Here is a 72,089-nt window from a genome sequence, read left to right on the forward strand (position 1 = left end):
AAGGAGAAGTGTACAGATACCAAATGATATGATAGCAAGCCCAACTCATCCTTGACAATAGATTTGGCAAACAAATATTTATAAAAAAATGTCTTGCCATACCCCTCGAGGACATCTAAGAAAAAACTTTCACTATACCTGCATATCAAGGCTTCCATAACTATTAAAAATCCACTTTTTTGGCCATCATTAAGCATAATCTCCATAGCTTCAATAGATCTCGCCTCCTCACAAACATCATATATGAATTTGTCCTCCATCAATGGATTTCCACATATTTACGAGGCATTTTGCAAAGGTTTGAGGTATACCATCATAATCTTCCAAATTGTGCGCATGTTGGTGCAACAAATGTTGCACATGTGTCAATACTCTTCATTTTGAGCTTGTATTTGCAACCATTCATTACACTCATGAGTCGATGTCAACCTTTGCAAAATGTCTACAATAAGTGCTACCTTAAGTGTCTCTCATAATTCTTTGGGGAAAGCAGGATTACAAAAAATCAAAATAATAGCAAGGAGAGTTGCACCCCTGTTTGTATCTGACTGGCATCATACAAGCATTGGAGCCAGTCATTTGTCACTCTTGAGCATACCCTTTGCAATGCATGCTTCCTTAAATGTAGAGTACATGATGGAATCCACAGTGCACAAGCTCTCATAGGAAGTACTCCTTTCGTAAACCACAAGAAGCAATTGCAAGCAAAACCTCTCACCACTGTTCCGAGTCACAAAGTACATATGACCACATGTATTATCATTTTCCTCTTTGTCCAATATTTTCCTCCTGCAGTCCAAACTCAATTAGATGGAAAGTCTTGGTACAACAAAGTTCTAGCCTTAGAGTTGATCTAGTTGCAAACAAACAACTCAATCAAAGTTGTTTTTCTAACATTGTCATTTGCCACAATATCATGGATATTGTCACCATCAAAGAGACTATATTGTTCTCCCTAGGCAAATGGATCTACAATTGTTGGATATCTAGCTTCTCATTGTGCAAAAGATATTCCTAAATTATCCAACATGCCTCCAATGCGGAAACATAGCGAGCATCAAGGTATTGAGCAATCTCATCTGCTTCTTATTGACCAACCTCATTATCTACTATTGTATTACTTGCAAACATGAATTTTACAATGGCTTGATCATGTCCCCTGCAGATATATTTATAAAGATATTTTATTGTAGTAATGGTTGAGAAAGTCTCAACATTTATATGAGCTTATTTATCCAAGTAAGAATTGTAAGGCACAACACAATGATTATCAATATAGTCTCCTTTGGCAAATATTTTATTTCCATCATCGCGTCTCCTATAAATGGGATATACTGCATCTTCCACACTAACGTGGGTGCAAATTTTTGTGGATACCTTGATGTGCAATGGCCTTTGTGCATGCATGGACTCATTTGATTGAATTCTTCTCAATGACCATGGAGATTACACTTGCCAAATGTATTATGCAAATAAGGGAACTTCTTGTCAGCAAGCTCTACACAAACCAACCTATCATAATTATTAATATTGTTCGGTTTAAAAGGCTCATCAAGTATCAATAATATACGAGAATCTAGTAAACCCCTTTTTCGAAACTCAGTCACATTGACATATCTAGCAACACAACCAAAGAGCTCCCTCTTCAATAACAATTGCATCATATCATTATGCTTTTCATGATACGCATGTACAGTGAAGTTAGGATGATTGTGTGCCATTTGACCATGCATCAAGGTCTCCTAAAGTTTTAGCCAGTTGGGATTGCATATTAAAGCGATAAATAAATAGATCAAGCTTTCTTTTTGTGCACACTATACCCATGGCATCATGATAAAATTAGTGTATATGTCTTAGGCCACTAGTGAAGGATGATGGCAAAATAATCCTTTTTCCTATATTTGCTCCAACCAAAGGACCTTGGATGACATCTACTATTACAACCATGTCAGTCAAGCCTCGATACATTTCCAACCTCAATGTTTGTTGATTGCATCAATACCAAGCTAGCCTACACTGGTCAATACTACAATAAGCATTGACAATGAATTGTCGAAAGAAACAACCCTCTCTTTTAAAACATGTATTGGTATCAGTGTGGACTTAAATATGGTAAGCATAAAATTTTAGCTAGGTCTCACAATCCTTGTTTGGGAACTTCATTTGGAACATCATTGTAAGGGACTCCTTTATGCCCACCCATCCTCCCCATTAGGGAAAAGAAGCACATTTAACATGATCATGTATGATCTATGCAAATTTGACATTTTCACACATTGGCCCTTGGATGTATACACATGGATATCATGATGGACAAGCTCATCCTCATCACCACTACACCAAGTATAATTGCTACAATTTCACTCCCCATAGGAATAGAGTATTGCCAAGAGGTGGAGCTGTTTTTTGATACTATCATTTGCTAATCAATTGTGGGCTTAGTTTTTGCAAATAACCACACACGGAATGAAAAGCTTGTGCATAAACATTACACACATGGATCATAGATTGGAGTAGTTCTAATATCCCTAGCATCAGGCCCGACATAACTTCTCTTTTATTCCTCATCTTCATGCTCGATATTGTACATGTATAGTTGGACAAACTTAGACCTATGTTGTTGTGCTCCATTAGGAAACAATGGACCAATACAATGATAAATAAAGCCATAGACTCAAAATGTATATCTATTATCACAATTTGATAGAAACCATCTATCTAAACCCTCATTAACACAAATGAAAGAGCACTATTGTATGCCCTTATTTTGGTTTTAAACTCTTTGCTATGAAGGTGGATGCCAGGTAGCAAGTCTCACAAAAGTTGTAGTTGTTCTTGCAAGGGTGGTAATGATAGTTTTCCATTTCTACAACAATACTTTTCAATAATGCGATGATCCTATCTTTTGGTCTCAACATCCCATAGCATAGCTCCACAATGAAATCATATTTTTTGTAAGTTTGCAAGTTTAATGTATTTTAGGATCCTTGAAGAGCAATATGGTCATCACTGGATGATATCTACACACACACAACTCATATAAAATAGAGCAATAATCCTCTCTATCCACACAAAATTCAGGAATATGAAATTGAATGCGTATCATTGAATGCACTTGTACTTCATTGATCACATTTGGAGAGAGAGCAATTCCCCTATGATGAAGATCCTAGGGGCCTATCTCATCCACATGCATTCCTTGAATAGGGTGGCAAATCACTTTGCACATGGCCATATATGAAATCCATATCCATTGGGATACAAGCAATCTCAAGGAAAGTGACATGAAGATTCATAGAGTTTTGTTGCAAAGGTAAACATTGGCTACATCTCTTGGCATATCAGAGAGTTCATAAGTTTGGTCACATGAAATCCTAGTATTCTTATTAACACATTGCAAACATGACTGGCCAACAACATATGGTAGTCCATTGGTTGCACTAAATCTATGGCTATCACTTGGAGACAAATGTTTGTGACCTAGTGCAATCTTTGTATGCTGACTTGAGCGGGTTTCTACGCACACTACATGGTTTCTAGTACGTGCATGGACCAAAGGTAACATGGTTTAAGCTATCAACCCTACAACAATCAAACCATTTAAACACAACAAATCAATCATCACATAGAATGATTGAATACACTACACATTTTCACAAATTCTTTTACATGAGTACACACAAATAATATTATAATATTTTTTCTATAAAGAGAGAGACCTTAAAGAGATATCAACCCTAAAGAAGTTGATGAAATAAACATATACATTGATGTGAAATAACTAAAGAGAGTTCAAAGATGGGAGTTGCCAAAAAATTTGAGAGCAATGAATTGGAAATAGAAATTTCATTTGAAACAAAATGTATGTAATCAAAGAAGCATACATCCCTAACCACTACGATTACACGACCTTTGATTCATCAAAGTGTACATGCCATTCAATCTATCCAATGTAATTTTCAAGGAATCTATTTCTCTCTCTTGGCATACAATTGCCACCCTAATTCAAGAAATGGCTCATAACACCCTTTAACACAATCAACATCATCACCTTCAATGGTCTCCCCTAGCCTAACACTTAAGATATCATTATACATAGAACACATCTTCCTTCTCATCAGAATCACTATGTAAAAGAAATAGCTCTTTCTAAGTACTCCACATCCTTGCTCAATGTTTTAATGAAGTGCTCCATACTTCTAGTAAGAGCAGCTCACCCTCTAGCAAATGCTTACGTGCTTCTTTCAAGTTTGCACATGTGAATCATCGTTAGAAAGTGATTCTCATTATGAGAATTAAAGCCTAAGCATGCATGGCATGAATGCTAAATGAACTATTTTCTGTGCAATAACACTACAAACCCGACGAACATCCATTTGGAATTCTGGGTGCAAAGGACAATATTGTGATCAAATACTCCATTCTCTATGAAGCATGTTTGCTCAACTGCCATCATTAAAGGAGGTCAGCATTGCAACATAATTTTTATAATAGTTAGACCATAATATCATATCATGTTGCATTGAAGTATAATAAAGTTATAGCAAAAAATTTTACAATACGTAAGTTCACAAAAGGTTGGCACACAATCATAAGTCTTTTAAAATTATATATATATATATAATTTTCAACTGAGAGAGAGAGATGAACAAACAACCCTTGAATTCCATCACAAATAGAAATGACTCTTCTAGCAACTTATCTATTTTCTTATGACATTAAGACATGGCACTAGTGTCATCTAACTTGTGACCCATTTGTAAGAGTAAAGCATTCAACCTTCCCCCAACCACTTTCAAAGATGTAACCTCTCCATGCATGGAAGCCATGTCATTCTTAAACTATGAGCAAGGCAAAAGAACCGCCTATGTGGAAAATAATAGGACCTCGCTCACGGTCCTCCCCCCAAAGAGATTTCCACATATCATCAAAGATCGTATGTGCAAAGCCATTTGTCTCCTTCACTATTATCAAAGCTCCTATAGATTGTCACACTTTAGATGACAATCTATCACACAAAACCTCTACATTCCAACATAGTTCCTTATCTTTCACACTCAAAGCATCCAATTGCTTTCGAAGTGCTTTTAACTCTTGAAGGCACTAAAGACTCCCCTTACAATTATTACCCAACAGCTTAGTAGGATGTGCAAAACATAAAGGCTTCTTTCTCTAAGGCATGGCTTTCATCCCAGTGTTATGTGCATGGGTAGAGCATTCCAGCACCTTAGCAACATCTACATGATCGTTTGTGTTGGACACAAGTGAATCACTAAAAGTTTTTTTTTTAAAACTATGATTGTATGCAAACACCACATTGAAAATATTGAAGAGAACATTAACATTCATTTTAAGTTAAACAAAGGTCAATTTTTTTTTCAAAGAGGCAAGGCAAATTGAATCATACTCAGCATGAATGTTAAGAATGTCTCAAGCATAAATTAACTTATACTTGAATTCTCTTTCAAATTTGCGACATGAAATAAGTGTCAAAATAATCATTTGTAATGTGAGAGATCAACATGGGGGATTCACTAGTAGTAATAAGGAGACGTCACCTACGTGCAAGAAATATATGAAAATACCCATTATTTACCCCCTATTTATGGGACCTTACCTTATAAAATGTACCTTCCTTCCCTTAAATAACCCCCCTCCCTTACACTCACGTGGTACCATACGGTAAACCCTAATGGACCCCTCGAGGACTTCCAGTTAAATTAGGTTGCCAAAGGTTGGAGCAAAACATTGATGATTAATTAATCAACAATAGACACATGACCCAATATATCTTGATTATTCAATTGATTATTTATTCTTTTATTAACATAAGGCTCATACAAATCAATTTTTACAATGAACAAAATAATCAAATAAATCCATTTGCACACTCTCAACTTAATTCTCCCTATGCATATGTAGGAAATTCTTTTACATATCTTCTCTATTAGTCTCTCTTCCACACTCCTCTCATTATAAAATCATTGAACCACTCTATTCCAACCTATGTGTAGGTTCTCCACCATAAATCTTTGCGATTTCCCTTTCACCCTCATTATAGAACCTCCATTTCATTGATTTAATATGGCCAGCCACTCACCATTTTCTATAAAATCAGACAACTCTTCCAATGACACAACCATGCAAGCTGTTAATGTCAATTCACATCGATTAGTAAGGGCTTGAATAACAAGCTTCACACTTCTCACCTATTGCAAATATTGGTGTGACAATGCTGACTATTCTTGGGAAAGCTCTAGATATATGCACCCAAAATGCGTACGTATCTTTGGAAGATGAAGAAAGCAAGATGATGACACCTTTCTTTCATAATAACTCCCTTCTTAATGGTTAGCCACTAGCATTGCAAAACATCATCACTTCCAACAACCGATGGTATCTTGGTATGTGAAACCCAGACTCAGGGAAGTTACTATATGTATATCCTCTACATCACGTGCGTTCAAGGCCTATTTATAAATATCCTTATCTGTGAATTTTTCCTAAATAAAACATAATCCTTTTTTATTCAATCTGTAAATAACCCCTTTACATTATACCCTTCTATATGTTTAAAATATATAAAAATAGTATTTATAAAATACCTTATTTTTAACCCACATGATGCACACATATATTCATGAGTAACTTACCCGAGAACCCATATCATCAATAAACTGGTGGAACCATTATGTCTCCTTTGCACATACATAAAAAAGAAGTGAATATTGTAGCACTTGGGGAATGCCCTCAACCTCTATACATTTCCAAGAACCTCAATGTGCAGAAGATGAGACACTTAGATCTGCAAAGTGTGGTGCCATCTGCCTCTATGATGCACAATGTGGTGTCTCTTTGTAGCGTCTCGACAATGTTTGTTTATGGCGTATCTATGTTGTGTATGCATGGCTCATCTAAGTATCTTTGTAGCATTTCTAAGTGAAAGTAGACATCTCTCTCTCTCTCTCTCTCCCCCTGTTAATACCCTAGTTTGGCAGGTCTCTCTCTTGTTGTCTTCCCCTCCTATTATCACTCCATTGCCCCCATAGATCCTAACACATGTTAGGGGATTAAATACTGCCTCTATGTAGCCCTTACATTTACTTGTACTTACTACTTGCACACCTGTACACTGCAAGTCGTAGCTGCCCAACATTATCACTTTATTCCTTATTCTTACTATGACAATATAATAAGGGAAGGTAGGTCACACATTGTGATTGTTGGAGTTTCAACCCACCAGACCCTCTCTTCTTTGCTTGAAGCTCCATAGCTCTTGCTTCCACTCATGCATCCATGCGCTTGCTCCACCTTTCAACTAGTATCAAAGTGGGCATTTGAGAAGCTTCATCAGTCTTTGCTTTAGCATGCGAAGAGATCTTCACTTCAATCTTTCATGGCTTCCCCAACACTTCACTCTCTCGAGGTATGTTTTGACTTCCCCCTACAACAAAGCTTGTTCCCAACATTTTTCCTAGCTTCCAAAGGCATCTTTGAGCATTTTCCAACGATCATTAAGGTGAAGAGCAGTAGTAGAGGGCCCAAGATTAGCTAGCCCAATTTGTGCTAATTTCCAGCCCTTGTCTGTTGCATCAATCCGCTTCTCCAACTGGCGCTCTTGCCCATGGCGCTACTCCTACTCTTTGGCATTGCTCCTGGCATTGGAGGCTTGATTGTAAGTTCCATTTGAAAAGTTCTTGCTCAACCATTATCTCATACTTTGGTACAAGTTTGCTATAATACCGTATGGACAATATACAATGAGTTTCATAATGCTTATGAGATGGTATTTTGATGCTCACATGATGTTGGTTTGATTCTTGGGCAAGCTCCTTGAATTGTTTAGAGCTCAAATAGCTCAATATTTGAAGGTTTCTTTGCTGTAGCAAAGTTTGGACAGCAAGCATTCACTATGAAGGCCTATGTATTGCATGTTTATAAGCACTTCGAGAATCTATATGTATGTATTGATGCTTGGTATTGATGTATATGCCCCGATATGCTTATAATGAGCTTAGAGCTTTGTATTTGAGCTTGATTGAATGCAATTTTGGCAGTGGTTCATTAATAAATTGATTCTTCACTTGCAATAAGAAGGCCTATTGTTAGTTATGCTCATGGATGTATTGATTCATGTCTTTGGCCACCTGGATGCTATATATTTGATGTATTGAGACTTGTTGTGCTATGGGGCATTCTATATTTTCTACTAGTGGGAGCCATTTGTATTTACAGAACTATGAGTGAAGAGGTTTATGAGATCAAGGAATTTGGTTTAGAAGGGTGGGTTGAGTAATGAGATTAAGGTGGAATCTTTGGAGGATTTTGAGGTGTAATTCCACAGGTAGGAAATATGGTAAGAGCAAGGTGATGATTAGAGGTAGATAGGTTGCACTAAGGTAGGTAATCTAGGTGAAGATAATGATGGAGTTATTTAGATGGGGTAGGGAGTCTTAACATGATGAATTGCGGATTAGTGGTGGATAGTCCTTATGATCCTTGCACAAGTCTCTAACTAGCCCCTATCATTGTCCCTCTAGATTCCTCTTTTGACTCTCTTCTCACTCTATCTCACCCTCTCTTCTTCTTCTTCTTCTTCTTTTGCTTCTCTCTCTCTCTCTCTCTCTCTCTCTCTCTCTATCCTTATCTTTCTCCTCCTCCTCCTCTTTTTCTTCCTTACTCTCTTGCTATCTCTTCTCTCTCTCTCTCTCTCTCTCTCTCTCTCTCTCTCTCTCTCTCTCTCTCTCTCTCTCTCTCTCTCTCTCTCTCTCTCTCTCTCTCTCTCTCTCTCTCCCCTTATCTTTCTCCTCCTCCTCCTCTTCTTCTTCCTTACTCTCTTGCTATCTCTTCTCTCTCTCTCTCTCTCTCTCTCTCTCTCTCTCTCTCTCTCTCTCTCTCTCTCTCTCTCTCTCTCTCTCTCTCTCTCTCTCTCTCTCTCTCTCTCTCTCTTTGCATGTGTTGTGTGTGTATAATCGACCAATGTCTCCTTAACAAAAACAATATCCCTTCTATTAACCTATGCTAGGCTTTATATAGCCATTAAGTCAGTCAGCCACTCAACATACTTTGCTCACAATCCCATCTTAGTTTTATTCCTGCTTCTCCATTAACTAAAAGCTTTGAGGAATCTTGCCATGGATTTTGGCCTCTTTCTGTGATGCGAGGACAATGATGACATGGTCTAGTGTCAGGACGGTGATGACAATGATGATGTCAACGGACTATTGTAGTACTTTTTGAGTGTGATGTAGATGATGCAGCAATGGTTATTTTTTTAATTTTTTTAATAGAATAACATTTTAAAAGTAACATTCACTTCCCCTTAAAGGAATCAAGATGTCCTCATCTCAAAAGAATTTGGGAATATTGTTTAGCTACCAGGGCTTCCTCATCAAAGCTTTGTTCCTAATAAGGAATCTCTCCTTTACATCAATGATTTTCTTAGGTTGGAGCTCAAGGAATTCTTGGCTTGGCATTACAATTTATTGATCATCTAATACATGATCAGGATTGCATACATAAGCTTTTATTAGGCTAACATGGTTGTGGATCTTTAAGTGCTTAGGGAGTTATAACTTGTAGGCATTGGTCCCTATACACTTGAGAATCTAGCAGGGTCCATAGTATCTCAAGTTTAGCTTCTTGAACTCTCCCAATGATAGTGAGCTCTTCTTTGGATGAACAATAAGAAATACCATGTCTCCCTCTTTGAAGGTTCGCTCGTCTTCCGAGGTGAGCATAGGCTTTTTTATGGTCCTTGGTAGCTTGGATGTCATATCTTATGGCTTTAACTTGCTCGTCCATTTCCTCTAGTATCTTCTTCAAGACTTCTATCCTCAATTTTGGATTAGAGAAGTTAAGTGAAGTAAGACAATCCTTTCCATACAAGTCCTAGAATGGAATCATCTTAATGCTTTGATGGTAAGAGGCATTGTAGGCAAATTCTACTAAGGATAGATACTGCATCCACCGCTTAGATTCTCCACAACAATATGCCCATAAAATATCCTCTATGACTTGATTGACTCACTCTATTTGGCCATTAGTTTATGTTGATATGTTGTGCTAAAACATAGTACATGCCAATAGCTTTAAATAAGCTTGTCCAAAATCAAGAAGTAAAGAGAGAATCTCGATTGTCACTAACAATTATTTTTGGTAGACCATGTACCCTAAAGATTTCCTTGACAAATAACCTTGCAATGTCAGAAGCCTTATAGTTTGTCTTGACTAGAATAAGGTGGGCAACCTTTGTCAACATGTTTACAATCACCATGATAGAGTTGTATCCTCCTTGAATTGAAGGAAACCCTACTATGAAATCCATGCTAATGAATTCCCACTTTATCTAAGGGACGTCAGAAGTTGGCATGGCATTTTAACACGCTTGTCTTTCACTCTTTGATAACTCAGGCATTTAGTGACACATCTTAGTACATCACCTTTTAATTTCTTCTAGTAATAGCTCTTTCTCACTACACTGAGGGTCTTAATGCAACCAAATGTCCCAAATGGAGAATCATGCACCTCCTAGAGTTTTTGTTGGGGATCTAGCCACCCACTTCCCTTTAGGGATTTCTTTAGTTGTCTAATTATTCCTAGCACAATTTAGTTTGACACATAGCAACCAAACTTCCTTAATTAGCCTCTTAAGTCAAAGCTTCACATAAATTAAGCATGAACAATAATACAATCTTTTTAAAAAGGAAAAATATATTTATTAAATTTTTATTTTGACTCTTCTCGAAGGCCAAAATAAAACTACCAAGTCCCCCCCCCCCCCCAACAGCTAGTGATGGATCTTCTAGGAGATCCACTCGGGCTCACAAGGAATAGACCAGTCTTAGAATGCCCAATGAATTATAGTTAGATCCCCTCTGGCTCCTTGGTGTCTTTTAGCCCATGATGGTCCATATAGAGAGACCTCTCACGTCCGGTGTTGGTCCTAATAATTTGAAGTGAAAAATCTGGCTTCCTTGTTCTAAATCCTATGCAACTATCCTTGGGGGAGGCATAGTGCATCAATCATAGGTTTAACAACATGTATTTAAATATTTATATTTTTAGAAAAACCACAAACATTAGTTCAAGTAGTCTTTTAATGCAATAAGCAAATGCTCTTATGCATAAGTGCCTATATAGGTCGAGAGATTACAAATATAGATTCTAAAGTCATGGGTTATGAATTTCGAGTCATTTTTAAATCAAGGTAGCCCCATTTATGCAATAGTGGTGCCTTGTTTTGAGTATCAAGTTCTATTTTCTAAGGATTAATTCTTAGGCCTTTAGTCTTAACAAGAGATTAGTAATGTTGAATTAAATATTTGTGGACCTTCCCAAGTGTCAAATGTATATCCCCCTACTCAGTGTCCTGGGTTTCTACAGGAATCATGGACTACTTAATAGCTTAAGGAAATTATTCTTTTGACCATAATTTTTATTAACAAGATTATTACGAAAGAATAACCTAGACTTGGAGTTGCGGGAGTGGGGTATCGTTTGTGAGTGTTATCCTACGTCCAGCTCCCAAACTTCTTCTTTGTCACATCACTTTGTTCAAGAGATCTAGGAATTTAGTTTAGAAGGGTGGGTTGAGTAATGATATTAAGGTGGAATCTTCAGAGGATTTTGTGGCGTAATTCCACAAGTAAGAGAAAGGTGATGATTAGAGGTAGATGGGTTGGGCCGAGGTAGGTAATTTGGGTGAAGAGAATAGCGAAGTTCTTTAGTTGGGGTAGGGGTTATCCTTCCACCTTTTCTCCTCAATCATATTCCCTAACCCATGTGAGCGTTATCTACTATTAATGGTCATATTCCAATAATTGAAAAGCATTATGTTGTCACCACACACATCCGATTTAATCCATTGCCACATGTCAGCTCTCATGTGAAAGGCATTGGGAGAATAGATGGAGATACACTCCAATCTCCCATAAGATAGAAAATGTGATCCACAACACAGTACCAATGTTGTCACTATCTATGACTTCAACTCAACATGTCTCTTGCAAACATCAAAAGACCACTCCTTCCTCTTTTGCAAACATTCAAAAAGTAGGCATCCTAAGAAATTAATAGACAATGCACTATGAAGGTCAAGCTTGACTTCCTACACCCTAATGATATCAGGCTTACTTCTATGAACCAAAGCATTTGAAAAGCGTTCTCTCTCTTTAGAGAAAAGGCCATGCACATTCCATGTGAGTATTGAAATCTTGTAAACAAATATATCCATGCATAGTTTATTGTGAAGAGTCGACATCAGTAAGAGTAGCATACAAGTTGGTGAGGGTTTGCTCTAGCCTCAATGGCACTTCTCTAGAGGAAGCCCACATATTCTTAAATCTCAATAACAAAACCAAAATGAAAGTGCTCTCAAGCACTCCCTCTATATAGCAAGCTTCATAGTGTGCATCTCACACTAGACTCCAAATAGTCGAGCTTGGAACTTGAGAAGGTTTTCCAACCCATGTGGTCACTAACCTCTAAATGGTAGATGGGAGAAGAAGCTACCAACTATGCATGCTCTCACCATACATTAGCTCACTCTAGTTGTAGCCTATGCATTTCTAACTTTAATCCTACATTGTGTCTCCTTGCCACCATTGCTAATGAGCACAATCTTGGACTCCCATTATGGCATTTTTTGGGTTTAAAAATGGACCCTCTAAGAAAGTTAACTATTAAATATTCCTAAAAGTTGGGTGCAGAGCAATATTTTTGCAAATGAGCTCTAAATCTTTAGGGGTTTGTAAGCTTAGTAGGTTCAACTTGTCAAGAGTTTCATAATGATATGTGGATTGCTAGGATTTGGATGTGTGAGAAGGATGTGATATAGTAATCTTCTTAAGGGTAAAGTGAATCTTTTGTTTAACATTGTAACAATAAACTTCTAAAGCATAAAAGGAATCTTCTATGTAATGTCCTTGTTCTGCGTTCAAACCCTATCAACCTATATATCAGTGTGAAGCTCTTAACGTGTTGAATTGAAGTTTGCAAATATGCAAAAACATCGCCATACCCCAACTTTTTAGAAAAATCGTACTAGTGGCTTTCTTACAAGACAATTTTTTGGCCCAAAAATCCCCTAATGTATCACACTTGTGCCACATCTTTCTTGGCAACACTACAATCTTCAAGCTCCAATGGAAGGGAAGGAAAAAGAAATTGGATTCTTGCTTGCTTAATGGGGTTTTATGGCAACTTCATGCATTGCTTACATTGGTCTACAACATTTTCACCCAAGGATGTATTGCTCTAAGTGTCCAGTGAACATATAGTGTGTGAGAATGAAGTTAGGGACATAGCCTCTGCACTTGGCAAAGTACTTTATGTTTTTCCACTTCCCTCTGAACCCAAGGTTGTTCCTCTACTTCCCTCCAAACCCAAGGTAGGTTGGGCCTACATATTGTGGGACAAGAGGGTTGAGCCCTTGGACGTTTTGGAGATGCGTGATAGGAGAGGTCTTGATTTGGTATGCGAAGTTTGATTTTCTTATTTTCCTAAAGTTTATTATGTGTGCCATCAATCGAGTCATTTCACTAAAGCCTACCCTCAAAAAACAACCAAGGAAGGAGTTTCAGATGATGAAGTAGGTGCTAAGGAGACATTTGGAGAAGGTAGTAATGAACAAGCTAAAAGTAAGAAGGTTGATGCCCAAGAAGGCACTTCCAACGAGACTACAATTGGTAACCCATCTAGCACTGAAGGTAAGAAGTCTACTGTGAGTGGTACTGGGAAAGCTAACAAATCAAACTTAGAGAGCATGGTCTTGCAACCTTTGGATCCGAAAAAAGAAAGGGCAACCAAAGTGGACAAGGCATCGGTAACGAGAATTAGGTTAACATTAGAACACAAGAGATTAAGAACAAAATCCAAGTTATTGTCAAGCGACAAAGCGTCAATTTTTGGGTTTAAAAGGAATTTATCAAGAAACCAAAAATGTAGGTTGCAAGGTCGAATCCCGGGGAGGTTGTGTATTGGTTACTGAGGAGGTTCAATATAGCGTGAGAGGACTGGAGAATGGCTAGCTCTATCACCTCTAAGCCGGTAGCAGCTGAAGAGCACGCATGCATTCACGTGTTCAAAGCTAAACCAAACAGTGAATGACAGACATGGATGCTGGCCCCCAGAAAAAGTCATCACATCGTCGACCAGTGAAAAAACCCAGTAAGTAGAAGCATGGCAACGAGACTTTCTGTCTGCTTCTGTACATTTTATTTGCTACAGCACTGGCTAGGTATTGCACATTGCTGCGCAGCAGTTTTTTCCATAACTAATCTGGTAGTTTTGAAATGGAAGCACCTTCTCTCCAGCAGTTGCAAATATATTCTCAGATTCAGTTGACTCTAAAGCAGCTGTTTGTCTGAGTGGTGTCCAATTGGCACCAAATTCTTTGGACAAGCAGTGGGCCTACTCCCTATTTCGTTGGTGGTGTGGATTGTCCACTGTCTGCAAGCACATTCTAACTCCTTGAAAGATTGGATGGTTCGATTCATTCAAGGCCTCTCCACTCACATCGGCTTGTTTTAGCTACTCCTTTCAGTGGGTTCTCATCCGGAGAGGCAGCCATGCTATTTGGCTGGGTGCCTACATTGGCGGAGTTCATTGACTTGTACATTATCTGGACTTCCATGAGATTTTTGCTTCTCTTCACTGGCCACACTCAGGATTTGAGAGTGGGTGTTAGTAGATATTCTAAATTGTCTTATTCTATGTACTTCTCGTGCTTGTAAGCCTCAATTTGAGTCAATTGAGGACTTTGGGAGCTTTGTCACCATTTTAGTTTGCCATTGCCTTAGTCTGTTCATGTGTGTCGGTCTTCTTTATTAAAGAAATATTAGGTGGAGATTATAGTGCATTTGCACCCGTCCACTTGAGTGTTCTCAGATCACACATTGATCAAGTTAGCAGATCGCTATGCATGATTGTCCACGAACTGAGATGTCCTTCGAGTAGGGGTGTAGACACCGATGGAGAGGCCTAGGAATGGAGTGGAGATTGATGGAAGAGAGTAATCTGATGGAGAGAGTCAATGAATGAATGTGGGTGGAAAAATGTGGAATGAAGGTAAAGATAATCTGGACCGGTGCCCTAGAATGTGGCTGTAAGAGTGAAACCAGAATGAATTAAAGAAAAGAAATGTAGTTAATGAATGGGTTTCTCAACATGCCCTCTTAGCCCAAAAAGGAGCCATGAGAGAGAGAGAGAGAGAGAGAGAGAGAGAGGATCCACCCTGTAATCCTAGTGTTCCACCTGTAAAATAACTTGTAGTGAAGAACAATAGACATGATGAGCTGTTAGTACTCGAAAATCAACCTTGAGAGAGAAGCCACATGCTTTGTGATTCCATGCTGGAGGGAATGCAAAGGCCTAGCCACCAAGTCATGGCTGAAATATCCAAGGCCCCAAACTAGGAAAAATCTGTAGACCTTGGGTATCAATGGGTGAGATGGCATGGAGATATCAACCACCTCGAGAAGGTAAAGGGTTGTTGACAAGGTGGGTGAAAAATTGCACGATGAGTAGGGATTTCCTCTGAAGCGGAATGAATGAAATCACCCTTGGAAGTAGAAGAAAAATGAGCCCTCTTTGAGAGAAAGAGGGAATCTGGCAACTCATGGATCATGGCCTCCGGTGTCAAGAAAAGTGATGGGATGGTATGCACTCATACCATATCAGAGAGATAGTAGGGTTTGCCGAGAGAAACACAAAAAGAGAAGAAAGCTCAAAAACTCACAAAAAAAAGATGAATGATGAACATTGAATCATGCTGAATGAATCAATTTGATACTTGGAGCAAAGCTCAAAGATGACCGCAGTCTTGCTTGAGCAGATAGGAGAACTTGTAGGGAATCTGCATAGTGAAGGGAGTGAAACACAGTTCTCCAAGTAGTAGAATATCGAAGTAGATACTGAAAGATGAAGGACAAGAGTGTGTTGAGAAACCACTTATTTAGTTTACACACTTCATTTAGAGTTTTGCATTGACAGTCGGGTTGGTATTCATATTTTGGTCACTTTTTTAGTGGGTGCCCACACAATGGTGCGCCACACCCGAGAAAGCATATGCCTATAAATAGGTAGTCACTTCATTCATTCTTATGCCACTTCAGTCATTCTTTACCTCTCTTTCTTTGTTACTTCGACACTCTTCCCTCTCTACTTCATTGCTGTCCATACCCCTACTGGAAGACATCGCAGTTCGTGGTTACCCTTCCTCTTCTCCTTCAAGTGCCCTATTCCTCATCATCAGGTCAGTGTTTGGAGGTCTTTTGTAGCTAGTGATTTTCCTCCATTGCTGGTGACATGTCTTCCATTAGCTGGCCTCTTCTTTGCGTTTGTTGCATTTCAAGGCTCTCCATTAGCTGGCATCAGCTCCCATCGCCCTGGTGACTTTTTGTGATCTATATTTTGCATTTGGAGGCCTTTCCTTTGCTTGGCATCATCTCCTAGCACTCAACGACAACACTCTTTATCTAGTGATAGCCTCCTCATCCTTGGCATTTGCCCGACATACTCCATGTATTTGCATTTTGTAGCTCGGGGACTTTCTCTACATCTAGCGTCATAATACTCCACCTGGCGTCAGTATCTAGGCTGCTTTCCTTGTGTTTGATAGCTTTGACACACTTTGGGACTTGGATTTTGCTAGCTAGGCCACATTTAAAGACTGCGCTTCGCTTCCCCGACAGCTGTTGATCATCTTCCTTATCTTTGATAGCATTAGAGGACTGCGCTTCGCTCCCTTGACAATGATCCTTCACCTTCCAGTGATTACTTCGATAGCCCATTTCCCAGCGGAATGCGTCTCGCTCCCTTCACTATGTGGATTTCCACAAGTGGTGCTACCTGATTTAGACATGATAGTGCAGTTATCTTTTGAGCTTTGACTCTGCTGTATCAGCTTTTCTTCTCATAGCATGATTCAATGTATCATCACCATTTTGTTCTTGTGTTTTTGAGTTTTTCTTCTCTCATAGTGTTTGCATGCACATTGTGTTTCTCCTTGCAAACCTTATTGTCTCTCTACATCGTCACATATTTTGACATAGTATTAGAGCCAAAGGCTCTCAGCAAGCCTTGAAGATCCTTTGTATTAGATGAGTTAAAGATAGGTTGCGAATTCGGCATCGTCTACTAATTTCCATTCTTCTGCTGTATCATTAGGAGACAGAGATGCCCTTCTCTTTCTCTCCCACCCACCCTCTCTTGTACAGGTTGACAGTTAGTGCTATGACTTCTCCATAGGTAGATGAAGAGCACTGGGTGCTCCTCTTCTAGTATCCTCTGACCTCCCACCGATGCTTGCTGACATGGACCTTTGGGCCGTAGAATTTATTTTGTATGGACTTTTAGATTTTTATGCTCAAGGCAATAAGATGCACTCGATGCGCACTATGTCCTCTCTAGCAAAAGGAGGATTGTCCAGCACCACAGTCTCCTTGCGACTGCCCCAATGTGCTGCGGTGGTTGCTTCTACTTCTTCTAGGGTTTCAGAAATGCCACCTCCACAACCCACAGTTCTATAGTTTGCTCCCCTGAGAGATAGTGATTGTTGGCTACCATCTCCTTGGCATTCTACTCCTTTGTGAGATAGTGGTTGTTTGGCACCTTCCATTCCTTTGACTCCATAGTCCACTCATTGAGAGACAACGCTTGTTGCTACCCTTGGCTCCTCATGAGTCTCACCTTTTCCCACTCTGGACTATGTCGGTTCAAGAGGCCACCTTTGAAAGCTCTTCGCTGTCTTCGACACCCTAGATACCTTCTTTGGCACGCCCGATGGTGCTTCCTTTGTCATTGGATGATTGAGAGCCCGTCATCCATGGGTTTTTAGATTCCCTCTCTCTGGTAGAGGGGGATTCAGAGGGGACGTACTCTCTTTGCTCTCAATGGGGACTCCTTCTTCTTCGGCTTTAGAGGGGGCCCCTATGTTTCCACCCTTTGAGGGAGCACCTACTCATCATGAAGTTCTCCCCCACCATTTCCTCTTTGGGGATGGCTGTCTTTGAGTAGTCATTTCTCCTATTGATACCCAGGATCTTCAGAGACCACCTAGATCGAGACCTTGGAGGTTTAGTCGGAGGCTGAGATAGTATTTCAACTTTTTAGGCTAGAAATTTTTATCAGAAAAAGATTGCGTGTTTGAACTTATTTGGGCCCGCGACTTGGTGATGAGGCCTTCTAATTCCTTGTAGCATGGAGTTATGGAGGTAGTGGCTTCTCTTTTGAGGTGGAGTCATGTTCTACAGTTCATCCCGTCTATTGTTCCTTACTATAGGTTATCTTTCAGGTGGAAATCTTGGATCTCCGAGATCCTCTACATGTTCTTTATATCTCTCTTCACTCCTCTTTCTTCATCCCTTTTTGGGCCTGAGAGGGGGTGTTGAGAAATCATTTCTTTAGTTTACACACTTCATTTAGGGTTTCACGCTAATAGTCCCAAAAAAGGGCTGGTATCCACATTTTGGTCACATTTTCAGTGGGTGTCTACACAGTGGTGCACCACCCTAGACAGCTTATGGCTATACATAGACAGTCACTTCATTCATTCTTATACCACTTCAATCATTTTCACCCCTTTTCCTATGTCACTCTGACACTCCTCCCTCTCCACTCCATTGCTATCTATATCTCTATTGGAGGACATCATAGTTCGTGGTCACCCTTCCTCATCTCATTCAAGCGCCTTGTTCCTCATCATCAGGTTTGCGTTTATGCCACTTCAATCATTTTCACCCCTCTTCCTCTGTCACTCCGACACTCCTCCCTCTCCACTCCATTGCTGTCTATACCTCTATTGGAGGACATCATAGTTCATGGTCACCCTTTCTCATCTCATTCAAGCGCCTTGTTCCTCATCATCAAGTTTGTGTTTGGAGGTCTTTTGCAGCTAGCGATCTTTCTCCATTGCTAGTGACATCTCTCCCGTCAGTTGGCGTCATCCTTCTCTTTGCATTTGTTGCATCCGGAGGCTCTTCGTTAGTTGGCGTCAGCTCCCATCAGCCTGACAACTTGTTGTGACTTGTGTTTGCATCTGGAGGTGTCTCCTCTGCTTGGCATCAACTTCTAGCACCTTGCGATAGCACTCTTCATCTAGCGATAGCCTCCTCACCCTTAGTGTTTGCTTGACACACCCAAGGTATTTGTGTTTTGCAGCCTAGGGACTTTCTCTACATCTGGCATAATCATACTCCACCTGTGCTCTTGTAGGATCCCTAGATCCTTCAGATGAGCAAAATACACTTGTGACTCTCAACATTGAAGTATAGGTTGGGGTCATGAGCCAATCAATGGAAGCCACTTTGTAGAAAGAATCGATCAATCCTCTATTACCAAGCTCTACGAGTCTACTTCTAGCCATAGAGGGCCTTCCATAATTTGTAGACATGGTTCTCCTTCCCTTACACAAGAAAACCTGGAGGCTGTGAAACATAAATCTCATCCTCAAGGGCCCCATTCAAGAAGGCAGACTTTACATTGTCGTGTCGCTACATGGACACAATGTGAAAAACTCTAGAGTGCATCGTCATTCGATTTTTTTATTGATCTAGAGAGTCAATGCCATATTAGTCATTAGTGTCAGTGTTTGTAGTGTGGATGGTTCAAAAATACTAGATTTTTAGACAAGTTTAGCCTATTCTTGATATTTTGGATATTATTTCTTGTAAATATCCAAAAGCTGTAGACAACTTCTAGAATAGGATGACATGTAAAAAAAAGCAAGTGGATTTCAGCCATTTTTGGGGGATTTTATGCAAAAAGAAGGATTGGCAAAAGCGCGCGACGCACGATTGCAGTTTATAGGTAGCAAACAGCACTTCGAACTGGGAGGAGAAGAAGGAGTGATCTGGGAGAATTCTGACCAAGTGTCCTGATAATTTACCCCCCTTTCGAAGCCAATGGAAGCATGAGATTGACGGTTTGGGCAGCAGAGAAGAAGCTACTGTTTGATGCACGTTTTTGGTCTACAAGGGATTTATCTTCTCTTCTCAGGATGCAGAAATAAATTGACAGGCTTCACCTCTATGAGTATTCTTCTACATCTTCTATTTTTTCGAACCCCTTCTCTTTCATCAATTGCTCTCCCTTCACCCTACTGTCTCTTACCCCCGTGGTAGACTTTCGACCCCAAATGCTCCGACAACGTCCATCTGATAAACAAGCCAGCGGTGGTGGGATTCAAGAGCCAAGATAGCCCAAATAGTAGACATTCAAGTCATAGGTGCAAAAGTCTCAAAATAATCCAAACTTGTCCTTTGAGCAAAACCCTTGGCAACAAGTCTAGCTTTGTGCTTGTTCAAGGAACCATCTGTTGAGAGTCATTTCCTGTGGCCATGTCAGCAGTGCTAGGCTGCCACGTGGCATCAGTCGGATAGTCCGACTGCAAATGCAACTGACCTGGTTATTTCAAGTATTTTCAGGCTATTATTTTCAGCCTTTAAAAGGTTGAGTTTCCAACAGTCTTGTCACATTGTCTTTGACATATTTCAGCCTGTTGACTGCAGAGATTGCTCTCGGGGTAGATGGAGATCGATATCCTTGAGATGGAGACATACGTAGATATTTTCTTTGCACCCGTGTATAATTCTGCATTCTTATACAACATTCTTTACTGCAAATTTCACACACACACACACACACACACTCTCTCTCTCTCTCTCTCTCTCTCTCTCTCTCCTCTGTTCACTCTTTGTCACGGTCATTCGCTTCCGCATTGCTTCACTCTGACATGGTATCAGAGCATTGAAGGACTTGACCTCGGGTGGACCTAACTGAAGAGGAGTTTTCAGCGTGACACAAGGCTGCATTTTTAGTGTTCAAGTGTGAGCAGGTGGGCTGTGCATTAGAACAAGGCTGAGGCGAGCGTGGGCGTGCGAGAAAAGAGAAGATTTGCTGAAGCTGCTGTTGTTTTTTGCTGTTAGAGAAGGAAGAAGGCTGCATTTTTGGCCTTCAAGTGCAGATTTTACCTTTTCATCGCTTCCGGTGGGTGAAGAAGGAACAGGACGAGCGAACCTCAGCCCTAGCAGATTGTATTTTCACAGTCAGAGGGCTACTTTTTGTGTTTTGTGCAGGCATTGTAGGTGAAGATGTCTTTTGAGGCCGAGACAAAGTTTCAGGCGGTGTCCTACCCGCTCTTCCTTCAAATCAAAAGCTCCATGGTGAGAACTACCGCATCTGGCGGGTTATGATGCTTGCCATATTGGAGTCCTATGATTTGTCGGAGCTTGTTACGGAGGCTATCAATCGTCCTTCTTCGCGAGACGAGTCCAGACTCTCTTCCAGTGAGAAGGTGGAGTTGGCAAAGGCTTAGGCACATTGGGATAAACTCAATGCACGCATTTGCTCGTTTTTATTTCTCTCAGGTACTACAGCTGTTATCTCTTATATAGAGCATTTGATGGTGGCTAGGGAGATATGGCTGGAGTTGGATCAGATGTATAATCGTATGACTATCATGAAGTGTGTGTCTTTGGAAGTGCAAATGAGGACTACGAGTGTCAACAAGTCATCATCCATGCGGGAGTATATCAACAAGCTCAAGCAACTTTAGATGCATGTTTAAAACACAGGGAAGGTGATCACTTTTGAAGACACGGCGATAACTCTCCTTTCATAGTTACCGCCTCGCTTTAGTGGTTTTTATTTCTCCTTGATTGCTTCAGGGCGGTCTGAGACTCTTCGGTGGGAAGAGTTGGTTCCTATGGTCTTGGACCAAGAGGAACAATTGAAAGGAACCAATGCTTCGAAATCTGAAGCTTTGGTTGGTCAATCTTCTTAGAAGAAGGGGAAGGACCAAAAGAAGAAGAAGAAAGACAAATCTAAGAAGGACAAAGACAAGGAATCTACTTGTCACATTTGTGGCAAAACAGGTCACTGGAAGAAGGATTGCCCCGACAAGGAGAAGAAGGAGAAGAAGAAGAAGGAGAAATCTTCAAAGGATTCCGGAGCGGTGGTTGCTCCCTCAGCAGCTGCTTTCCTCTATTTGGAGGTGGTTGAGGATTCGACTATGCTGGTTTCTGATGCTGCGTTGACTGCTCCATTTACTCGGGAGTGGATTGTTGACAGTGGTGCCTCTAGGCACACGACTTCTTCAGTAGGTGTTACTCATTTGCGGCCTTCTCATGGTCAGATTCTTATTGAAGTCAGTTCGTCTATTCCTATTCAGGGATGGGACAACATGCATCTTATTCCAGATGGGTGTGGTGGTGCCCATGCATCTTAGGTACTTTATGTGCTGGCTTTGGGGTATCATCTTCTCTCGGTGCACAAGATTTGTGCCCTCGGCCTTTTGGTCGAATTTGATGTGGATTCTTTTTGGATTCTTGATTGAGGATCGAGAGTGGTTCTTTCTTCAGGTTATGAGGAGAATGGAGTCTATAAGTTGCAGTCTTCTTGTGCCCTGACTTCTCTTCTTCTTACCTCCCTGAGCTTTGGCATGCTTGGTTTGGTCACCTCAATTATGAATACCTTTGAAAGGCGTCTAAGGACCAGTTTGTTCGAGGTTTTCGAGATATTGTGGTGAGTTAGCAGCCTTGTGTATCCTGTATCTGTGGGAAGTAGACTTGTGATGTTGTTCCCAGTAAGGCTTCGAGGCGGTCTTCAGCATCCTTGGAGCTTGTTTCCATCGATCTTTGTGGACCGATGAGGATGGAATCCCTTCGAGGGAGTTTGTATTTCATGCTCATTGTAGATGATTACAGCATGATGGCATGGGCCTATTTCTTGAAGCTGAAGTCGGAGGCTTTCTCCAACTTCAAGGATTGGTTGCTCTTTGAGGAGAACCGATCGAGGCGGAAGCTGAAGACCTTACGAACGGATAAGGGTGGAGAATTTGTTTCTAATGAGTTTTCTCGGTTTTGTGCAGATCGTGGCATACACTAGGAGTTTGCCAATATAAACACCCCCCAGGAGAATGGCATTTTGGAGCGGAAGAATCGCAGTGATCAAGATGGTCCGTACTATGATGGAGCATCGTCAGACACCTTAGTGTCTATGGGCTGAGGCTATGGCTACTTCAGTTCACATCCTTAATTGTTCTCCTACTTCGGGTGTTGTTGGTATGACACCTTTTGAGGTGTACTTTGGATCAAAGCTCGATGTTTCTTATTTTAGGGTTTTTGGGTGTTATGCTTATGCTCACATCCCAAAGACACAGGGTGACAAATTTGAAGCGGCTTCTAGAAGACAGGTGTTTGTGGGCTATAGCTCGCAATCTCAAGGCTACCGATTGTATGATCCTGTTAAGCGGGATATCTACACGAGTCGTGATGTTCGGTTCGTGGAGGTTCCAGCCCCTGAGGGGGGTGAGGATCACCTTGTACTTGGAGATCTCGGTGATAGCTGGGCCCTAGCGACTGTTCCTCTCGAGCCTGTGTCTCTTGAGATCTCTTCTTTGGATGAGGAGTCTACTACCCAGCCATCGGATTCACTGCCTGGTCCTTTGTCGATGGTGGACCTTCTAGACACTTTAGTAGATGGAGAGCACTGAGGCGAGATTCGGTCTCCTCCTCGTTGGGTTGTGACACACTTTGAGATTCAGGGATCGAGGGGGTCTTTGATGAGTGGCAACCACAGGATGACCGCAGAGGTCACAGCGGCACCAGGCACATACTATGGAGTTTGTTTGCTCTAACTATTGTTTGATGTCCCGTGTTATGTAGGATAGAGAGCCTACATCAGTGAAGAAGCTTTTATAGTTTGATCATTGGCAAAAAGTGATGGAAGCCAAGTTGGAGGCTATTTAGCGGAATGGTACTTGGTACCTTGTGCCTCGTCCCTCTTATAAGAAGGTGATTGGTTTCAAATGGGTTTTCAAGACCAAGCACCATAGTGATGGCTCTTTGGACAAGCACAAGGCTCACCTTGTTGCTAAAGGTTTTGCTCAGCGCCCAGGTGTTGATTTCCATGATATGTTTGCCCCTACTCCTCGCATGGTGACTATTCATGCTGTTCTTGCCTTGGCTGGTCATAGGATATGGCCTGTCTTCAGTTGGATGTAAAGTCGGCCTTCTTGAATGGTGATTTGAAGGAGGAGTGTTGTAGTCAAGATGGCGATTCAATGAAGAAATTGATATGATGAGGAGAACGGAAGAGTACACAGTCCGATTCTCAATAGGGGCATGAGATACGTTTTTTTCCTCCCAGCCTTGCCTAGTTAATTGCTAGCAACTCCCATCGTGATCCGATTGCCAGCCGTCACTTCTTGGTGAGTCCTACTATTCCTGGACTCTCTTTAATTCTAGGCTCCCCTAAACCTCGTTCGGGCGCCCAAGGCCCTCGGACGGTCATCCCTCGTGCCTGTTTCCCGTAATTTTCCTTATTAATATAACATTTCCTTCTCCTTAAAAATCGGTTTTGTCCTCGAAAACGATACTTGGAAGGTCTAACTGTAAATTGGGAAACCTTTTTCTTAGGGTACTTACTCGCTCCCATGTTGAGCTTTTTTCTGAACAATCTTTCTACTTGACCAAACATTCTTGATAAATAGTATTCCTTGTTCGTCTGTTACGAACATTTAATATTCTTTCTGGTTCATGTGGATTAGTTTGGTCATCTAATAGCTCCTCAATGTTATCATTTAAGATTAAATTATCCAAATTACCCAGCTTCTTCCTTAACTTACTCACATGAAAAACTGGATGTATTTTACTACTAGTAGGTAGTTGGAGCTTGTAAGCCTGTTCTCCTACCTTTTTAAGTATTGTGAAAGGACCACAATTCTTGGGTGAAAGCTTTGGACATTGTCCCGTTTTCATGGTTTTAGTTTGTTCAGGCACTTTAAGATAGACAGATTCTCCTTCCTCAAAGGATACATCTCTTCGGTGAGGATCTGCATAAGCTCTAGCTCGATTTTTTTCTTTCTTAATATTTTCTTGAGCAAATTTTAACATACTATTCATATCCTCCAAAAAGTCCTTGGCTGCCTGAACCTTTTCCTTATGCAGTCCTACTGTATGAGGAGCTCTGGGCTGAAACCCATACATTAACATAAATGGACTATACCCAGTGGAAGAGTGCTTGGCACTATTATATGCAAACTCTGCTATCGGTAGATACTCTTCCCAATTAGTTTGCCTTTTACTTATATATGCCCTAAGCATATCTTCAAGGATTTGGTTAACCTCAGTTTGCCCATCAGTTTGCGAGTGGTCCGCCGTACTCATACTAAGTTTAGTATCCAACTTCCTAAATACCGCACACCAAAATTGACTATCAAATTTTCTATCCTGATCAGAAACTATATTTGTCGGAAGGCCATACAATCGGTATATACGAACAATCTAGCCAATTTTGGTGTTTTAACATCAGTTGAAGTTGGAATGAACCTAGCCATTTTGGTTAACCTATCCACAATCACCCACACAGAGTCGTGCCCCCTCTGTGTTTTGGGTAATGCAACAATAAAATCCATGGAGATACTCTTCCATTTTCCTGAAGGAATCTCTAATGGATGGAGAAGTCCTCCCATTTTCAATCTTTCAGCTTTATTAACCTGGCATTTATTACATTTGACCACATAGTCAAGGACTTCCTTATTCATTTCAAGCCAATAGAACTGCCTTTTAATAAGACTATAAGTCTTATTAACTCCTGGATGTCCCGCGCTAGGGGTATCATGACACTCAAAGAGTATCTGGCGCCTTATTTCTTTATCTTTCGGGACACATACCTTACCCTTGTAGAGTAAGTAACCATTATCAATGGTAAAATTCTTCCACTTGAATCCGGTTTGAGCAACCCCTGATGCTCCATTTTCTTGTTGAACATCCTTACATATTCCTTCCTCAATGGAGGCACTTTCATTTGGATCCCCATTTTTTATTGCTTTCCATATATTGGAATATGCCGGATCAACTTGGCATTTTCCTTTTAAAGATTCAAGCAAATCGGAAGTGAACTGAGTAAAACTCAATTCATTTATGATGGGCATTCTGCTGAGTGCATCGGCTACTATATTATATTTTCCTTTTCTATATCTTATCTCATAGTCGAACTCTTGGAGGAGTTTGGCCCATTTGGCTTTACGCCCTTGTAGATCCGGTTGGTCATTAATGCTTCATGATCCGACAAGATCAAAAGTTTGGCACCGTACAAATAGTGCCTCAATTTCTTCATTGCATGTACTATTGCATACAACTCCCTCTCATAAACAGAATAAATTTGTTTTGCACGGTCTAATTTCTTGCTTTCAAAAGCAACTGGTCGACCTTCTTGTAATAAGACCGCGCCTATCGCCTTATCACTGGCATCGGCTTCAACCACAAATGGTTTATTGGGATCCAAAATTAATAGTATTGGAGCTGTAGCAATAGCTACCTTAAGTTTTTGAAAACTTTCATTTTGGTCTGTTTCCCAATTAAAGCTCTTTCCTTTCCCTTTAAGTTGGTCTGTCATTGGAACAGCTATTTTGGCATAATCTCGAATGAATCTACGATAAAATCCAGATAAACCTAGGAAGATCTGCAGCTCTTCTAGGTTCCTTGGAGATGGCCATTCAATAATTGCCCTTACTTTTTCTGGATCCATATTGAATCCTTCTTTCGAGATAATATGTCTCAAATATTTGACCTCTTGTGCGAAGAATTCACATTTAGTTTTCTTTGCATAAAGGGAATGTATTCTTAACAGTTGGAATACCAATTGTAAGTGTTCCAAATGTTCTTCTCTTGATTTACTAAAGATCAAGATATCATTCAAGAAGACTACTACAAAATGTCCTAGATAGGGCCGTAACACACTATTTATCAGTTTCGTAAAGGTAGCTGGTGCATTAGTGAGGCCAAAAGGCATCACCAAAAAATCATAATGCCCGTATCTAATACGAAATGCTGTCTTAGGAACATCTTGTGCCTTAATTCTTACTTGGTGATAGCCTGATCTTAAATCTATCTTTGTGAAGAATTTGCCCTTGTAATTGATCAAAAAGATCTTCCATTCTGGGTATAGGAAATTTATTCTTCACCGTTATTTTATTAAGTGCTCTATAATCAACACAAAGTCGCATAGAACCATCTTTTTTCTTTACTAATAAAATTGGCGAAGCCCAAGGTGAATTACTGGGTTGTATAAATCCTTTATCAAGGTAATCCTTAAGTTGTCTTTCAACTTCTTGGTGCTGTGTTTCACTTAATTTATACGGTGGTTTAGAAATAGGGTGTGTATCCTTATTTGTATCAATTGGGTGATTTATATCACCCCTATCTAGTGGAAGGCCACTTGGTAAATTAGAAGGAAACACATCTTTAAATTCATCTAACAAACTACTTAATTCATTATTTACATTCAACTCACAAACATAAGAAAATTGTTGCTTTATATTATAGAAAATAAAAGTGTTTTGTATAGGAAGAGACCATAACATATATACCTCACAAGCTTCCTTCTTTATCAGCTTTTGAACCTCAGTGGAACACAACAAAGGATTATCAGATACTTCATGTTCACCTTGAATCACAAAAGTCTTACCATCCCTTTCAAATTCCAGTGTATTATGATGATAACTACGTTTTAAGGATGGTTCCAATCCCCATAGCCACTCCCTCCCTAAAGCAATATCGGCTCTTTCCATATGCATAATTTGGAAATCAAGTTTATCTTTATATCCTTGGATCTCAATTTCCAAATTGGATACCATTGTATCCCATATTTTATTATCTTGACCTTGCATCATACAAACAACATATTGATGCCCACTCTTTTGTTGGGGAAGTTTCAATTTTTTGACAAGTGCATAATTTATGAAATTGTGAGTAGCAGAGTCATCAATCATGACTCTAACCCTCTTTCCAGCTATCAATCCATGCACTCTAACTAAATCATGAGGCCCAAAGGTAGGCTGCCACATAGAAGTTGACATACAACACCTGTGTTGTACATCCTTGTGCAAGACTTCTAAAGATTTATACCTTTCATGCCCCTTTAATTCTAGAGTCTACACTATATGGGTTTGTTTTCATTTTCCTTTGCCCGTGTCCTTATCCTTTCCTTTGTCTTTCCCCTTTTTCCTTTGAGGGCAATTCCAAGCAGTATGGTTAGGGGATAGGCAATTGAAACACAGCTTTTTTTTTTTGGCCTTATCAAAGTCATCTGGACTTAACTTTGGCCTTACATATTGTTTCTTTTCAAAAGGTTGTTTCTTGCCCTTAAAAAATGGCATTTTCCTTTTAAATTTGCCTACAAATTTTGAGGTTTCCAATTCCTTAGACTTGGGCTCTATATCAATGAGACTAGTGAGTGTACCTAGACGCGTACTATCTTCATTGATTAAAGCAAATTTAATTGCCTCTTCCAGCGTCTTAGGTGAACTCCTTTTAACTTCCTTTTTACAGGCCTTATCTAGTCCCCTAATGAATCCTCTTGTCTTTTGAAATTCATCTATTCCTTCCAATTTGAGGATTATCTCACGATATTCCTCCAAATATGTCAGCAGGGGCCTTCCCTTTTGTCTGACATAATCTTAATCTTCCCAATTTCTTTCCATTTCATTTTCAGGAAGGAATTCTTTCAAAAAGATGGATTCAAATTGAGCCCAAGTTTCAGGTATTTTATTTGCCTCCTTTAAAGTTCGCCACCATTTATACGCCTTTGGCCCCAAAGTTAAACTAGCCTCCAGCGCTTGGAGATGTGGTGGAGTATTTTTAAGTTTGTGTAAATCTTTCCATTTTTGGAGAAAATTAAAGATAGTGTCTTTATTTCTATCTTTTTCCTCTCCGTGAAACTGAGGGGGTTTCATATCTTTAAGAATTGGATTATCCCTCAACTTATAGTGGGATTCCTTAGGATCTCGCATAGCCACATCTAAATTTTTCGATGAAGATGGGATATCCGAGGTTTCTATCTTATTTTTATCCCTTTCTAGTAATAAAGTTAATTGAGATTTTATTTCAGTAAGTGTTTGAGTTAAAAATTCCATTTGAACCCCGTGTGCCTGCACACGAGCAGTTAGATCATCAAATTGTTCTCGTGTGGCAAAGAATTCTTCCCACTGTTCTTCTTGCATCTCCGTTTCATGGGGATCTACCATAGGGTGGTCCCCAGAACTAGAACCTTCCATTACTCCCTCTTTTCCTTTTTCTGCCATTAATACACTGGAATTGGAAAGCAAAGATAAGAAATTTGCATACAAAGTAAAGTACTTTCCTGGTTATAATGACAGGGCAACTGTTGCTGGTTTTATTAATAAGCCCGAAGAGTGAGGGATAATTTTTATCTTCCCGAACTAAGCCGGTCACGCTGGAAATGAAGCTTATTGGCATAAACAACTAGTAAGAAGGGGACTAAATATCCCCCTTCTTAATGGTCACGTGAACCATTAGTATGTCTTCTATGTATAGGACAGGTCTGACTAACTTTAGTCGGCTGGTACGGATTTGACTCCTGACTTCAGTTGGTTGGTGACGGATTTGACTGCCGTTGTATTACTGCTCTCCGAAAACAGTCATGTATGACGTGTGGCATGTGGAGTACCATCTCACGCTATACGTCTCCCTGTGGTCAGTTAAAACGGATGACGGGTGACGTGTTCGTCAAGTCGCCTGGCCCTTGCCTTAGTCGCTTGACCCTCACACCTTAGTCGCCTAACCCTCGCCTTAGTCGCCTGACCCTCACGCCTTGATCACCGAAAAAAAACGTCGTGAATAACTGACAAAATCAGGACCCGTTGGCTGAAACAGGACCCAACGGCTCCAGCAGGATGCGATGGCGGCTCTGATACCAATGTTGTAGTCAAGATGGCGATTCAATGAAGAAACTGATATGATGAGGAGAACGGAAGAGTACACAGTTCGATTCTCAATAGGGACATGAGATGCGTTTTTTTCCTCCCAGCCTTGCCTAGTTAATTGCTAGCAACTCCCATCGTGATCCGATTGCCAGCTGTCACTTCTTGGTGAGTCCTACTATTCCTGGACTCTCTTTAATTCTAGGCTCCCCTAAATCCCGTTCGGGCGCCCAAGGCCCCTGGACGGTCATCCCTCGTGCCTGTTTCCTGTAATTTACCTTATTAATATAACAAGGAGATCTATGTAGAGCAGCCTCCTGGCTTTGGTTCCTCAGATGGGAAGGTTTACAGGTTGAAGAAGGCCTTGTATGGCTTGAAGTAGGCTCCGCGTGCTTGGAACGAGAAGATTGATTCGTTGCCCCAGGCCAAGTTGGGATATTGGCGCTCTAGGGTCAATCTGCAGCTTTACGTGCACACTTCTGAGGGTGGTCGTGTGTTGTTTGTTTTGTATGTTGATGATTTGATTGTTACAGGTGATTATGCCCAGCAAGTCGAAGAGACGAAGGCAGCCCTACATCAGAAGTTTGAGATAACAGATTTAGGACTTCTCCATTTCTTTTTGGGCCACGAGATTTATCAGACTCAGAGGGGGATTTTCATCTCTCAGTAGAGATATGTATAGGAGCTCTTGGTGACTTTTGAGATGGAGGATTGTCGGTCCCTTTCTACTCCTATGAATCTGAACTGGAAGGCCACTTCACACGTAGATTCTCCTTTGGCGGATGCTACCTGCTACCATCAATAGCTGATTGGATCATTGATTTGGCTCCTCAACACACGGGTTGATCTATGTTTTGCTGTAGGTCTCTTGGCTGGGTTCATGAGTGCACCTCAGCGTGTGCATTGGTAGGTTGCTCAGCGGATACTTCGGTTTCTGAGGGGGGCCTTCGACCTCGGGATTTCCTATCCAGCAGGTATAGGTGCTTCGGATCTTGTTCTCGCAGGTTGGAGTGATTCAGATTGGATTGGCGATGTAGATCAAAGGAGGTCTATTACTAGGTTATTGTTTTACCTTGGGTGCTAGTGTTATCTCTTGGAGTAGTAAGAAGCAATCCACAGTAGCCATATCTTTGAATGAGGTAGAGTATCGGGTTGTGTCTTCTACCACATGTGAGACTGTGTGGCTTCAACGGTTGTTGGAGGAGCTTGGCTGCTCCCAGACTCGTCCTACTATCTTGCGGTGCGACAATGAGAGTTGCTTTGCCTTGGCACGGAATCTTGTATTTCATGCCCGGACGAAGCACATAGAGATTCGGTATCACTTCATCAGGGAGAAGCTTTTGGATGCGACCATTGATGTGGAATACTGTAAGATAGAAGACAATCTTGCAGATTTGTTTACGAAGGCACTTCCCTAGGCTTTACTTCACCGACATTCCAAATCCCTCCGTCTGCTGCCTTGTCCAGGATCTGAGAGGAGGTGTTGAGAGTCATTTCTTGTGGCCACGTCAGTAGTGTCATGTGGCAGGCTGCCACGTGGCAGTAGTCAGACAGTCCGGGACTGCAGCCGACCTGATTATTTCAGGTATTTTCAGGCTATTATTTTCAGCCTTTAAAAGGCTGAGTTTCCAGCAGCCTTGTCACATTGTCTCTGACAGATTTCAGCCTGCTGATTGTGGAGATTGCTCTCGAGGCAGACGGAGATTGAGATCCTCGAGGTGGAGACATACACAGATATTTTCTCTGCACCCGTGTATAATTCTGCATTCTTATACAGCATTCTTCACTGCAGATTTTCTGCGTTTCACTGTCTCTTTCTCTCTCTCTCTTCTCACTCTGTTCACTCTTTGTCACGGTCATCTGCAAGGTACTTGGCCTTATAGATCCACTTTACATCTATCACCTTTCACTTTGGGGGATGTGGAACCAACTCCCAAGTTTGATTACACTCGATAGAATCGAGCTCCTCCTGCATGGCTTTATGCCAAATATCTTGTATAAGAGCTTCCTCAACTATAGTAGGCTCACTGCCATGAAGAATTTGTGACATAAGAGCATAGTTCACACAAAGTGAACTATTCTGCTGGGCCTGTGAGCGAGCTGATCTGCGTGGACCTGTAGGAGAAGCAAGAAAGTGAGAAACACTTAAATCTTGCATGAGCTGTTGATACCAATGAGAAATCTGAATAGACTCATCTTGCTGCGAGGGAGATTCAGTAGCCTTTGGTACCTCCAAAGCATGTGTTTGTGGAAGGGACTCCCCCTCACCAAGGGAAGGTAATCCTCCTCATCGGAAGGAGGCTCCCCTTTTGATGGCTTAGTAGCCCTAGAAGACTTCGGAGTGGAGGCTAAAGGGGTGGAAGTACTCGGTGAAGAAGTAGTTGTATTCGTAAAAGGTGGAAGGGAAGCCGAGGTAGAGAGTGGAGGAGGGGGAGGAGCTGAAGATGAAGAGGGGGTGCTAAGAGGCAATTTGAAAGGTAGGAGTGTCAGAAGTGGTGTAGCGATGGAAGCATAGACAATTGATGAAATAAATTGCTAAACACAAGACAAAAGAGAAAGAAAATAGAAGAACATTGCAAAGGAAGAGTACTCAGAGATGTGCGTGGGAAATGGAATCCATATACCAAACACGAGAATGACGTGTACAATAGTGAGTCTTTGGCTCCTAGGCATTGGCATTGACTCCCTCTCTCCACAAAACTTGTAGGTGATAGTTTGAATGAGGAGGGAGCCGGGTATATAAAGAAGAAAACAATGCCGAAATAAGGGCAAGCTGGCCAGCATAAAATGCCCCAAATAAGCATAAAATGACCATAATAAGATGCCTAAATAACCTAGCCATGCATGGCATAGGTTAGCAAAACTCACACGAGCTGTCTAGACTACTAACACCCTCTCTCAAATTATGGGTGATCTGATACAATACAAAGATACAATGATAAAGGCTAATTATAGTCCGTACAACAAAGAATCACCAGATTAGAACCACGGATTCCCAAGCAGTGGTTGATCAAGCCACCACCAAGGTGTCTCGGGGAGAACTTGATGTTGATGTCAATCATACCAACTCGTGAAAATAGAGAAGAGTCATAACAAATCTTTGTGTCCATCAACAATGTCTTCCAGTAGCATACAAGACCATCCTGTCAAAAATGCCTTGAACATATGTGACTATGGATTCCTTACCTTTGGCCAACAGAACACTGAAGTGTCCCCTCATGTGAGCTCAAGGCTAGGAGACAAGCCCGCTTTCTGTTAAAGAACCAGCTCATCATAAATTGGATGTTAATCCTAGCTCTAGGATTTGAACCTACTAGACTTCGGTCGATGCGTCAAGGATGTCTCTCTTTGGAACTTGTGCATGTATATATCTATATAGATGAGGCTTAGTTGCCCCATCTCACCACTCTCTCACACTCCCTCTCTGGCACTAGAGAGTTGTGAAGAATGACTGTATCACTTGGACTAGAAAGTGGCAGAGGAAGGGTGCCTTCCGCACCTTGGACTTCTCCCAGGCTGGAGGATCAGAGTCGGAGTCTAAGAAAGAGGATGACTCATTAGAGGAGTCTTCATCCCGCTTTTTCTTCATCTCCTTCTTCTTTCGTGAGGTTGCTAACTCCTTGCAGTGCTTTTGCAAGTGGCTCTTCTTACCATAGTGATAACACTAGGTCTTTGACTTCTTCTTTCTGTCATCCCTCTCTGAAGCTGTAAAGGCCTCGCTGGAACCTTCGTAATGAGATGGAAGCCTCCCTTGTAAATGCAAAGATGCCTCATGCTCAAGTAGCATCGAGGACACATGTATAAAGCTCACAGGCGTAGAAGATGTCTGTGCTCTCAAAGCATTCGCCACTCCATCAAACTCTGTTGGGAGCTTGTAGAGTACCATTCCCACAAGATATGCCTCTAGAAGGGCAGATTGCATGTGTCGAATCTGGTCCTGTACTTGTGTAACACGGATAAAAAATGACTGAATGGTGTCCTTCGGATCAAACTTCATCTGTTGAAGCTGTCCATAAAGGGTCACTACACGCATGGTGGAAGGTGCCTCGTACAATAGTTGAAGCTTCAACCGTACTTCGGGAGATGTCTTGTAGGAGATAATTGCTAGTAGAATTTCATTAGAAATACACTGAGGTAGTCTAGAATACGCACGTGCATTGTTTGAATCCCATGTAAACATAGCTTCCTTATAGTTGTCCTCATCAAAATCTTCAGGAAGAGTAAAAGGACGCTGAGGCCAAGGAATAGCTTCACATACAATGTACCAAATCCACTTGTGCACAAACCAGGCTTTCATCACAGCGCTCCATGTAAGATAGTTAGGTCCATGTAGCTTATCATTTGTAGAAGTGTACGGAGGAGCGATTTGGAGATGGTAAGAAGAGAAGATAGAGAATAGAAGGTATATAGAGAGAGAATACAACCAAACCAACATTAAAGATGTCACAAAATGAAAGTTTACATGTAGTGTAATAAAAGATTTGACCAGAAATGAAGGGCAAGTGCTACAAAATAAAGAAAAACTAGTCAAATATTACACTTATCGTGTTCCTTCTATGGTTTGACATGAACACTCCCAGATCTCATGGGCACTTTTTACCTTCTAGTTGGAGATTTTTCCTTGAACATCCGTTAGTGAGTGTGGCACTTAGTACCTTAGGGATTGTACTTTCATTGATTCTCACATAGTGGATGTGACCTTCTAGCACTCTCCTCTCTTGCTGTTCACTTGTTCATTGTGAGTGTGTGTGAGTACACACGTGCTGCTGAACCCTAATCTAACGTAAAAAACTACCAAAGTTAGCAAAAATGGTATGCACAAAATAGTTGCCTAGTTGGTTAGCGGCAAAAAATGAAAAATGCAGGCTGGTTGAGCATTTAATGAAGCAAATTGATGATTGCAGGCTAGAATCTAGGCGTAGGCCGAAAATGCAGGGTGCTGGTCTGAAAACATAGGTAATAGTTGAGGACACATAGGGTGAACATGAGCAACAAAAGGGTGCCTGATCAACAGGGGAAAAAAGACCTGTAATCAACAGAAAAATCGTAGTAGGAACCTAGATCTTGCAATTTGAGACCATGTTAGAAGTGGTGCAGCAATGGAAGCATAGACAAGTGTTGAAATAAACTGCTGAACATAAGACAAAAGAGAAAGAAAACAGAAGAACACTGCAAAGAAGGAACTCAGAGATGTGCTTGGAAAATGGAATCCATATACCAAACATGAGAATAACGCGTACAACAGCGAGTCTCTAGCTTGTAGGCATTGGCAATGTCTCCCTCTCTCCATAGAACTTGTAGGTGATGATAATCTAAATGAGGAGCGAGCCAGAGCCCCAAATAAGTATACAGTGACCATAATAAAATGCCTAAATAACCTAGCCATGCTTAAGGCATAGGTCAGGCTAACACATGAGTTGTCTAGATTGCTGAAATGAGAGTGGGGGAGGGTCAGTCGATGATGAAGAATCACTTACAAGAGAACCATCAATAGGATCCTTGGAGGTCGCAGCCTTGTCGAAGATCACATCCCTGCTCATCTCAAGCTTCTGTGTTGTTGGGTCATAGAGGTGATAGCCCTTCGTGGTAGTACTATAGCCCATGAAGATGAGCTTCTTGGACTTCGAGTCAAGCTTTGTCTTCCTCTTCTTTTTGTCCACATGGACAAGCACATCACATCCAAAGATGCGGAAGTGACACACAAAAGGCTTTTGTCCAAAGAAAGCCTCATATGGAGTCATCTTGTAAGACAAAAGTCGGGAAGCAGTTGCAGATGTGAACCGCAGTAGCCACTGCCTCACCCTAAAGGGAATGAGGAAGACCCTGATGCTCCAATATGGATCGAGCTATCTCTAGCGTCATATTGCAAGACAAGCGGTAAAAGCTCCTCCCATAAGAGTGTGTTGTGGGTTCTCGATGTGTTAAGGCTAGTATAGAAGACATTGAACTGAGGAGATGGCAGTTGAGTCAAAAGGATCATAGCCATGTCTTCAAAGGATATCATCCAACTAGGAGAGGCAAGCTCACTCCTTAGGTCCTCCATCTTCGTGATGTGCTCCTTCATAGAGGAGTCATCAAGTCTGAGTATTCGCAACTTCTTCTTAAGGGAAATCTTGTGGGTAAAGATCTTGTGTTGATACAAAGACGCAAGCTTCTACCACACTTTTGCTGCAGTCTTCAACTTGTGAACATGCACAAGGATAGAATCCTACAAACTCATAAAGAGAAAGGATCAGCCTCAAGAGTTGAGCTGCTCCCACAAGGCTACACGATCCATAGAAGTCCCATCTATGGGATCCTCAGGAGGATGGGGGATGGAATTAGAAACAAGATCCCAAGGATCAAAGGTGTTGAGTATGCACTACACCTTACACGACCACAAAGAATAGTTGGAACCATCGAGTTTTTCTTCTTTGGGTAATGAAGGCAAGACAAGCACTTGCACTGAGGGAATTAAGGATGACATCTTCACTTCGGAGGAAGTCTTCTGTGACAGATGAATAGAAGAGGGATAGGTATGAATGGGAGTCTCCTCTCCGCTCAAAGGAGTGTGTAGAAAGAAGCTCCTCCTTTGAGTCATCAAAGCTCGTGAACTGGTAAGACATCTTTGATTCTGCAATCACCTAGAGAATTGCAAAGGGACATAGACAACATAGAAAATAGAAGGTAGCAACTACATGGATTGTAAATGTTTTGTTTGTCAAAAGAAAGCTATTGCATGCCACGGGAAAGGGTTCGGCTACACGAGGAAGCTATTGCCTCCTCTAGATAGTTGTCGTCTATGCCAGGGAGTAGTGGCCTACAAATGCAAATTTGTGTTTTCTGCAAAATGCAGCAAATAGGGGCTGCTTGATGCATGGATGCTGTCACCTAGCCTCTTGGAGAAATCGCCCAACTGCTAGGAAGGTCGAACAAGCACTGAGACTACCTGTAGGGGATGTAAATGCAACAAATGCAGGCTGAAAATCTGCGTTTTGAAGATTTGGGCTGCTTCTCCATGCGAAACACCTGCTCCTTTGCAATAAATCTCCAGATTGTGTCCTCACTTAGGTGATGATACCATGTGAGAGTGTGCAATGGAAGAGAAACATGAACATGAACACACACAGAGAGAGAGAGAGAGAGAGAGAGAGAGAGAGAGAGAGAGAGAGAGAGAGAAGAAGATGAAGGAAGAGTATTGCACTAATTGAAGAAGAATGTTGATACAATGGGGATGTAGTGATCAGTCCCTGCATGCAGCCCAAAGCATCAGTGAGGGCACCAAATCAAGCTGATGATGATGGTAGCACCAAACATGGAGTGTCGGAGTGTGCACTTGTAAATGGAAGACTGAAGATTGAAGAGCGTGTGTCTGCCAAGTGGGAGGTGAGGCTATAAATAGCCAAGAAACCCGAAATCTAGTTGACCTGCACCTATAGGTGCTCAAAAACCTTGTCGACCAGCATTAAATGCTGGTCACTCCTCGGAAAATGCCAGAAAAAAATAAGGGAGGCCGTGGGAAAATACCAAATGACGAAGACAATGTTTGGTAGGTGTAGGTAGACCCTAGAAAGCAGAAATTGGCCTAGGAATGCACACAAGAAGCTGCCAACTGAAGAAAATGCACCTAAATTGCCAGAGCTCCTATGTCTCCATCAAACTCTAACAGGAGCTCACAACCGGGAGATGATAGACTGACTAACATAGGTAGTCTAATAGAAGGACAGCTATAGAGGGAGGGGAATGCAGTCCTCATGTGCTGTTGGAGAGGAGAGAGAAGATCACCAACAACCACCACGCTCCGGAGTCAGAAGGATAGGAGGGCGGCCTGCCTCTGGCTGAAATGCAGCAATAGAAGGTCCAACAGCAGCAAAACACAGCATATTGGCTGTGCAGTTGTCTGTAGGAGATGGAACGGATGCCGGAAGAGTGCAAGACAGCAAAACGCAAATCCTGGCTGGTAGAAAAGATATTGCCTGCAGCAATCCTATCGACGCCAATCAATTTGATGATGGAGGACAGCTGGATGGCAGCAGACAGCTATGTAGGATTGTCCATGAACTAAAATGTCCTGCGAGCAGGGGTGTAGACACCAATGGAGAGACCTAGGAATGGAGTGGAGACTGATGAAAGAGAGTAATCTGATGGAGAGCCAGTGAATGAATGTGGGTGAAAAAATGTGGAATGAAGGTAGTCATCCCCTATTTATAGATATAGACAGTCTTGAGTGGTGCCCCAAAATGTGGGCACCCAGCCCTTAATGGGGTTGTAAGAGTGAAACCAGAATGAATTAATGAAGAGAAATGTAGTTAATAAATGGTTTTCTCAACATAGTCTAATGCCATGAATCTCAAGGTCAAAGGCACTAGGTGGTGCGCAGATCGGTCGTTGTATGCTCACGTAGTGAATCCCGGAAGGTCCCCAAGAACAATGAACTCTATCTTTTTGCACAAAAAACAATGTAAAAAGCATGAACGACAAGAGCAAGAGACCAATTGGGTTCAATCTCTCCCCATGTCTTGTGTGAGCGCTTCACAAAGCATGTATTTTATGTATATTTTCATCTTCATGCTCAATAATAGCCCAATTTACAAAAATATGACAAGCTTTTAGCTTTTGAGTTTGCCTTTTACAAAAATAGAAAATAAAGCTAATGGACGGTGCCCATAGAGTCTGGCACGCCCAATCTCAATGTCCAAATAGAAATAACATATCCGTGCGCATAGGCGCATACAAAATAATAATAAATAATCGATGCCTCAATAGACATGACAAAATATAGGCGTGGTCTATCAAAATATAATCCATAGTCGAATACTCGCTAGACTCCAATGCTTTCCTCCGCCATTGCTGCTATCTCTACACATCAACTGAAGCATTCACAATCGTTAGTAAAATAATACAATTAAACCGACAAAAGTGAATACCTAGCAGTCTTTAGCTACATAAATAAAGCAACTGGTTAGAAATAAATCCTAACCTTAATTTATTACGAGTGCGCACTCTAAACTCATAAACGTTTATTAATTTAATATGCATTTTGCGGAATCACCCGCTATGGAATCACCCATGTACACACTAAATTAATGAAACGCCCGAAAAGGACAGGCGTCCCCATCAACTTCTCGCACAAAGAATCCACTTTGTGTATGAGCCCCGGTCATCAAAGTTTACGGAATCCACTGTAAAACCTCACGGAATCCACCGTGGAATATGCCTCCTGGCATCATACCCCCGGGGTGGGATAGCAATTGACCTCAATTGCTATTAGCTCAATGTGGAGATAACAGAGTGGGGAAAGCATTTAAGTCTCTAGCGTGCATCCATTGTGCTTCCTCTACAGGATGGTTTTTAAATTTTACTAGATATCTAGAATACCTTCAGCCAGTTCTAGTGGTCATAAAGTCAGTGTGCCTATGATAGCTTCTGGTTCAAGTATTTCAGTCTCTTCCTCTAATAAAGGTGGGTTTTCATAAATAGGGTGGACAGGTAATTGGCCTCGAAATGGTCTCAATAAGCTAATGTGAAACGTATTGTGAATTTTCCAATGAGATGGTAATTCTAACTTGAATGCATTATCATTAATTTTATGAATGATTCTAAATGGTCCAGAGAATCTAGGAGCTAGTTTGACAACTGGATGTCTATCTACACTTTGCAGTCTACGTTTTTCTATTCTGAGCCAAACATAATCATCAACTTTGAAATTCATAGCTTGTCTTTTCTTGTTGGCTTGTTTGGTATATGATTGCTGGGCTTTAGCAATCATATCCTTAACCTCATAAAAAATACGGTTATGCATACTAGCAATATCATCAGCACTCTGAATTCTATTAGACAAAGATGCAACAGGTGTAGATAATCTATATCCATAAATGACTTCAAACGGTGCTTTCTTTGTAGATGTGTGTGGTGTATTGTTATATGCAAACTGTAATAAATGTAAATGTGCGTCTCATGTCTGAGGTTTAGAGATAGTATATGCACGTAAAAGATCTATAATGGTGCTGTTTGTTGCTTCTGTTTGTCCATTAGTTTCTGGATGAAATGCAAATGAGAAATCAATCTTTGTGCCTAGATTAGCAAACAGGGTAATCCAAAAATTGTTACAAAATCTAGAATCACGATCTGAAATAATCACTTTTGGCAATCCATGGTTAGTAAAAACAGTTTTAAAAAATAACTGTGCTGCTTGTGATGCTGTTAAAGTTTTCTTACATGGAATGAAGTATGCTTGCTTACTAAATCTATCTACAACTGTCCAAATCATATCATGGTTAGATTTAGTATTTGGTAAACGAGTAATGAAATCCATAGAAATTTGTTCCCAAGGTTTAGATGGAATAGACAAAGGCATTAGTAATCCATACTGTTTACCATGATGTCTCTTAACTCTTTGACAAATCAAACATTCAGAAACGAAATTAGATACATCTGCATCCATATACGGCCAATAAAAATCTTCAGTTAACATACGTAATGTAGATATGATACCTCTATGACCTTGATATGGGGGACAATGAATTTCATTCAAAACAAAAGATCGGAATGGAATAGTAACACAGTTTTTTTTCATAAAACATAAATCCATCATTATATGACAATGAATCAATAGGAATGAAATTATTTGGAACTAATTTATTACAATCAGAATGAAAAGTAATATCCTGGTGATATGTATCTTTCATAGCAATCAAAGAATCAAAAGATATGACAGAAATATTATGAATTGCAGGTCTTCTACTCAATGCAGCAGCCACTACAATTTCTTTTCCAGGTTGGTATTGAATGATAGGATGAAAACTTTGAATAAAGGAAGCCCATTTGATATGACGGTCAGAAATTTGGGATTGGCTAAGTAAATGTCTAATACTTTGCTGGTCGGTCTTTATCATGAATTCGGAACCCATTAAGTAGTGTTTCCACTGTCTTAATGCTTGTACAACTGCTAATAGTTCTGTGTTATATGTGGAATATTTCAGCTCAAAGGGTTTCGGCTTACAACGAGAATATGCTTTAGGATGGTTGTCTTGCATTAGTACGACTCCTATTCGTGATCCGTTAGCATCGGTCACAACTAGAAAGAATGGTCTATTAAAGTCAGGCAACTGTAGAACAGGGGCATTGGTTAATGCATGTTTCAGTAAGTCAAAGGATTTCTGTTGAGTTTCGGTCCATTGATAAACAATTCCTTTCTTGAGAAGTTTGGTTAATGGTAAAGCAAGTAATGAAAAATTACGTACAAACTTCTTATAGAAACTAGCAAGACCAAGGAATGAGCGTAACTCATGCACGTTTTTAGGAACGGGCAAATTTAATATTGCATCAATTTTCTTAGGATCAACTTTAATTCCTTCAGATGATACAATATGACCTAAATACTCAATTTCTGTCTTAAAGAATTCACTCTTTTCAGGATTTGCAAACAGTTGATTTTTTTTCAATAATTGAAAAACTAATAACAAATGCTCATAATGCTCTTTCTCATTTTGACTAAACACCAAAATATCATCAAAGAAAACAATCACACAGTACTGATATTTCAGAAAGATACAGTTCATCATTCTACTAAAGGTAGCAGGTGCATTAGTCAATCCGAATGGCATGACTAAGAATTCGTAATGGCCAAACTGTGTTTTGAATGCAGTCTTAAATATGTCAGATTTATCTAGCCTCACCTGATGATATCCAGACTTAAGGTCAATTTTACTAAATATAGAATATCCTTGCAGTTTGTCCATAAGGTCATCAACTCTAGGTATAGGATACCTATTCTTTACAGTGATCTTATTTAAAGCTCGGTAGTCAATACACATACGATAGGTATTATTCTTTTTCTTGACTAAAAGTACAGGTGCACCGAATGGAGAATTGCTAGGTCGAATTAAACCTCTATTTAGTAATTCTTCAACTTGGCTCTGGATTTCTTTTTGCTCTATCTGATTGTGCCTATATGGTGTTTTGCAAGGTGGTTGTGTGCCAGGTATCAATCAATTTTATGGTCTTCTGGACATGAAGGAGGTAAACCTGGTGGTAGGTCTTCTGCAAAACAGTCCTTAAAATATGCAAGAAATTCCTTATGCCTAGGGTGCATATGATTTTTCTTTGCTTGCAATTCATTCACCCAAATGAGATATGATTTACTACTCTTGCGTAATGCACGCTTAGCTTGAGTATGCGAAAGCAGTGGAAAAACATTAGATGCATGCAGACCATATAATGTAATAGATTTTCCTTGAAAATTAATATGCATTATGTGTGTGTAATAATCTATATCTGGATTATGCTGGTGTCGCCAAGGCATTCCTAAAATAATGTCACTCGACTGTAATGGAACAACTAAGAAATTTCTTCTTTCAGTGTATTGGCCAATTTGAATCTCTAAATCTTGCACTTCCTGTGTACCATTATACCTAGTGCCTAAAAATACAGCTTTTATGCGATAATGCGTAGGTACAGTCTTTAATTTCAATTCCTTTATCAATTTTGCTGAAATAAAATCATGAGTACTACCGTCATCATGCAAGATAGTCTTTTCCTTTCCATGCACCAAACATTTCATAGTCAATAATGAATGTGGAGTAGGCATACCTGATAAAGTGTCGGAAGTAGTAGTAGTGTCGTCATCATCTTCAGGGAAATCAGGCATATCCGCATGTTCGTCTTCGTCCATGGCTCCAAGATAGTTGATATGAGCTGATGGCTTCTTTGAATGACAATTTACTGCGAGATGTCCAGGCTGGTGACATTTATAGCATACTATTGGCTTGGCTTTGGTTACATTATTTGCAATGGCGGGAAGTCTGGGTACATTTGGATTTGCTTGTGGAATAGGCTTAGGATTTGGATTGACATTGGATGGTAATGCAGGTGGTTTAGCCCAATTCTTGCGGAAAGATGGTGAAGAGAAACGACCTGGATTAAATCTTCTAAAATTGGAATTGAATTGTTTAGATCCATAATTACCATTGGCTTGGAATTGCTGTGGTCGTCTGTCTCTACCGCGTAACTTATCTTCAGTGTCGTGAGCTAGTGAGATGGCGTCTTCAAGGGTAGCAGGCTTGAACATGTTCACTTCAGCGTAGTAATGCCTAAGAAGTCCAGACATATACTTCCACTTATTTGTCGTCTCTGGTACGTCTTCAAGCATGCGTAGCTGTAGGAGTGCATTCCAAAAACGCTTTGTATACTGAGGTATAGACTCACGATCCTGTTGAAGTAAATCCCATTGCTTGATAGCCTTCTCATGAAATTGCGGTGGAAGGAAATTCTGCATGAACTTCTTCTTGAAATCTTCCCAAGTAGCAGGACATTCTATGCTCTTGCGTACTACAGTCCACCAAAGTGATGCTCTGTCTACCAAATGATTAGTAACACACTTGATTTTATCTTTTTCTGGATAGGTTTCCTCATGGAAATAGTCATCGAACTGACTAATGAATGATAAAACAGTCTTTCCTTCTCGTATGCCATTGAAAGTGCGAAATTTAAAACTTCGTTTACTTATCTTTGATTCCTTGCGAATGGTTTGAGCTTCAAGAGTGGTGTCGATGGTACGTCGAATCAAATCTTCAGCTTGAGGTTCTTCTTTATTGGTGGACGCTCTTTGTAATTTTGCCAATTGCGCTTGCAATGCTTGCCTAGCCCTTCATTCTTCTTCCAATTGCATCATAATTAGATCCAGCTTTTGCTCCATGATAGGCTCAGGTAGGTCGTCTTCAGCCATAGGATCATCCATATATGGTTTCGTCATCCTGTAAAACTCAAAAGACCTTTCTCACTCAAAATCAGGTTAGCGGGATGAGCGTAGCTCAAATTCGAGGTTACAAGGCTATGTGTTTTTGGGTATTTCTTTCTCAATTTTCAGAAAATCTGCGATATTTCCTTCGTTGTATGCTGAAAGTACTTCAGCGAACTTGCGTGTGGGTAGAATACCTTGCCACGAGCAACTTTGCAGTTCGGAGTTTCTGCGCAGGAACAACCCTTCTAGGAGTTTTGAGCACTAGTCAGTTCTGACTCCAGTTGACTAGTCTGACTTGCAGAGTTGCAGACTTAGGTGACTTGCAGAGTTGCAGACTTAGCCAACTTAGTGAACTTGTAGGACTTGATTGCGATTGACTTGCAGAACTTGATTTCTGGAGTGCAGGACCTGGAGTTGCTGACTTGCTTGAGATTTGTCTTGTCCGACTTAGCTTAGTTATGGGACTTATGGCTTACTAAGCCAAATGTGATTTTCTGGTATCGCGGCATGTTGACGTCGTGTTTGAACTCGGCGAGAAGATACTAACGTCGCCCGAGATGAAATTTACGAGGTTAAGCTTATTAAAGCTTAATACTAAGCTTTAATACTTTTGATTTTTAAGCTTTTAGGCTTGTAGTGATGAAACTTAGCTCTGGTTTTTAACGACTTGATGAAGGAGATGAATGCGTGGTTCTCCGCCTGTACAGCCTGGTCCTTCGCGATCTGAGAGTAGAAACAGGGGTTCTTGATCGCCAGAATTCTGCCTGTATCAACGGTTCGCGACGAGATTGACCGTAGAGCCCGATCGTTCCAGGAGCTTCGCCTTCGCACGAGATGGATAGCGATTGGAAGCTCTTGATCTCAGCTCCGCTCTGATACCACTGGTGCGCAGATCGGTCGCTGTATGCTCACGTAGTGAATCCCAGAAGGTCCCCAAGAATAATGAACTCTACCTTTTTGCACAAAAAACAATGTAAAAAGCGTAAACGACAAGAGCAAGAGACCAATTGGGTTCAATCTCCCCCCATGCCTTGTGTGAGCGCTTCACAAAGCATGTATTTTATGTATATTTTCATCTTCATGCTCAATAATAGCCCAATTTACAAAAATATGACAAGCTTTTAGCTTTTGAGTTTACCTTTTACAAAAATAGGAAATAAAGCTAATGGATGGTGCCCATAGAGTGTGGCACGCCCAATCTCAATGTCCAAATAGAAATAACATATCCATGCGCATAGGCGCATATAAAATAATAATAAATAATCGATGCCTCAATAGACATGACAAAATATAGGCGTGGCGCCTATCAAAATATAATCCATAGGTCGAATACTCGCTAGACTCCAATGCTTTCCTCCGTCATTGCGGCTATCTCTACACATCAACTGAAGTATTTACAATCGTTAGTAAAATAATACAATTAAACCGACAAAAGTGAATACCTAGCAGTCTTCAGCTACATAAATAAATCAACTGGTTAGAAATAAATCCTAACCTTAATTTATTACGAGTGCGCACTCTAAACTCATAAACGTTTATTAATTTAATATGCATTTTGCGGAATCACCCGCTATGGAATCACCCATGTATACACTAAATTAATGAAACGCCCGAAAAGGACAGGCGTCCCCATCAACTTCTCGCACAAAGAATCCACTTTGTGTATGAGCCCCGGTCATCAAAGTTTACGGAATCCACCGTAAAACCTCACGGAATCCACTGTGGAATATGCCTCCTGGCATCACTAGGTGTTAGTGGACATTTATGTCATGCATACTCATCCTATGCCCTTATTGACGCTTTAGGTTGCATGCAGGGACTGATCAGTTTGCTTTGTGTTCAGCATTCCATTCACATGAGTGCAGTTCTTTCCTTTTATTTTTTACGTTTATATCAGTCTCTCTTTGCTTCGCTCTCTGTGTTTGCATTCTTCTTTTGCACACTCTCACACTAGGTATAACGAGTGCATGATAGAGTCTACTATGTTGATATCATGTCAAACATGTAAGCCTTAGGATGATAGCACTTTGCTATGCCGTTTAACATGCTAAGGTTGTGTGCACTAGGTGCAAGGAGCCCATATATAGTCAACTATTGACATCATGTCCAAATAGAAAACATGTAAATCTTAGGGATGATAGTACTTTGCCATGCCACTTAACATGGTAAGGTTGTGTGCTCCTTCTAGGTCTAGGAGGTGTCTCCCATATGTTGTGATATTTGCCATGTCTTGTGAGGTCCTGGTAAGGCTCCTTCTTTGTCCTCTAATTTGATATGATTGCTTGCTCTGGTGGTGTCTTGGCAACATGCCATGCATTGATAAAGGGTGTCAGTCTCCATCTTCCTACATATATCCATGATGTCCTTTGTAGGTAAAAGAACCCTTTTTTCATCTCGTAATCCTCTTCTCTATACTCTCCCTATCTTCATCTAGCTTGTTTTCTTCTTGGTTGGTAGGATCACTGCAATATGATGCTGACGAGGAGCAGCAATTGAGAGTGCCTTTTTCTTTTCTATGAGAGAGAGAGAGAGAGAGAGAGAGAGAGAGAGCATGTGTGTGCGTGCATGGGCATGCACGTATATGGCACTGATCTTGGGGATTTTCTCTCAATTTTGTAAATGAAGGTGGCATATAATACCACACACTATCAATGCTCAAACAATGCCTACTTTAGTAGGCCAGAACAAAAGGTTCCATGATTATGGTGATGTTTACTAGCTATTAATAGTGCTGCATGACATTGATTTTGTGCTGGATGCTTCTCAACTACTTATAGTGACTTCAGGGATTTATTTAAGAGTTCACAGTATCAACACTCAGAAAATTCACCTCACAAATTATCTGCTTTAGTAGGCCACAGCAAACATTTCAACATCATCTTGGGTTACATTAGGGATTCATATTCTGTTTTCTTGCAGTTGGATTAAGGTTGACCTCAAGAAAGAAAAACCAAACCAGTTTGATTTGCGGATCACAGCAATTTCAAGCAGCTATTTGACTTTTGAGTTATTTGCCTTTGCCATTTGTTAATAATTCCGTTTTTCTTCTCCTTTTCTGTCTTTCATGTATTTCTACTCGCCTTCAGACTAATCATTTGCATTGCAAGGCTTGAAGTGTTTTGACATGCATGTGTAGGGGTTGTTAGGAAGCAAGACACAGCTGGTGTTGGACCGTCTCCAGCATGTTTTCCTCCTCTTGGGGTAGGTGGTGGTTCTGTTTCAGCTCCTCAAGCTCATAGCTCAGTTTCTGGCTCAGCCATGGCATCATCGTCCATCATGATTGGCTCCCCCAATGTAATAGCAAGTTCAACAGAGACAGAGATGGCACTCTCTTGTCCTAATGATAAAGGTAAGCAAAGATTGAGACTCAAAGTATGATTATCTATGTGTAGAATTTACTCTTGCTGTGGTTAAAATTACTGACCAGGGGTGCAAAAATACGATGAACCTTCAGATAAGAAATGAAATGGGAAACTTAAGCAGTGTCAGATTAGAAATGAAATTGGGAAACTTGAGCAACATATATTGCCTTTTGTAGTATGGCGGTGAAGCTTCAATATAAATGCTTAAGATCAGGAGATGTTTGGGGTTATTTCTAAGAGCTAGAATACTGGGCCGGGGGGTTTGGGGGGCAGGGTGTAGTGTTAGAACAATGAAGCGCTGTTGAACTGCCCAATTTTTTTGCCAGGGAGTGTAATTCCCTCTTAAATCAGGGTTTTCAAGCAGTTCATTGACCAAGTTGTATGCTTTTATGCAGAGTTTGCCAGTGACCAGCAACCTGGTTCATCCCTTGTGTATATGCAACCTGGAAGGTAATGGTATCTGGGCTCTTTTATCTAGACATGGAATGAAGCTACATCAATATGAAATGTTTTTCAATGCTGTGTGTTTGTTCCTTGTGTGCTCTGGTCCAATGATTCAGGCTTTCTCATACTTTGGGTGCTGTTGGGAGTGGAGTCCAAGGGATGGGTCAGATTGGGGAGGTGAGTGATAGGAGATTCAGCTGAATATTGTGTCATTGTTTGTGTGGAATTTCTTAACAGCTTCTGATTTACTCTAATAGTGCATGTGTCCAGCTCCATGGAGACCTGAGTATCAGACTTAATGGAGAGTGCATACATGCATTGTCCTGATGTGCTGCACATTTTTCAGGCTCTCTGGCGATCTGAGCTTTCTTCAGTGAAGCTTAGTGAAGAGATGAAGATGCATCAAGCAAAGAGGGCCGCATTAGTGCGTACACAGCAAGCAGGTGCAACTGGAAGTTTTAAGAGTTGTGATTCTGAGTTTAACAATTTTCTAATTCCTGTGATTCCAGTGCAGTTTGTGTCAGAGTTTCAATCCCAGTCCGTGGAGTCAGAGTAAATGTTAATAGTAAACATGTGTTTTCAAGAGCAGGTGGTGTTTATTAGTTGGTAGTAGCATTAATTTTGATAGGAGATTGTCTGTTGAATCTCTTTTTGGGTGGGTCTGTTCTTGAAAGCACCTGAGAGAGCTGCAACTTGGGCCATCTATGGTATAAAAAATTGTACAGGCAACCACTTTGTGCTTTCAAGGACATGTTTTGATGATGTTCAAATTAGTCATAGTTGGCTCTTCCATTTGTGGCACACCAAATTTTTTGCAGTTTTGCTTTGCAGCTTATAGGATGATGTCTTAAGATGTACACCAGACATGATAGCCTAATACACTCCTACTACCATTGATAGCTTCGAATTGCGAAACACCATCGTAGTTTGATGAATGGTTCTATGTTGAAACACTTGTATATAGTTTAGCGTATGAGTGGTGCCTTCTTTGCATGCAACACAATATGAATTGTACCTTAGAGTGTGGAGAGATGACAATGTTGAGTTGGATGGATAAGGATCTGAGGTGGCAAGTCAAAGAGGAGTCAATGCAATGTATCCAATGTACTTATACGCTTATTAAGATGCAAGCTCTATATAAAGTGTGTGTCTATTTTCTCATTCTATCAAACTTATGGCTTGAAAACATAAAGAGATTCTAGGAGGCTCATAGACAAAATAGGCTATAAGTTTTAGAAATCAAAGAAAACCACTCACTATTGCATAGAGCTTTCGTCTTAAATAGACACATGAGTACATTGGATACATTGTATTGGGTTCAATTTGACTCGTCACCTCTAGTCCTTATCCATCCAAGACATCTTCATCTGTCTATACTCTAAGGTTTAGTTGATTTTGTGTTGCATATAAAGAAGTCACCACTCTTACATATGCACATGCAAATGCTTTAGTATCCCCTCTTAGTATCTTATTCGGCTACTACAAGGTAGTTACAATAGGTATTCTGATTGATTTTACAGTGATTGATTGTTTTTTCCTTACTAGGTGTATTTTACGGTTATTGCAAGTGGGTGGTCAAACTCTTTGTCTTTAGGTCTTCAGAAAAGATGGCCTTTTGTTTTTTAATCTTGGTTTTTCTCTATAAAGCTTGATTGTTTTTTTAATATACATGCCTCTTTATGATGTCTAATCTTCTTTCAATCTACATTCTGTGTTGATGTGTTTTTTTCTTCCATAATGGTAGCATTCCTTGGGATCCTTCTTTGTAAAGAATATGATGTCCTTGCTTGTAGATAAGTCAATATGTCCTTGCTTGTAGATAAGCCAATATGTTCTTTGAGTTTCATCTTTTTTAAAAGAATTGAAGATATATAGCCTTCAAGGTTAAGTGATTTATGGGTAATAAGTAAATATTTCAAAGATGCATATTCCTTAGATAGACCTATAAGTAGCATTGTGATTGTATCCTTTTCAGGGATTTTAACTTGATATCTTTAAGTAGGTTGATTAAGCTTTTTGATTTTGTTATATGATTTATAAGCTTGTATTTGTGATGTGAACTATGGAAATTTAGTTTTAAGTACATCGCTTAATTTTTTGTTTTTATTTTATTTGCAATTTTTAAAATTTTCTTTGTTGTTTCTTTAATATTAATATAGTGGACAAGGTCTAGAGCAAGATGTTAATCTATTTAAGTAAGTGTTTACTTATAAAATTTTATCAACTATTTAGTCATTTATATTGGTGCACTATCTCAGATTATTATTCATAATTTTTTGTGTATGAGTAGAAATTGTATTTGAGTTACTTTAAGTGTGATTTTTTTAAATTATCAAAATGTTTAATATCAAATGAAATGTTGAAAGTTCAAGTCGTGATTTTTATGGAGAGATTTTATTGGGTTATTTTGTACGGTAGTATCTAATTTCTTACATAATTAAAATTTTCAAATATTAGAGACATATAAACAAAAGTTGATGAGTCAGTTTTTTATGAATGTAATTTACATAATTCAAGCTGATTCAAGACAGTAAGTAGTATGATTAGTATTTGTAAGTAATCAATTTGAAAAAAGTAATGTGAATATGGATTACATGGAATTGGTTCCAATAAGCAATGTGTGAACAAGGAGTAAATGATTAGTTTTAGTCTTAGGAAAAAGCTTTGGAGTAGAAAATAAGAAAATGAAAAAATGAATGAGTAACCACAAGATTCCTAAATGATGATGATTGAATTAGAAACAATCTTCTTGGTTGTGAAATAAGTAGGTCTTGAGCTTGAAGTTATAGACATATCCTTAATTTGTTGGTAAGTTGTATTCTTAAGTAAGGGGTTTAAGTTGATTTCTTTCTTGGTAGAGAATACAAGAAACTTGACAAATAGATCTTATAAAGATGTTTTAGTGGCCGTTCTTTTTTAATGGTAGAAGTCTTTAAACAAAACTTGAAAATGAGTCTAATGATAAGCTATATTTCAATGGATGATTATGATTTTTTGATTTGCTTGAATGTCTCATTTTTTTGCCTTTGATATTTAATGATTCACTTGGATAATAGAATCATAATCTTGCAACCACAATAATGTTGGCTCTAATGCCAAATGAAAGCACAAAGAGAATTAATGATGCTTTTAGAGAAAATAGACCATGAGTTTGAGAAAGCAAAGTAAATTACACATATTTGTATAGAGTTTCTCTCTTAAATTAGGCACATTAGTACAATGGATACATTGTATGGAGCTTAGTTTGGCTTGTTATCTTAAATTCTTATCCATCTAACTCAACATCTTTATCTCTTCAGAGTCTCAAGTTTTAGTTCATATTGTGTTGTGTATGAAGAAGATGCTACTTTATATACGTATATACAAATGTTTTAACGTGATTTTTAAAAATTTTGATCCTCGAACTTTATCTTTTTCATTTAATATTAGTCATCTTTATATTTATGGAGCTGCATATTCATTCTTCAAGTAAAATATTAAAAATCGAAGTAAAAAAGAAACAATTATTATTCAAGCAAGCATTAAGGTATATCAATTTTGTTCATACTAGGGTCTCATTCGATTTTCGTTGTTTCGAAACAATGGGCTTATTTTAAATAGAAACTTAGGCTTAGCTTGTGGTCAAAGCTCAAGCGTTGCTTGTTTATTAAGCTCAAGGCGTGCTTACAATAAGGCACGGACAACTTCCTTCAAAGATACAGGTAGAGAAGAGAGAGTGGTAGCTTGTTGAGTTTAAAGCTTAAAATTTGCATAGTTGTTTGAAGTATCCCATGCTTTGTATACAATCAACTAGTTTGTGGCACATGCAAGACTTGGATGATTTGCATCGTTTATAGTACGATAATCTTACTTTACGATAACTTTTTTAAATCCTCTAATCTTAAAGGTTAAAAGTTTAATACTATTGTTTTCATTTATGCTTCCTTGTAATTAAACTAGTTCAATTTTTAGCATATATTTATATTGTATATTATCTTGAATTATTTTTCATATAAATGTTATTTATACTTACAAAAATACTTGAATCATATATGGTAAAATTATAAAAATATTATTATATGCTAAATTTTTATTGTTTAGAAATTTAAAGTTTAAATTCTCACAAAATATATTATAAGTAGTTTGATTTGATATTGTTGTGAGAAATAATCCATTAAAAACTCTTCATAAAAATCATGGCTTTAATTTTTAGCATTTTTTAATATTGAGAAATTTTAGGATAAAGAGAAACGTTACTTGGACTACTCAAATGCAATTTTTTTAAATGAATAATGGTTTGAGATAATACACCATCACAATTAACTCTTTTATCACAAATAACTAAAGAGTGGATAGAGAATGATGAACAAGCACTTAGTTTTACTTTATATATTGTTTTAAGTCTTATCCATCATATTAATATCAAAGAAATAATAAAGAAAGTATCGAAGGACTTAAATAAAATTTACAGTATAAAAGTAAAAAACTAAGAGAGAATTAAAAGTTGATTTTTATATTTTACATAATAAATATAAGGATTCACTTGTAGAATAAGTATCAAAATTGATAAGATTAATCAATCAACTCGAAGGTATTTAAGTCTAAATTTTTGAAAATGATATAATGGTAAAGTTTAGTGTAAACATTTTTAAGGAATATTTTTCTTTGAAAGAGTCACTTTTTATCCATGAATCACTTAACCTTGAAGAATACAAAGAAAATTAGATATGAAGATACATGCATGTTCGAAAAACAATTAAATTTTATGGAGAAAAATAACTAAGACAAAAAGATAAAAGGATACTTGTTTTGAAGATAATAAAAAAAAAGTTAAAGACTTGAAGACAAAGAGCTTGACTATTCACTAGTAGCTAAATGATGTACATGCGGAGATAATCGACAATCAATGTAACTAATATAACTAATTGACTATATTGTAGTAGTTGAATAAGATACTAAGGGGGTTTTTTAAACATTTGTATACAATTGTGTTTAGGAGTAGTATTTTTTTTTGTATAAATCATAATATGAATTTTATGTTAGAGTGTGAAGAGACAAAAATATTGAGTTGGATAAATAAAAATTTGAGGTGGCAAGTCAAAAAGGACTCAATATAATGCATTCAATGTATTTATATGTATATTTAAGAGATAAGCTTTATATAATGTATGTGTTTATTTTCTCATTTGATAAAACTTATGGCTTTTTTTTTATTTTTGATCTTTCTCGAACTCTACTTTTTTCACTCTATGATTCATAGATTGTAAAGATTAATTAGTAATCATTTATAAGAAGTATTATCATTAGTATAAGATGACGGTCATAAACTTCTTAGGCTCTTACGAATTGCCAACTACCCTTCGAATGTCGAATAGTATCTTAGAAGTTCCAATACAAGTTTAGAAACTGAACTTGGAGAGAATAATATATTCGGGTTGACATTATTTCTAGCTAAAATAGAAAACATTGTAAAAAGTTATTTCCTTAAAGAAACTATTGAGAAGGGATTGCTTCACTTTGTTTTTGTGCTGTGAAATAAAGGCATATAAGGAATTCGTATCAAGAGCTAATTCAAGAAGCTGTTTTTATATGTTGAATCTAAGGTGATATGTAATTAAAAATATTCTCTTAAGAGTAGTGAGAATATGCAATAAAAAAGGATGAGTTGAAGCAAAGTCAAAGAGGCAATGTTGAGATATATATAAATAAGTTTGCAATTGTTTTTCTTAAATTTATATATCTTTATAAAGTTTCTTGCATTGTGGAGATGAGAAAGTTAATCCATGGATTACATCCAATGGTACAACGAGCTATTAAGTTGACAAAGCTTGATACTTTGGAAGTAGTCCAAGATACATGCCTAGAAGTTGAAGGACTCATAAGCCACGGATGCTTGGTAAAGCCTTCAAAAAAGAACCTCAAAAGAAAAAGACCAAGATGTTTGACCAAAAGAAGTCAGATAAACAAGAACCAAAGTGTAAGGATGGAGATACACTAGCTTTGCCATCCAAAAAGAAGCTAACATATTAGTAGTTAGTAGACTATATAAGAGATGAGCGATGTTTCTCTTGTGGAGAAAAAAAACATATGACTAGTCAATTTTCTATAACAAGGCAAAGAGAAAAAACAAGACCCAAAAAGCAACTCAAGTGAATGTTGTATCTAAGGAATTCTTATAACAAGATGAAAGTCTATTAGAGAAAGGAAGCTTTTTATGGCTTAGGAGAAGATTGCTAATCGACATGTCTTTGATAAAAATCAAGCACGAAAAAGTAGTCTTTTTCATTACTTTATAAAATTGTATATTGGATAAGATGGAGGTAGAGTTCTCTTCCACTCTTGTTATGACTAAGAACTCCCATGACAAAACTCTCATGATCTACATAATCTCCCATCTCCATTTATAGTTTTCCAAAAATGGAAGTAACTTTAGACTCAATTTCTTAAAAAATAACACCTTACATTTTTGGTGTTCCAAACCTCTCCTTTGATAGATGTAAAACTTTAACAATCTGAGGGTGGATCTAATGATATATAGCACAGAGTCTTAGACTAAATAGTCCATCTCAGATATGAATGAGGAGCAAATCAATTTCTTAAAGGAGTATGAAGATTGTTTTGTAGACATTTGACCTAATGTATTACCATAAAAAAGGCTAGAAGATTATCACATTGACCCCATTCCTAGGAATTTATCTCCAAATAGGCCACCCTATCGTGGGAGTCCAATAAACAATAGGAGATTATGAAGTAAGTGAACAGGTTCTCGGAGAAGGGTTTAATAAGATCCAATTCCTCACCTTTTTACTCTCTAGTCCTCTTAGTGTAGGAGAAAAATGGATCATGGTGCATATGTGTGGACTATAGGGCCCTTGACAAAATTACAATTCGAAATAGTTTTTCATACATAAAATTAATGATATCTTGGATAGGTTGGAGGGATTCAAAATATTTAACCTACTTCAACCACCTTCTGTATGTTATAAATACACAACCATGACTAAATAGATAAATATATATACAACACAACTTGATAAACTAATAATTTATGCTAAAATAATGTTGTGTGTGTGCATGTGCACGTATGACCATGCACACGTACACGTCCATGCATGCATGCATAATTAACACAACAAACATAAAACACATTGAAGTGCATGTAAACATCATAGCCTCACATATATAGATGTAACATATAGAATTGTCACATACATAATGAATAACTCACATAAAGAGAATCAAATATATGCATAGAAACACACACACACACACACACACACACACACACACACACACACACACACACACACACACACACACACACACACACACACACACACACACACACACACACACACACACACACAAAACCTAGATCGTATAATATATTATACAAGGTTCATATGATACAAAAAATATGAGACTACTATATGGTGGCTCTTAAAAATATAGGTTATAATATGTGGACTTGTCATAAAATGCGTGGCATTGTATTGGATTAACAATGTGATTATAAATCATTCTTTTATATAGAAGGATTGTTTCATATGAAATATGAAAGAAAGATTCTTTAGTACAAATGAATATTTGGGGACTATATAATGTAGTGGTATGCCTAGCTGACCTTTAAGTTTAATGCTTAAAAGGACATAAATAAAGAAATTGAAGATTGCAATTTAGCTAAATTTTTTAAATTTGTTAGTTTGTAAAAATTATATATGTGTGTATGTGTTTGTTTGTGTGCGATGTTTAAATTAAGATTTGAATAAAAATATTACATGCGAGAATAATTACATAGTAAACTTTTTGATTAATGAACGATATAAAAAGGCACACTATTTTGATGAGTTTCTTCTTTAAATATATCTATTTAGAATGGGATAAAATTTAGCATTTCTAGTTGATGAATGTATTTTGTATATAGACATGTATGTTTACCAACTTAGGAGAAAATTTTAACTAGTTTAGAGGGATGGACATATAACTATCACATAACATATTTAAAGAGCACAGTAGTGTATAGGGTAATTCTCACATATGAATTGATAGCAAGGCAACTATGTAAAAAAGAGAACGATGTAATCCTTTGATATTGTGTGTGAACATGATTACTCATTTATTTTTATAGAAGCTCACATTTGGCATAGCTACTGGCCATTTCAATGGCACAATCATAGCTCATAAATCATGTAAGCACAATTATGGTTGGTTACACTCTTCAAGGATACTTATTGCCTTACATGTTAAGCAATGTTATGATTGTCAATGTTTAAAAGCTCCACAAGAAGGATATAATGGAACTCTCACCTAGCATAGCTAGAAAACAATTAAAAAATGGAGGATAGATTTTTGTTGGACCCATTAGTCCTACTATACTAGAGGCATGCAAGCTCACTACATTCTAGTGGCCGCAGAGTACCTCACAAAATGTGCATAAGCTAAGGCTTATAGAATGTAAATAATGAGACCACTACCAAGTAAATGTGCGTCTTGGAACGAGTCAATGATCAAGGTTTCCACTAAATTAACCAGATGATCAAGCATCTTATTAAAACCTTCATCGTCATCGTCATCCATTGGGGATCTTCCCTGTCTTTCCCTCAAGAAATGGTTAGGTGAGGTCCATCGACAATATATTAGTTAGTGTCGCTCTTGAAAACGATAGTTGAAGCCTCTTGGTCCACTAACAAGATATTAGTGTGGGCCCTAAACAAGATAAAACTAGCTCATAGATTGACACCTTTCAAGTTGAAACATGGAATTTATCGTATTATGCTTGCCAACACCTTGTCCCAAGTCTCCATGTGGCTATGAAGAAGTGATGCAAAGGCACCATCTTAACTAACCACGTTGAAAAATTAGGACACTTAGAATAAGAGTTTCTTGCTTGTAATGAGCTTGGAACTCATATACTGATTTTCAATAAGGCCATGAGCAAGAAATGGTTTGATAGTCTTGCGAAGCAATTGGAGTTCAATGTAGGTGAATCATGTGCTCTTGAATTCTATCACGGGCCATAGACAAAGCAAAAGCATTGAGCTTTGAACTTTGACACATACTTAGTAAAGGGTATCTTTAACACTGCTAATGTTGAACTGACGACAATGGATGGGCATGGAAATTGGTTTCTATAATGGTAGCCGCATAAAAAATTATGATCTATCTAACTATCCCCCTTTGGAGTCCCCAATCTAGCTCTAATCCCCACCAACACTATCCCCCTACCTTGGTGTTCTTCCGCAAGCCAGCATGATGACAAAAGGGATAAAAGGAGTCATTGATAGCTCAAAGTCACCCCAATACACACTTGCACTAGGTCCCAAATTTGCTCTTGCAAGTTGCAAGCCCTTGGATATTACCAAGGTGTGAGGACGTTGCAGGTCCGAAAACTTAGTCAAAAGGTTACGTCACCATCCCTACTAGCAACACCATCTCATTAAGCGACTACTAGATAGTGTGAGGCCACTAATCAATTGCATAGTACAAAACCCCTCCTAATGGGCCCATACTAGTGCACATCCTAAGCCTACACAGATCCCTACCTATGGAATACCTTACGAGAACATACTAGTACTCCTTGATGAATTACTCCAATTCCTTGAATAACTAGATGAGATGGAGTGCTTTGAGACTATCTTGTGTTAACGAAAGCTAAACATAGACATGAGTAATTATGAAAAGTTAAAAACTTAACTAGCACTCCTCAGGGGCAAGTAAAAATTCAATATCCTCCTATTAGATGAATCATGTTGTGCATCATTCAACTTACTTTTTGTGATTTCATTGAGCAACACAGGTCATAAGTTGTTGCCAAGCTCGTTTATGCATAGCTGGGGTTCAAGACCTTAGGATCTTTCCTACCATGACATGGAATCTATGTGGGGCTACTCCCAAGGATCTCGTCACCATGCTCATCAATGCATAACCTTCCAACTGACAATGAACTCCACCAATGGTATAAAAAGTACGTGAAAGAAAGCATTGATAGATTTTGCCTCCTATCCTTGATGATAAAAAGCAAATGCTAATACTAGGATTTGTCTCTTGCTCTTGGCAAACAAGTCTTGGTTAAGTTAGATCGTTCCCTATAATGCATCATCGAGCTAAAGAGTCAAATCTTGTTGGAGAGAACCCAAGTCTCTTCTTTTACTCATCAGTCACTTGAGAAGTTGGAGCCATGGCGAGCATGACTTGCACCAACAATTGACATGTGCAAGCCTGCCATCCCCTCCCTCCCCCACATACCTGCAACTGTAAGACCCGCCTTCACCGACTTATCAAGCTACGCTCCAATATGTCGCTTCGACTTGACCTGCACAATACCATGCAGCAGCTTGTCCGTTTTGATTTCTTTCACAAACATGCATCGTATAAACGTATACTCTCTCATGTAAATGCGTATGATGCAGTAGATTTTGCATAACAATAGAATAATGTGTTTGTATAGAGTAACTAATTTGTACAATCTATCGTAAGCCTGATGTATGGATACCACATCTTGCTTAATCGTATGCATCATAAATAAATGGTCTAGATTTGTCTAATAGAATCATGCATGAATATAAGTCACTCGTACTTTTTCGAGTAACTATATCACCATCTACACACAATAAAAGTAATAATAATCACATCTACCTAATTATACATTGTCACAAAAACTTACATTTATGCATGTATATGTTTAATTGTGTTCAGTAATGCAATATAAGTTTGTAATCTTGAATCAATGTACAATTAGAATCCTTCTTACGATATATCCTAGAAGATACTATATGATATGAGGAGATTGGCAAGTGCATGGAGAAATAGAGCTAGTCCTAAGGGGGTTCTGTGCAAATGGGTCATAAAATTTAGCTAGCTTATTGGTAACACTAACCTAGTTTTGCATGATGTTTACGAAGTGAATTTGAAATTTTTTAATCTTTGTGGCCATAAAAGAGCTCACCCTTGTGAAAACCCCTAGCATGGAAACATTGCAATTTTCCTATGTTTAACATTTAACATTTGCTCAATTTAGCGTATAAAAGTCAACAAGAAGAGACCATTTTATAATAGATTGTACATACCATACTTGCTCTAACCATGAGAATTCAATGGGCTATATTGAATTCCCTTGTCCTTGCCCCAATAAAAGCTGGTCTATCTGACGTTGCCAACCAAACCCACTAATCGCATGTTGTGTGGTTGGTGGACTTGCAAAGCTCACGAGGCGCCTTTGTTTCTTTTCAATTAGCAAAGCTAATTAAAAAAGAGACTTTATTTGCTTCGTTTTAGCTAGCAAAGGTCATTAAATATGACACTTCGTTTGAAGACTTTCTTATGATAGTATGAGTGAAAGAGAGCTCAAGGGGTGCTCCTTAACAACATGAGAGATCCAAACAAAACATAATCTCAATACTTTAGCAACTTGCTCTAACTAAAAGGCATCTAAGTAAAGTTGTAATAATTGAGGATGGTCTACCGAGTCATCCTCTTCCATGCACTTTGCATCCATTAGTGAGTAGTTCTAAAACTTCACCAAGTATCTCCTAGAAACTTTACCTCTAACCTTTCTTTTCTCACGTGTCAAGATTTGCTTAGGTACCAAGATCTCATCTAGCTCCTTCAACCTTAGGCTAAATTTCAGCAGATACATTCTCTGGCACATCACTACAAAAAGGTCTAAAAAAACTAACATGAAAGGCATTGTGTATCCACCAATGTGAAGGTATTTTCAGCTGATATGCCACATTGTTGATCTTCTCTAACACTTGGAAGGGCTAATAATATCTCATAACGTTGGTTATAATCTCTCTCTTTCTTTCATCTTTTTCAGTCTTACCCTTTTAAAATACAACAATATATAATCACCCCCTGCAAATTACAAAGCATGTCTATGGTGAGTTAGCCACTCTCTTTTGCTTTTCTATGACTCTGAAGTGCATGTTTAATCTTTTCATAGGCTTCATCCAAGCTTTTCACATAATGATTAGCCTCAAATATCTTATCCTTAGTCTACAAAAGATAGGTGGTACCTTCTTGCCACACTCAACCACCTCAAATGGAGCTTTGCCAGTGGAACTATGAATTGTATTATTGCATGCAAATTCAACTAATGGCAAATACTGCTCCCACTGTCTCGTGATTTGAAATAAAGCACATCAAAAGGTCCAACATTGTGGAGTTTTCTTCCTCAGATTGATTATCTATTTGCACGATGGAAGGATGATGAGAATTTTAGCATGGTACTTAAAGATGTGCAATATGATTAGCTTTTACTTTTTTCTTTGCCAAAATGAAATGGGTCTATTTGCTAAACAAGCAAATGATAGTCTATATCCCATCATTCCCTATAGATGTCCTAGGAAGCTCAAAAATGAAATCCATCACAATGCTCTACCAAGGCCTATCTAGAATAAGCAAGGGCTACAACAAGCTTGACATCTTTTGCCTATCATGCTTTATCTTCTGACATACAATGCATGTCCTAACAAACTACTCTACATCATGCCTTAAAGCTGTCCCATAAAAGAAATGCACCATTTCCTTGAATGTGGCATCAATACCTTTGTGTCCTCCTGCATAAGGAGAAGCATGACTTTTAGTGATAACTCTAGGCTTCAACTGCTATATGACACACAGTCGTCCATGCATGGCATCCAATTCAATGTGATAAACCATGCTAATGGTTGAAATTTGTGGTTTACATTATAGTGCATCAGCCACAACATTCTTTTTGCCACCATCAATAGGTACAATTTGAAATTGAAATTTAGAGAGAAAATTTTCCCATCTCATATGCTTCTCTGACAACTTCGTTTGCGTCAGAAAGTACCTTAAAGCTTGATGGTTTGTTTTGCACTGTAAAATTAGCCCCTAATAGATAATGTTTCCACGTAGACACTCCATGAATTATAGCCAAAAGCTCTTTCTCATAGACCTGCAAATCCTTCTCTATATTATGGAGAATTTGGCTCTCTTAAGCCATAACTTGGCCATCCTACATATAAGAATAGCCCCAATGTTGTTGTTACCACATGAATCACATTGAACCATGAATGACATTCTTAGATTGGGCAACATAAGCATTTGATTTGAAGTCATCTTTTCCTTTAATGTTTCAAATGCAAAAATTTTCACTACTGTTTATCTAAATGCCACATTTTTCTTTTGCAAAGCATGAAATGGAGATGCAATTTCGGCAAAACTATGTACATACTTCTTGCAGTATGAACATAAACCCAAGAAGCTACAGATCTAATGTACATTTCGCAAAGGTGGCTATGATCATATTGCCTCAATCTTTGCATGGTCTAAACATATACCATCAACCAATACAAATATGCCCCAGAAAGTGGATTTCATGTAAGAAAAAATTAATTTTCTTGTCATTAATAACTAGCTTTGCTTATGCAGTTCATTGAATACAATGTCCAAATGCTTTCTATACTCTGTCTCATTCTTTGGATAATCATGTCATCAAAGAAAGTACCCACAAATTCCCTATGTGTCCTGAAGATGCGATCCATCATCCAATTGAAAGTGGTAGGAGCATTCGTAAGTCCAAAAGGCATGACAAGAAACTCATATAATCCAAAAGCTTGAAAGCTATCGTAGGCACATCCTCCCGAGTCTAGTGTATCTAATGATACCCACTTTTCAAATCTATTCATCTGAAAATGGCTAACCCCTACAATCTACCCATAACATCATTGATTTGAGGGATTGGAAATCAATGCTTTATCGTGATTTTGTTTAAAGCATGATAATCAATGCACATATACCACAAACCATCATTTTTTGTACCAAAAGAACTGGAGAACAAAAAGAAAATGAGCTAGGCTAAATCAACCCTGTTTCTAAAAGCTTATTAGGTGGGCTACTTCTAAGGATAAGATCTATGCCATGATCTTCAAGTCTTTCATGCAATAGCTACCCTAGGAGTGATTGAGAGAAGCAATCAATATACTTTTTTATAAATGACATGTGATCTTTCTCTAACTTAGACATATTCCCAACATTCTTACTATCATCCTTATCCTTAGTAAAAACCAAGTATGTTGAAATATGTGTTTTTATTATTTTAGAAATGACAGTTGTAGATACAAGAGGGACAGATTTCCCTTTTAACTTTATATCAAGTGTAAGTGTCTTTCCTTTATGTTGAATAGAGATCTCTTTCACACGTGGATCGATCACTACATGCATATGGTCATAACATGGCATACCAAGTCACATATAACAACCCTCAAGTGGAGCAATGAAGAACTCTTCAATGTCCATATATCCTTGTATATGCAACTGAAGCTTTCTAATGAGTCATGTAATGGGCTTTGCATAGCCTTTACATGCCATTCCGATTTCTCCCATGGGTCCTATCTCATTTTCTTTGATGCCTAGATGAACTGCCATGTCCATAGATATGAAGTTGGCTTGTGCACCATTATCAAAGAACATCAATGCATGACGATTCCTAATTTTTTTCTATGCTTTGCATAACTTAGGGGTATCATCATTAGGCTAATCACTAACAACATTGGCACCAATCCCACTGATGTTTTGGATTTCTTTCCCTTAGGATCTCCCAATTTTTTTGATTTTTTAGCTTGCTACCTATTGGGACCGTCCCTTGCAATATGGCCCTCTTGTTGACAAACAAAGCATTTATTAGTTGCCATTGATTCCCTATGTTGCGCCAATATTTTCAAGCCCTTTCTTTGTTGTTTTGGCCTCTTTTTAGGCTAATTTTTAGTTTTTTTTCTTTTCTTAGCCTTAAACAACTTTTTATTTGGCTTCTTCCCACTCTTTAGAAAGCCTGAATCCTTCCAACGCAGCAAAGCTTAGCTATAGTAGCAATCTCTATGAGCTGAGACATGCTAGACATAGTGGATTTTACGAAAAAATCCCTAATTCCTTTAGATAGCCCACAAATATATTTTTTCACTTGCTCATGAAGGGGTACATGGTGATAAGAAGTGACAAGCAATAATGCATCCCAAAATTTCTTATTGTATTGCTCTAAATTTTTGCATTCCTTAGCATCCAGCTTATTCCAAGTTGTCATGATGTCCACCTGAAAGATACTTGTCAACCAATTTGATACAAACATTTTCTTGAATTGTACCCATGTTGATAGTGCTCTACCTTGCATCAAAAGTGTAGACCACCAATGCAATGTATTCCCCTTCAAGAAAGTGACTGCCTTTCGAATCTTTCAAGATTGGGTAAAGTTTCCTCTTAAATAGGTTGCATCAAACTACTGAATGAAAGTCAAAGCTTTCAGCCTATCTTGTGTATAGCTAAAGGACTCAAACTTCACTGCTTTTCCACCCTCGTCATAGTCTTTTGCTACCCCTTTGGGTATCAAGTTGTCATATACTGGATGTTGCAAAAAGGGTACATTTGTTGAATTTACATCAAAGCCAACACCAAACTAAGCATTTACATGACCAACACTCATTCCTTGAGCCCCATAAATACTCAAGGGTGTAGGTGCATTACCAAATATGCTATTTTGCGCCCTAGGCACAAGCAAATGCTGCCATACATAGGGGTTTGCACATTTTCAGCCACACCCACATAGATTGGGTCTTGGATACCATGTAGTGGCTACTGCATACCATAGGAATTTCTACCATGCATTCCGATATGCAGTCCCTATCCAATCATAGCATGAAAAGTCTTGCTATGACCAAATTATCTTGGCTGCCCCATCATAGCATGCATCCCCAGTTGTCCAAAATCCATTGGATTGGCACTTTCATGATGGCCTTGCATTTTCATTCCTTTCCCTGTAGATATTAATTATTTTGCTTCATTGGCCTCTTTGGGAACTTCAAGTAAAGACCATAGCATTACCTTTGGTGCACCATATTGTTCCCAAGGTGTAGAAGATGACTTCTTCTTCTTGCCCTTGCTATACTTCTTTGGAGCATTAAAAAATTGGGTAAATTGAGGATCCTTTGCCAATTCAACAAAAAGATTTGCAGCTATCCTCATCTGATTCTTGGACTGATCATCAAATTCTTCTTCACTTTACTGGTTATTAGCCTCATTATGCCTTGAAGGCCCTGTATCTTGCCCAATAGCAACATTTTTAGCTTGTTGTCCATGGTTTGAGCCTTGTCCAAGGTCAGACATTGCATTTCCTTCTTCCCCATGTGAATATCCATACTGAGAGGCATTGCATTTCCTTCTTCCCCATGTGAATGTCCATACTGAGAGGAATCATCATTGCTTGATTCCATATCACTATATGAAGACATCTTCTTGTAATTACTTAGCTGACTACAAAATATTAGCACTATCACAAAGCTTTGGCTTGCAATTGTTGACTGCTGAAATGACTTGATTTTTTGGCTGATTTGTGTTATTTTTGTGGATTGAATGGTTGATTTTTGATATTTTGTATATTAATTAGTTGTTTTGGAGGTTTAAGAGTGTTTTGGATAAGGTTGATTAAGTTTGAGAAGCTTATGATAGTTTTTAGAGGATATATGATGTTTTGACATATTCTGTTGATGTCCTGATAGTATCTGATTGGTTCTTTGAGTCTATTTAGCTTCTGTTTTGTTCTGTTTTTCTTTTGTATGAGAGGATAGAATGATGATTGATAGAGTTTGAGAGTGTTTGGAAGCTTATTGGATTATTCTTAATGGTTTTTAATGATTTTAGTTAAGCTAAATGCTTTCTGATGACTTCTGTATGGTATTGTAGACCCTCTGTGTTGAGCTTTTGTAGAGCCTCTGTCTCTATTATGTTTGTGTTATGTATGCCTCTGTAAGTATTTTGTGGGATGAATGTGTATCTTGGGGAAGTTTTCTAACCTTAGAAAGATATAAATACAAGTTCAAAAAATCTCAAAGAAGTGGAAAGGTAGCTACTGAATACTCAAGTAAAGAGTGAAGTGACAGTAACATTGTTGAGCTATGAAAGGACAGTGTAATGGCTTTGGTGACCTTTCATACTAGGCATACCTCTTAGGAGAGGTATCCACGACCAAAGAGGGATTATGGATTATCATTCTTGACTATTCCAATGTATCATTGAGAGAGAGTATGAGAGAGAGAGAGAGTGAGAGAGAGATATAGCCAAATTTTCATGAAAAACAATGTATCTATGAGTGAGATTGTGAGAGAGAGACTATGAAGACTATGCAACTATTCAAGATGAATGCTATGTGATGATTTTCATTCAAAGTGGAGCATTTATTTGTGTTATCTTGGTTGTTTTGATAAAGAATATGAAGAATGTGTTGAAGTTTTGTTGTGATAAATCCGTGGGAGAATTTTTATATGAAGCTGCATGAATATTTGAGAAGATTGGTGTTATTTTTTCTATTGTGGTTGATTAAAATATGAAGAACATGATTGTTGATGATATAAGATAGATTTTCTTGTAGTAGATTCCCCGTTTTCTTGGTGTTCCTCTTGGGGCTCCATGTTTTTTGTGTGCAGAAAAGGAAGGTTGCTATCAAAAGGCATCACAAGGAGCTAAAAATAAAGGAAATGGCATTGCTGAGAGGAGAAGAATTCAATTGATGCTTGCAAAGTTCCTTCTATCACTGAAGAATAGAAAATTCTCATTGCCAAAGCCACTTTCTACAAGAAATTTATCTCACAATGGCGGAAACATATTACCATCTTGATGTAGGCTCTATGTGGTGGACTATTTTCTCTCCTTGTTGAAGTAAAAGAGATATGCATCTTGGTGGGAAATTGTTTGGGAGCAAACTGAAGAGTAGAAACATAGACAATGACCATCCATGGGAGATTTGGCTTTCATTGAAGAGTTTTCAGACATTATCAAGTGGAAAATTATGAAGAATATTTAGGAGTCATGGTCAGTTTGAAGTTCACAAGAACAAGAAGGAAAAGAGTTGGAATCTATTTGTGGATGCTCAACAACAAGAACGTGGGATGCTTGGTGTACTAACAACCTTCTATTTGTCCAATTAGCAACCCACCTAGAAGCTAGTAGATAGAGTGCTCTTCACAACATACATGGTTCAAACCATCAGAAGTTGGCATGACTATGATGATGGCACCACAATGATACTCAGAAGAGTGAGTTTCGATATCTTCAAAATTGAATATCTTCCCCTTTGTAGTGGAATGAAAGCTGAATTTAGAGACATTGAAAAGAAGGATGTAGAAGAAGTATTGACAAGAGAATCCTCCAGATACTGAAGCCTTTTTGATTCTGTTCTGTTGAGTACAGACAAACTGGGTGAAGCTCACTCCTTGATGAATGATATAATCAAGAGGCAAGCACTAGAACGAGTCCAGAGGTATGCGAGAAGAGAGAAGGAAAGAATCAAGGTGCCTGAGAACAAGCTACCAGTAGAAGCCTCCCTTGATGCCCTTGCAACACTCTTTATCAAAGTCCCCATGGTGACTCAAGGTCCCCTTCCTAGTTAGATTCATTCTGAAAATATCGATGAAACAAGCCAACGAATGTAGTCTCGTTGCCCATCTTTAAGGGAGAGCACAATGAAGACCATGATCTTCATGTACCTGAGTCAATGCTAGCCTGTGTAGCCAACAATGCCAAAACCTCGGAGCATTGGTTGGCGATATTCGCCGCCACTTTCAAAGGCACGGTGTTTCAATGGTATGAGAGACAAGCAATAGGAACTTTTGGATATTGTATGATTGGCCTTCCTCACTAAATTCAGGTGTGAAAGAGGAGCATATGGTATGATTGGCCTTCCTCACTAAATTTTGAAGTGGATACAAGAGGAGTTCATGAACTTAAGTCAGTCCTTTGGTGAACGGTTGAAAGTACATGTCTCTAGAATGGAATCCATACTAAAGAGATGGACTAACCATCACTTAGATGAAGGCATCTAGAAGGGAGTTTTTCTTAGATTCCTACAACCAGAAGTTCGTACGTTTGTGGAATTAAGAAGACCATTCAATCTACAAGCTGTAGTGAAAGGTACAAGATTGTATGATGAAGTTGAAGCAAGGCTCTCGATGACCTCAGGAAGACGAGTCATATCTCCTCCTATGCCAAGCATGGTAACCCATCAAATGTAGTTCTAGGGACTTTTTCCTACCCCTACCTTAAGATGCAAACAATGTTCTAGTAAAGTGCACCGAATTCACAGCTAGATGGCAGTATGGTAGTACTTCAAATGATGATTCAACCACAACAATAGTGGCCTCAAAGAATTCCCTCAATGGCAACTCAACAATAACAGTGGAACCCTACCAACTAGAACCATTAACCCCCAATCTCAATAGGAGCTCTGAATTAGAATTAGAACAAAGGACCCTTTGGATCAACCCAACCAGTCTATGCAGTGTTTACAAAGGCTTTTCAAATCCCTACTATAAGTACTCTAGATGGAGTAAATTTAAAGGACTACATATCAAATTCAGTTGCAAGCATCAAGAAAGTTAATGGATATGATTATTACAGAATAGTTGCAGACGTTGAAGGTGAATATTGCCAATATATCCAGTCATATGTGTAGGAGGCGGAAGAGATGTGATGTGATCTAATACATGGTGTGGAAAGTGCCATTAGGTGTGGGACATTTAGCCACTGAATGTACCTGAAAACCAACCATTCCTAGAGCCTTCTATTTGTATTGTTTAAGGAAGAACCATACAAAGGATATTTGTTCTTTGAAGAGGAGATGCATGAAAGAAGGAAGAAAGAAAAAGAAGTAAGATTCAACTTACTGAATTCCAAGATGACCACCTAGGATATTGGACCAAAACCTAGAGAGTTTGGTCCTAATTTCAGCCCAAGGAGGTTTCCTTCTCAATGTTACAAAGAGCGGTAGTCTCTAGGAGTGGCTAAAGATCAAAAGTGGAGTGTTATAGATGTGGAGAAAAGGGTTATATCTCACCAAACTATCCAAACCCTAGAAGATTCATGGACTACAAACCCTTATGCAATAGATGCAAAGGAGAAGGCCACAGTGCAAAAGACCATTCTAGTCCAGCTCCTGTGAAAGCTACAACTGATACCCAATAGAAGACCCAGGAACCTGCCTCCAATTTGGTGGAATTGGAGATTGCAGTAATAACACGTGCCAAGAAAAGAGAATCCACAGCTCCAAAAGAGAACGTTTCTCTACCAAAACAATGAATTTTAATCTTTCCAAAGAGAAGAAAAATAGTATAGAGAAGAACAATGTAGTATAGAGCACTGCAGTGCCATAGAGAGCCAGGAACGTACCTCCAACCTTGTGGAATTGGAGATTGCAGCAATAATACATGCCAAGAAAACAGAACCCATATAGCTCCAAAAGAGAACGTTTCTCTACCAAAACGGTGAAGTTTAATCTTCCCAAAGAGAAGTAAAATAGTGTAGAGTAGAACAATGTGGTATAGAGAACTGTAGTGCCATAGAGAGCTACATAGATAGTTACAAAGATGGGACCAGAGGTCCAAGAGATAGAGGATGCCAAAGTACCTCCCGTAGTAGAAGAAGTACAGACATTGTCGCTTCTAAAAGAAAGAGAGAAGATAAAAGTGGAGGTTTCCCCATTTCCTAGCCGGTTGGAGAAGCCTGTGGATCCTATTAAAGAATATGACTTGGTCAAAGACGTAGACACATTCAAACTTGACATTCTGAAAGTTTTTGAGTTGTCTCCTAGTTGTCAAAAGAAATTCAAAATCATACTGACAAGAAGAAGAGGCCTAAGGATTTCTCCTCGCACTGTCTCCAAGTCCAATAAGGCCCTAGAGCCTATGAAAAAAGTGGATATGGCTAACGCCTTTTTGGATCCTAGTACCCCAGAGATTGATGTGTGGATTGAAGGATGCTTTATAGCAGATGCATTGATTGTTGGAGGTTTATCAACGAATGTAATGATGGATATGACAATGAAGGATCTAGGCTTATAAGGTATGCAGCCTATGCAATGGCTTATCAAACTAATAGACCAAAGCATAATTAAGCCATTGGGAATTCTCTCATATGCCAAGACAACCGTATCAAGAAGAGATTATTGGTAATTGATCTATTTGGTGGTGAAACCAAATCCTTATGGGACCTCATATCCTTTGTTGTTGGGAAGACCATGGCTTTTTGAAGCAAGGGCACAGACATATTGGTTCAAAGCAATGCTAACCCTAGGTAGAGGACCAAACAAAGTGTTGTTGAAGTTATACGGATTGCAAAAAGGTAATGGATCCACTTCCATTGAGGTCATCACAGACTCCTCCAATGAAGTAACAGATGGCACATTAGGAGACGAAGAGGCTATCAAACAAATCTTTCCTAATTAAATAGAGGCATAGTCCCTATCAGCGGGCAATGTAAGCCAACTCCTAAAAGAAGCAAAGTCTTTGTCAATGGTTGAATACCTTCTGCTATGACTTCTAAAGTCACCTCTGACATTGAGATAGATGCATGGATGTATTATTTTCCTTGTTACATGACCATAATAGATATAGAGACAAAGACACATACAGAAGCAGAGGTAGAGGATACAACAGAGAATATGTTCTTCTCTTACAGAGCCCCTACACAAAGGAAGAGACAAAGTCTGAAGAGGAGGAAGATGACAATGTAGAAGAAGACTATGAAAGTGAGCTAGAAGAATCTATCCTACTTGCAGAAGGCACAAATGAGGAAGAAGTTCTAGAGGAGGCTGCAAAAGTTGAAGATCCTATTCTATTAGATAGAATGACTATGGTACCCTTTGGACTAGCTAATGAGTCACATCATATGTAAAATATCCACAAGAAATGGATTAAGCAGAATAAGCCTTCCTTCAATAGTGGCTCTTGTCACCCAAAGTTACCTTTCTCAAGAGAGGATAATGATGATGCACCTTGCCAACAACTACCTGTCCTCCCGCAGCCCAAACAAAGATTTGAGGGAAATCTTATGTAACGTTCTTGGAGGCAACTTTAGAAGATGAGTTCTCAAGCCAAGAGGTAATTGATTTCCAAACCAAACCCACAACAACCCTGATACCCTTTCAACTTCCCAAGGAGCCAACTAACTCTCCACTAAAAGAAGAAGTCGGTTCTAGTGGAGCCTTAGGATGAGGAGACTGGTCCCTTGAAGGAGTCGAGGATCTCTACCCATGCCTTGGGACCTTCATCCACAAAGTGGAAGGTGAAAAGCAATTAACATTCATGAATGTAGATGGTATTGAACATCATTTGAAGGTGGGTATCCGTCTTTCAGAAGAAGAGCTGTTAGTCTTGTATGACCTTTTGAAGGAGAACTTCGATGTATTTGCATGTTCTACAAAGATCTAAAGGGGATTGATCCCATGATATGTCAACACCACATTGACCTAGAGATTGATGCTAAGCATGTGAGGCAAAGATAGAGGTGCATGAATCCAAATTACTCCACCCTAGTAAAAGTCGAATTGTTGAAGCTCCTTGAAGCTGAGTGTATCTATCCTAGTGGCCAATAGTGAATGGGTTTTGTCCATCATAGTAGTAATATGTGTGGTCTTTCAAAAGTTAACTCCAAGACTAAGAAGGATCATTTTCCTATCCCTTTTACAGACCAACTGTTGGACTTAGTGGCAGACCATGAGCTTTATTCCCTCTTGGATGGATTCAGTGGATACAACTAAGCCGAGATCAACCTTCACAACATAATATGGAACTTGTGCTTATAGAGTGATGCTATTTGGGCACTGCTATGCTCCTGGTACCTTCCAACGAGTGATGATGGCCATATTCCAAAACCATCTGCACGATTTTATTGAGGTATACCCAGATGACTTTTGTGTATATAGCCTAATCCGTGAGCATTGGGGATACCTAGACCAGTGCTTTGAAAGATGTCGAGAGTATGGGATCTTTGTCAATCTTGAAAAATGCATCTTCGGAGTCTCTTTAGGAGTTCTTTTGGGCCACATTGTCTCTGCACAAGGGATATAGATCCTGCCAAGATTGAGAATATTGCAGCTCTAACATTGCCAACCAATCTTAAACAATTGAGGGGATTCCTTGGCCATGTAGGCTACTACAGACGATTCATTGTACACTTTGTAATAAAGGCAGCCCCCTTGTATAAGCTCTTGAGGGAAGATGCAGAGTTTAAGTGAACCGCTGATTGTGATGAAGCATTCAACACCCTAAAATAGTGTCTGATTGAAGCACCCATTCTGCAACCTCTTGATTGGATGAAGAAATTCCATGTGCACACTAATGTGTTAGTCGAAGGCCTAGGTGCAACCTTATGTCAAAAAGGCTCCTCAAAGTTAGATCAATTTATCTATTATGCAAGCCAAAAAGTAACAAATAGAGAATAGAACTACACAGTAATGAAGCTCGAATGCTTGGCAATCATGTTTGCTCTAGAAAAATTCAAACACTACCTCTACAGTCGATACATTTCAAGTTCTACATGGATCATGAGGCCCTATCCTTCTTCTTAATGAATAAAGTAGATGTGAAGGGGAGAATAATGAGATGACTCCTTCTATTTTAGGAGTTTGACTTTGAAGTGGTTACCAAGTCTGGTTGCTCCCATGTCCTAGCTGATGATTTATCCCAAATTCCTCAAAGTGACGAAGAGGAGTAGGATGGTCTTGTCCTTCCTGAGGCTTTCATTTTTCTAGTCAAAGATGTAACCCCATGGTATGCAGACATAGCCAACCTCTTGGCAACGCAACAATATGCTCTTGGTATCTCTAGTCTCATGAGAAGAAGAAGCTTTTGTTGGAATCAGTCCCCAACATCTTGTTAGATGGTGCTCTATACAAGAAAGAAAAGGATGATGTACTAATAAGCTTTATTGCAGGAGATGAGATTGGAATAATGCTGAAAGCATGCCATAACGAGTCTTGTGGAGGACACTTTGTAGAAGAAGTGATAGTGAGAAAGGCCTTGCTCACAGGATACTAGTGGTCGACCCTCCACAAGGATACCTATGACTATTGCAAATGTTGTGATCCTTGTCAATGGATGGGAAAGCCTACCAAATCTTGTGCCATGCCACTACAACCCATCCTTTCCCTAAAGTCATTCGAGAAATGGGGAATCAACTTCGTTGGCCCCATTGATCTGCCAACCAAAAGAAAGTAGAACAGATACATTTTGGTCTGTATGGACTATTGATGAAGTGGTGTGAAGCCAAATCTCTGAAGAAGCGGGATGATGGAAAGAATGTGGTACTATTCCTGTACGAGAATGTCATCACCCATTTTGGCAGCCCCCTAGAGTTGGTAAGTGATAGGGGTACTCATTTCTCAACAAGATTATGGAAGAATTGACAGAGCTGTACAAGATCCGCCATTGCATATCCACACCTTACTATCCCAGAGTCAATAGCCAAGTGGAGGTCAACAATCGCATCCTTTGCTTAATTTTAACAAGGATGATTGCTGCACATCACCATGATTGCGATGATTGACTTACAGAGACTCTTTGGGTGAATAGAACCTCCCATAAGGCTGCTATACAAGGATAAACCCCTTTCCAACTGGTATATGGCCACAGAGACCATCTTCCCTCTTGAATTGGAATTTCCCTCTCTGCATATGGCTATCAAAGAGCGCTTGGGAGATGATGAATCTCTACGTAGCATCGTCTCTTGTACTTGGAATGTCTAGACAAGACTCGTAGGATGGCCCTACAGTGTACGGAAACCACCCAAGCTCAATGAAAGGCCTTACTATCCCAGAGTCAATGGCCAAGTCGAGGTCACCAATCACATCCTGTACTCAATCTTGACAAGGACAATTGCTGCACATTGCCATGATTGTGATGATTGACTTATAGAGGCTCTTTGGGCATACAGAACCTGCCATAAGGTTGCTATAGGAGGATAGACCCCTTTCCCTCTTGAACTGGAATTGCCCTCTTTGCGCATGATTATCAAAGAGCACTTGGGAGATGATGAGTCTCTACAGCACCGTCTCTTGTACTTGGAATGTCTAGACAAG

General features: G+C 39.1%; 1 protein-coding gene across 4 annotated transcripts; it reads left to right on the forward strand.

Annotated features, from left to right (window-relative positions):
* Positions 1–13,960: 13,960 nt before the first annotated feature.
* On the forward strand, positions 13,961–48,065 carry LOC148020644 (uncharacterized). Of its 4 annotated transcripts, none has more exons than XM_087699419.1 (6): positions 13,961–14,169; positions 40,440–40,481; positions 46,582–46,794; positions 47,203–47,257; positions 47,368–47,428; positions 47,598–48,065. In XM_087699419.1, the coding sequence occupies exons 1-6, from the start codon at positions 14,106–14,108 to the stop codon at positions 47,805–47,807; spliced, it is 645 nt and encodes a 214-aa protein (XP_087555545.1). In that variant the 5' UTR covers positions 13,961–14,105; the 3' UTR covers positions 47,808–48,065. The 4 variants fall into 4 exon arrangements, with proteins under 4 accessions (XP_087555545.1, XP_087555547.1, XP_087555548.1 ...); XM_087699421.1 differs by having other exon boundaries at positions 47,522–47,715; XM_087699422.1 differs by having other exon boundaries at positions 47,509–47,702.
* The last annotated feature ends 24,024 nt before the right edge of the window (positions 48,066–72,089 follow it).

This window comes from Lygodium microphyllum, chromosome 18 (genome assembly GCF_053477565.2).
Source record: "Lygodium microphyllum isolate KBCC chromosome 18, Lygodium_microphyllum_v1.1.10, whole genome shotgun sequence".
NCBI classification, from domain to species: Eukaryota; Viridiplantae; Streptophyta; class Polypodiopsida; order Schizaeales; family Lygodiaceae; genus Lygodium; species Lygodium microphyllum.

Excerpts from the sequence above, each read along its gene's own strand:
- LOC148020644 (XM_087699419.1), top strand. The coding sequence starts at position 14,106 with ATGACAGACATGGATGCTGGCCCCCAGAAAAAGTCATCACATCGTCGA. Across the intron at positions 14,170-40,439 it reads TCGACCAGTGAAAAAACCCA|GTCTTCTACTCAATGCAGCA; the intron begins GTAAGTAGAAGC and ends TATGAATTGCAG. Across the intron at positions 47,429-47,597 it reads GGATGGGTCAGATTGGGGAG|GCTCTCTGGCGATCTGAGCT; the intron begins GTGAGTGATAGG and ends CACATTTTTCAG.